Source organism: Giraffa tippelskirchi, chromosome X (genome assembly GCF_054371585.1).
Source record: "Giraffa tippelskirchi isolate mGirTip1 chromosome X, T2T-mGirTip1v1.2.pri, whole genome shotgun sequence".
In the NCBI taxonomy this organism is placed as follows: Eukaryota; Metazoa; Chordata; class Mammalia; order Artiodactyla; family Giraffidae; genus Giraffa; species Giraffa tippelskirchi.
Window position 1 is genome coordinate 41,185,948 of NC_137289.1, and position 72,089 is coordinate 41,258,036.

A 72,089-nucleotide genomic window follows, 5' to 3' on the forward strand; every position below is an offset into this window, starting at 1 on the left:
GTGGGTTAAAAGTCTGGGGACAATGCCAGGCCATAATGAGTCTTGCGCCTCCCAGAAGCCTTCACTTCGAGATCCATCTTGCCTGAGGGGTGTGTGCATACCAAGGGGAGGGTCCCAGCATAGATCAGGTTGAAAAAGAAACCAGATAACTGGCTGAAGGAAGACAAAGACCCGGAAAAACTGACCCGTATTAATGACTTAACCGCCTCTTTACTGTGCTCCTCCTCACCAGGGGGGCTGCCCACACACTTTCTCTCCAGATGTGCATCTCTGCTTTGCTTCTGTCTCAACTAAACAAATTGTTTCTCTATGTGCTCTCCCACTTGTCTATGTCTGTAATAATGAATTTCATACTTGCATTTACAGTTTCTGCCTCCGGGATAAATGCATTTTTCCCTGGGACAAAGAGTCAAGGGAAAATATCTTCTAGCCTGTAGCCCTTGCTGCTCTGGTGTCTAGGATTCCTGGTTTTCATCCAGGCTGGCCAGGTTCAGTTCCTGGGCAGGGAGTTAAGATCCTGCTTCATGCCCTGCTCACCGTGTTACCAAGTCCAAGCTCACTCGGCTCGTCGCACAACAGGCCAGTGAATCCAAGAGACGAGGTGTTGAGGCAAGGAAGAGACTTTAATTGGGGAGCCAGCTGACGGAGAAGACGGCAGGCTAGTGCCTCAAAATATCCATCTTGTCAGGGCCGGATGCCCAGGCTCTTTTATGGATCAGAAATGAGGGAGGTGAGAAAACAAAGCAAAAAGACTTTTCAATCCTTGCAGATGTCTCCTAGAATGGCAAGCCTCAGGCAGGGGGATGTGTTAGTCTCACTTCCTTACAGTCCTTCATAGGGGGCTCAGATTATCTCCCAGAAGCAGGCCATTATGTATATTTAGTATAATAAAAAAGGGTTAAAGTCGTAGATCCAGTGTAAATTTAAAATTAACCCTCCCTGGTTACAACTGCTGCCTCGTTGAGTTCAATAGTGTGTGCAGCTTCTTTAGGCTGGATTCTGTCACTAACAATGTATGAGTTGATGGTTCATTCCTTTCTATTGCTGAGCAGTGTTCCATTGCATATGCTTGTAAAGAAAAACAATTTTCCTTCTACCGTTCCAGATTCTTGGTAGAGACTTCCCCTTTAAAAAAGAAGAAACCGATTCCCAGGGGAAAACCAGAAGTTTAATAACCTGTATACCTCCTGTATGGGTTTTCCTGGCGGCTCCGATGGTAAAGAATCCACCTGCAATGCGGAAGACCTGGGTTCGATCCCTGGGTTGGGAAGATTCCCATGGAGGAGGGCACAGCAACGCACTCCAGTGTTCTTGCCTGGAGAACCCCCTGGACAGAGGAGCCTGGCAGGTTATACAGTCCATGGAGTCGCAAAGAGTCAGACATGACTGAGCGACTAAGCACACACCTCCTATATATACAGGAGCTACCCAGAAAAAGTGAGGTACTCCCTGCAACGTCCAAGGCCATTATTTAAAATACTATCTTCAGATAAAAATAATAGGAGAAAGTCCTTGGGGGAGGGGGAGCCAGTTTTGGCAGGTTATCAGGCAAAACACAGTAAAGAAGGGTATGACTGTTTGCAGATTTAAGTCAGGGCTCCTCCCTTCGAAAAGAGCTACTTGAGGTTTAATCGTCCTTCTATTTCTGGTGCAAAGAGGGACAGCCCCTAAATATGGAAATTTCTCTATTGTAAATGTCCTTCACAGCCAAGGAATCTCCATACAGTTTTCTGAGATTCCTGGGTTTTGTTTGTTTGTTTGTTTTTAATGAGACTGAAATATTCCTTATGCCAGAAAGGCATATTTTGGGGTGGCATATTCTATTTGCCTTGACATGGATGTATCCCACTTTGCTTGTGCATTCATCTATTGAAGGATATCCCTATTTGTGCAAGTTTTTAGCTATTATGAATAGTGCTGCTGTGCATAATTTCATCCTTGTTTGAATTTGGAGAGAGGTTTTCAGAGCGGTTGACGAAATACTGAGCATCCCAAGGTGAGACTTGTTTAGCTTTGGAAAAAACTGCCCGGCTGTCTTACAAAGTGGCTGTTCATGCATCCCACTGTTAGGGGAGGCACCCTGACTGAAACCGTCCACCCTGCCCAGGCACCATGGTAACCATATGCATGAGTTGTTTTACGACTGGAGGTCCTGGTAAGGAACACGGAACTCATAAGCCACCACCAACCGAAAGAGTTCGGGAAAGGTCAAAAGGAGACACCACATGTCCGACCACCTCCCAGAATCCACGCTGGCATCCATCTTGGCAGAACAGGGTGTGCACTGTTGTAGCCACGCTCTCCGGGAAGCAAACTCACTCAGAAGGACAACGCAAATAGTGGAGTGCAATTTATTACCCTGGTGGGTTCAAGGCACAGTCTCCTCTTAGCCAAGGACCCCGACCAGTTTTGGTGACAACCGTATATACCATAAGTGTACGTGCCCAAACCCACATCCCCAGATCCCTTGAAACTAGTCTGGATAGTGTAAAGGAGAGATACAATCAAGGCTACTGCTGCTACTGCTAGCTATGATTTATATGCAGTAAGTCTTAGTTGGATAAACAGGGTAACAGATATCAATACGTATTGTACAGAGAATTTGTTTTGCTTTGGGGTAAATTAGTACACTCCCTTGGTGACGGGATGTCTCGGTACGAATCCTGAAGGCCTTTTATCCGGGGGTCGGTTTTCCAATTGTTATGTCGTTGCATGGGTAGTGGGCACATAATTTAGTGTCCATCAGGTGAGCACCCAGGCATATAGTCCAAAGTTCACAGTGGCTTCAAGATGGAGACTGATTTTCAAGATGGAATCTGTTCGGCCTACTTTCCTCCTTCAGCACCACCAGGCAGGACTCTGAGTCAGAATGACTGGCTAAAGACAATCCAGAAACGAATCCCATCACCATAAAATCTGGGTTCCCCTCCCCTACTGCTCTCCAACTGGGCGCCCTTCCCAATAAAATCTCTTTCTTTGTCAGCACGTGTGTCTCCTCGGACAATTCATTTCCGAGTGTTAGACAAGAGCCCAGTTTCAGGGCCTGGAAGGGGTCCCCCTTCCTGCAACACCACCAGCACTGAAGGAGAGCTTCTGTTGTTCCTCACCCTCCAGCAATCGCTACTGTCATATATTCAGAGCACAGCAGTGCTAATAGGTGCGGTGTGTTATCTCATGATTTTCATTGTTATTCCCTAGTAGTATGATACTTTTTGTATAATTTTTGTATGATATGTAGCATCTGCATATCTCCTTTGGCCAGGTGTTTCTGTTTAGATCCTTACCCTTTCTTTCTTTTTTTTTTTTTTTTTAACTGGGGCTGTTTTAGAGGTCTTTGTCTATTTTAGGTCCAAATCCTTTATTAGATATGTGTTTGCAAATATTTTTCTCCCAGTTTGTGGCTTGTCTTTAGACTTTCTGAATAAGGTCTTTCAGGGGAGAAATCTTTAATTTTATAAAGTCCACAATATTTTTTTCTTTTGTATATTGGCGTTTTCTGTGTTAAAACTCAGAGCTCATGATCTGCAGACCAACGCCAAGGTCATGTACATTTTCTTATATATACATGTAATTTTGATTGTTTTGCATTTTAAATAAATCTGAGTGAATTTGGTGTAAGTTTTACAGTTTGTGTTTGCAGTCATTTCATTTTATGTGGTTTCCAGTTGATTGTTCTGTAACTATTTTGGAGAAATCATAAGATATTCACCTCTATTTCAGTTTGGATTTCTTATCTGCAGCAGAACTCCACATACCTGCTCCACAGCCCCCTGGAGCCTGCTCCCTCTGAGATCCAGGAAACGGGAGGACCCACCAAACCGAGCCCATCCCTCATAAATGAGGTCATGCTGCACGCTGTCTCTTCAGACTGCGTTCTTTCACTGAGTAATATGCAAGTGACATTAACCATGCCTTTTGAGGGTTGGTGGTTCATTCCTTTCTACTGCTGAGTAATACTCCATTGCATGTGTATGGGAGGAAAAACAATTTTCATTCTGCCCTTACATAATAAAGACAAATCACCAGGAGAAAAAACAGAAGCATACCTCCTCTATGCTTCCTTGGTGGCTTAGTGGTAAAGAATCCGCCTGCAAAACAGGAGAGACAGGTTTGATCCCTGGGTTGTGAAGATCCCCTGGAGAAGGAGTTGGCAGCCCACTCCAGTATTCTTGCCCTAGGGATCCCATAGACAGAGGAGCCTGGGGGGTTACAGCCCATGGGATCCCAGAGTTGAACATGACTTAGTGACTAAAACAACAAATGCCTACTGTATACAGGGGAGCTACCCAAGAAAACTGAGTCAGTCCCTGAAATGTCCTAAGCCATCACCTTAAATACCTTCTTCAGCTGAAGACAGAAGTAAGACCTTGGGGAATGGGAGAAGCCACTTATGGAAAGTTATCATGCAAGACACAGTAAAGAAGGATGATTGTTGGTAGATTTAAGATGGGACCTTCCCATTGATGAGTTACTTGAGTTAATTATCCTTCTATTTCTGGTGCAAACAGGGGCAAGCCTTAAATGCAGAGATTTCTCTGTTGTAAATGTCCTTCACAAAAGGCAATTGCTACTTAGTTTACTGAGAGTCCTCTTTTTTTTTTTTTTTTTTCCTCTAAGCCAACGTAAATAATCCTCACACCAGATAGGCTTATTTTGGGGTGGCCTACTCTACTTGCCCTCAAGTTTTTAACTACTATGAATAGTGCTGCTGTGCATAAGTTCATCTTTGTTTGCATTTGGGCATGGATTTTTCAAAGCAGTTTCTTAAATACTGGAAATAGCAATTGTTGGATCCCAAGGTGAGGTTTGTTTAGCTTCAGAGAAAACTGCCCAACTGTGTTACAAAGTGGCTGTGCATGTGTCCTACCAGCAGTGAGGGGGCATTCCTGCTGTTCCTCAGCCTCCAGTAATTGGTATGACGGGGTCCTAATAACATGTGTGATGTGATATCTCATGATTTTAATTTGTAATTCCCTAATGGTGTATGATGTTGAGCATGCTTTTGTTTTTGACTATCTGTATTTTTTTTTTTTTTTTTTTTTGGCTGGGTGTCTGTTCAGATCTTTACTCATTTTTTATGGGGTTGTTCAAGAGGTCTTTGTCTATTTTGAGTCCAAATCCTTCATCGGATGTGAGCTTTGCAAATACTTCTCTCTCAGATTGTGGCTTGTCTTTTGATTTTCTGAATAAGATCTTTAAGAATCAGTTCAGTTCAGTCGCTCAACCGTGTCCGACTCTTTGCGACCCCATGGACTGCAGCACACCAGGCCTCCCTGTCCATCACCAACTCCCGGAGTTTACTCAAACTCATGTCCATTGAGTCAGTGATGCCATCCAACCATGTCATCCTCTGTCGTCCCCTTCTCCTCCCTCCTCCAATCTTTCCCAGCATCAGGGTCTTTTCAAATGAGTCAGCTCTTCGCATCAGGTGGCCAAAGGACTGGAGTTTCAGCTTCAGCATCAGTCCTTCCAATAAATATTCAGGACTGATTTCCTTTTGGATGGACTGGTTCGATCACCTTGAAGACCACGGGACTCTCAAGAGTCTTCTCCAACACCACAGTTCAAAAGCATCAATTCTTCGGTGCTCAGCTTTCTTTATAGTCCAACGCTCACATCCATACATGACTAGTGGAAAAACCATGGCCTTGACTGATGGACCTTTGTTGGCAAAGTAACGTCTCTGCTTTTTAATATGCTAGGTTGGTCATAACTTTTCTTCTAAGGAGGAAGCGTCTTTTAATTTCATGGCTGCAGTAGTTGTGCATGGGCTTAGTTGCTCCGTGGCAGGTGGGATCTTCCCAGATCGGGGATTGAACCCATGTCTCCTGCATTGGTAGCTGGATTCTTAACCACTGCACCACCAAGGAAGTCATTCTCCTCTCTCCTTCCTGCCAACCTCCTACTTAAAAAAAAGACTAAAAGCAACCTGTCTAGTAAGTTTTCAGGAGTCTGAGCTCTGAGGTCAGCATCTGCGGTGTCATTCTCCCAAAGGCTTCAGATTCCGGTTGGGCTCATGAGTCTGGCAACCAGGGTGGGTCTGGCGGCTGAAGACAGGCTTGGCCTCTGGAGCTCTGCCCTCACCGACTCACGCAGGGTCCCCGAGCTCTGGCAGACAAGCAGAGCGGCGTGCAGGCGGGGCTGGTACAGCCGTGGGACCGCTGCAGTCAGAGTGGAGCCTGCGGTGGAGGCAGCTGGCTGTCCTGTCCCCGTGACTGCTACAGTCCTGTGTGCTCGTGCAGAGCAGTCACGGTATCAGATGAGGCCTGGCTGCTGTCGTGGGGACAGGATGGGACCTCAGGCAGCTCACATCCCACCCCCCCCCACCCCGCTTCAGATCGTGGCTTGTGGCTGCTGGCAGCTCCCTAGGGCTGGGAGGCTGTGTAAAGCACCAGCCCCCTTGCTCAAGATCAGCTGAGACCCCAAGCTCTGGGGTCACACACCATCCCTGCCACCATGCAGGTTGTCCCACTGTTGTGAGGGAGGGGCTGTGAGGGGCTGTGGGTGATGGGGGATTTGGGGGTGTTGTGGGCTGGCCCAGGAGTCAGCTTTTTGAGGGGAAGAGAGGGGAGCAGAGGGGAGGGAGAAGCTTTGAATTGCTCAGGCTTCCAGGGGATTCCAGGCCCAGCTCCGGCGGGAGGTGCAGGTGAGAAGCCCCTGCAAGTTTCTCGGTCCCCACCGTATTTCAGTTGAAGCCCCTCTGCCTGCACCACCCCTAACTCTCCCTCCCGTGGCCCCTGCCTAAAGCCACAGAAGATGGGGAGTCTATACGGCTTCGCTTCCTGTAGGGAAACCAAGCCACAGACAAACGTGATCCTTTAAGAAAGCGTGAAAGAAATGAGAAAATAATAGTGGCTGGTTATTACTGACACGGTTCGTGTAGAGACGCTTCGGAAGCCTGGCACAGGGAGGGAACTGAGGGCTGTTGCCCCCAGTCCTGGAGTTTGCACCCTCCACTCCCCGTCCCGCAGCCCACTGTCCCCTTGGTGTCTTCTGGTGACCGGGTGAACTTCAGCCTCCTGAACACATCCTGGAAGGATCAGGCCAGGGCAGAGGTCCTTCACAGAGGGGAGGGTGTGGTCGACTCTTTAGAACGCCATTGCCTCCACTCTGTGTCAGAGCTCAGTTCTGGGTCTAAGCAAGTGTGGCTTCCTGATGCCGTCACCACCTTCACTCACCGGGGGGCCTTTGTGTCCACCTTGTCCCCTCGTGCAGCCTGGTCACCCCTGGGACCCGTGCTGTGCGTATCTGCTCTGCTCACAGCACACCCCAGGGTCCATCAGACTTTACTCATAAAAGGGACGTGTAAGGATGAACTATTCCATAGTTAAGAATTTCAAGGTCGCGACAGCGTTGACCAGAGCACGTGGACACAGGTACGAGGCCCGTGCACAGAGAAGCCGCTGTGTGGGCTTCGAGGACCCTGCGTGTGGGGGTGGGATGGGGGCTGGACAGGGACTTCCTGCACACGCGGCTCCAGGCTCTGTTCTCGGCAGGGCGGACTACTGTCGGCACTGCCTGTCTGTGGAGGGGCTCTGGGGCTGCCCAGCTCAGCAGGAATGGCAGTGGTGGGAAGGGAGGTCGCCCTCCCTTAGCACCCCTGACCTCACACCCACTCATCAGGGCAGCCGAGTGCCTAAACGGCCCCTTCCTCGTCTAGCTCTGAAGAGCTGGAAGGTGTGGGGGCTGAAGGACATGCAGAAAACAAAATTCTGTAAAGCAATTATTCTTCAATTAAAAAATAATAAAAGGTTAAAGAAAACATCACAAGGAACAGCAAAGGTGGGGCTTGCATTCTCAGCCAGCCTCTGCCAGATTCTCCCTGTGCTTATGCATAAGACTAAAATGCTGCTGCCTCCACCGTGTATCACAGATGAGAATAGAGACACAGAGAGGTTGAGCATCTTGCCCCAGGTCGCACAGCTGCTGAGGGCAGGGCTGAAAACTGGACCCCTGTGGTCGAATCTGGAGTCCAGATGCTGTGATGACCCTGGGGGAGCAGCAAAGACCAGATGGCCCAGGCTGAGCAAGGCACACGCACATGCGCACACACACGTGCACGAGGCCTTCACCTCTGAGGCCACAGAAGCCAGAGGAAACCAGAGGGCAACCAGGAGAGGCCAAAGGAGAGTCGTGGTCTATAAGGAGGAGAGGCCACACTTCCCAGGAGGCCGGGAAATTCTCTTCCCTGGTGAGTCTGTCTCAAACCCTAGATTCCTCTCCCTGGACCCAGGAACTGACTGTTCCATGACCTAACTGAGTTGGCTCCAGAATTATGCCTTCCCAGGGGTTCAGCTACCACTGGACCCCACTGCTCTCAGTAATAAGCGGGGAATAAGTACGTAGTCTGGGCTTCAGATTTGTTTGGAGACAAAATTTATTAGGAGTACAAAAAACCCACAAAGGCAATTGGCATGAACATCTCCAGAACACTTAAGAAACCCTCTGCTGTTTATCTACCTCCTCTCCTGTCATGAAAGTGGAAGGTCTGTTTAATCAATTAATTCTGGGCTTATCACACTTTTTCTTTAAAATATTTATTTATGTATTAATTTATTCGGCTGCACTGTGTCTTAGTTGCAGCATGTGGGAGCTAGTTCCCTAATGAGGTATTGAACATGGGTCTCTGCATTGGAGTCTTGGCCACTAGACCACCTGGGAAGTCTCTTCTCATACTCTTGGGGACAGTAAAGGGTCATAGACCTCCTCTGAGGCCCCCTTAGAGCTGAGGCATGGGGCGGCTGCAGTAATCCTCCTGTGGCTAAGATGTGGTTTGTTGGTCATGACTCACTCACACTCCCTGCACACATAGGGCTTCTCCCCTGTGTGTGTCCTCTGGTTTGTGATGAGACTTGACCTATCCTTGGAGACTTGCCCACACTCTCCGCACTTGGCTTTTATAATCCCCGAGACCCCTGCCCCCATGAATAATTTGCCTGTGTCCTCTGGATTCAGTTTCTGGCTTGTGGTGGGCTCTTCCGTCATTCTCTCATGCATCCCAGAGCCCCCCATTTGTCCCTAGGACGAGTAGGAAGAGGCCCTTGAAATCCTCTTCAGCCTTTTGCTTTTCAGCAAAGGTTGGGGCCTTTCCTTGGCCTCGCGACCCTCAGGTTTGTCACTCGGGCTGTGCGGATCAGAATATCGCTGCTGCTGATTTTGATTGCCTGGGCAGTGATCCTCTGCTTGGAGGTGGTCTCTTGCAGATGGTTTCAGGAGGGTCTGAGAGGGGTGATTGCGTTGGACATGTTCGCTGAGGAATTTCTGACTAGAGAAGGCCAGAGAGCAGGAGGCACATGGGTGGATCTTGGGCTTCGGTTCTGCTGAAAGAGAAAGCTTTTGGTCAGGTAGCTGGTTTGCCGTCGTAAGGCCTGCCCACTAATCATCTTGGTGTTGACAGCGCACGATTTGTCTCCCATCAAGTGTGTCTCTACAGTCCACTTTTCCATTCCATCCTTATTCTCTACATCTACAGAAATCCGGGAAGCTTGTGTCAAGGGCCTTTTCTACGTATCACCCGGACTAGGGACCTTCCAGCAGCATCAGAGCAGCGCCTCTCCTGATAGAGGTGGATCTGCAGGGACCTTTCCCTGTGTGTCAGTATCTGAAAAGTCATGTCACAGTGGCCACAGGTATTTTACCCTACTGAGAGATAAGACTCTTGATGACTTAGGTAGAATCTTCCTGAGTGGCTCCCTGTGAGGGGAAAGGGTCTATTAAGTTAGGGGCGCCTGGCCTGGAGCTCTCTGCCTATGGGAGGTAGCACAGGGGGTAGTTAGAGCAGGTGTGAGTAAAGCTGACTTTGCGGCTCCTGGTTCAAAGAGCAGCCTTTGTGCCGATCTCTGCAGGAAGTGGGTTTCAGACTGGACGAGACCGAGTGGCCCAGGTCCCACTGACTACAGGTCTCTGGCTCCTGCTGCCCCAACTGCTTCACAAATTGCTCCTCTCTCAGTTTTCCATAAATCCGAAAATAAAGGCATGTCCTTTCTCAAGCCTCACCAGTATTCATACCTCATTTATTTCATTCAGTCTTAGTCCATTTAACGTGCACTAGGAAGTCCTGTTTAAAAATACATCTCCAGCCAGACTCCTCACACCCTCACTCCCGTGCATCTTCAGCCAGCCCACTCTCCCCTCGTGTCCGGCAATGAACTGACCTCTGAGGGGACTCTCCGCTGCTGTCTCTTCCCAAAAATGAACCAAAGCATTGTCACAGAACAGAGAACATGCCGCTTGCAGCTGAAAACCTCACGGTTGTTCTGTGTCACCCAGAAAGACCCCTGGGGCCTGTACGTGGACACAGGCCCTGAGGCTTCCGTGTCCCGTCCAGCCTCCTTCCTGTCCCTCTGTGCTTCCTCCTGCGACCACCGGCATGGCCTCTCGTCCAGGCCCTGGGGCTGCGGCACTGGCTGCTCCCCTGCCTGGAATCCTTTCCCACGGGTGTTATCTCTGCAGAGACCCTGCCCCACCATCCTGCACCACACCCCGCCTTCTGCTCACACTGATCCAAGGCACTTTTCCTGCACTGTTTTCCTCAGAGCACCAGCCCCTGTCTGGTATGAAGCCCGTGCTGCCCCAGGGCAGTGGTTCTGTCTGTTTTGGTGGGTGGAGCCCTGTCTGGCACAGAGTATGAACTCACAGGACAACAAACTGAAACAGTGACTGAATGCAAATCACTGGACTCCTGTCGCTTAGAAATGGGAGGAAATGAGGAAGAAACAGGGAAAGGTGAGAGAGCTGGTAGGTGCTAGAAAACTTGCTTTTTGCTTCTGAGCCTTTCAGCAGAAGGTGATGTTACATATTTTTTGCATAAAATGTTGAAAATTAGAACTAACATTTTTCACATAAAAATCTTTCCTAACAGTCATATGAAATGAATCTAATTCTGAGGCATTTTAATTGCGACTTGACTGACTTTAGACTGGATTGTACTCTGCTTTGGAATCGGACCAGGGAGGCTCCCCGGGGTGGGCTGGGGCGCTGGAAGAGGGGTGGCGCTCACCTCTCCTGGCCGCGAGCTCGCTCTTCCCCCTGCTGTCCCGTTGATGCCGAGGTCCTGGCCATACTCGTCCCCGTACCAGACCAGCAGCTCACAGCCCAGCCCGACCACTTGGCAGGTTCGGTAGAAGATCTGCCGGTGATACTGGAAGGCCACCAGGTTCTGCTCCTCATCGTCCCGGGCACAGTTCACATACCTGGGGTCGAGGCAGGGAAAGGAAAAGAAACCTCAGGTGACGAGCGCCCCCCACTGTCGGACCATGCCCAGCTCCTTGCCTTCAGACTCTGAGGCCGCTGTGGCTCCCACCGCCCCTCATGGGGACCTTCTGTTCACACCTTCGACCAGGCCGTGCGAATTCCTATTTCCAGATCCTGTCTCTGGTCCTCTTCCTGGCTGGAATGCTTTTCTCTCCTTACCTAATTAGCCATTTTCCGGAGCCCAGTCCCAGCCGCGTCTCCACCTGGACTGTCCATGAGGCTGGTGACCTCCAGCTCCCTTAAGTTCTAAATTAAGTTCTCTTTCATTCCACAGGACTTGGTGCTCCTAGGCTAGCACACACCCCTCAGCACTCACCCCAGCCTGCCTTCTCTCCCGAGGCTTTTCTTCAATCTCCCCATGTGTATCCAGGGTCCTGTTCACTTGCCCACCCCCTCCCATGGAAACTTGGAGAGTGCTCTGACATAGCTTGAGACCCAGAACAGTAATAGTTTATTCACTTTCTGCCTGCCCTGATGAAAGGAGAGGCCCTTAGAGAATGGCCATGCTCACGGCCATCCTGCCCCGCATTCCTTCCCAGGCCTCAGGGCTCACTTCTCACTGGAACCGAGCCTGGGGAGGTTGTTGCCCACATGGACTCAAGGTCTCTCGTGTTAGGTTATCCTGGCACTGTGCAGTTACTCAAAAATGGAAAAATTAAAGTTACTATTTCTAAAACCAATTGGCTAATGTCTGTCTGCAGTATGTTCTCCAAAAGGACATGGGTTGTGTGACCTGCTTCAGTAATGAAGTTCACTGTCTAAACTGAAACATGAAGTGCTTGGTAAGTGTCAATTAAGTGAGTTACAGTGTCCCTGGTGAATCTAGACTCCTCAAGTTGTTTTCAAGTCCCCCAGTTTTGTTTAGCACATAGACTTGTATTTTGAGGGCACATGCTATATTTGTATTTCTTTCTTTCCAATGTCTTTTGAAATGAAAGAGCATGATATGGAAGGAAAAGAGGAAAGAAGATGTGAAAGCTATTGAGGGAGACAGGTTGAGAAGGAAAGGGGTGTGGGCTTGAGGGAAGAGCGACGTCTACAAACTGCAGACTCACTGCACTCACCTCATCCAGTTGGCCAAAGACGTGTCCTTTCTATCCACATATTCATAGCAGTTTCTCCCTTTGGTGATCTGAGTGTCAGAAAAAGAGTTACAAGCTTTCTTCTCTCTTTTATTTATTTTTTTGTGTAGGAAGCAATAGAAGAACGATTTCTCTCTGCTGTCATTGGTGCTCTTCAGCCTGCATGGATTCAACTGCGTTCATCAAGAGGCTCTTTAGTTCTTCTTCACTTTCTGCCATAAGCGTGGTGTCATCTGCATATCTGAGGTTATTGATATTTCTCCCGGCAATCTTGATTCCAGCTTGTGCTTCTTCCAGCCCAGCGTTTCTCATGATGTACGCTGCATATAAGTTAAATAAGCAGGGTGACAATATACAGCCTTGACGTACTCCTTTTCTTATTTGGAACCAGTCTGTTGTTCCATGTCCAGTTCTAAGTGTTGCTTCCTGACCCGCATACAGGTTTCTCAAGAGACAGGTCAGATGGTCTGGTATTCCCATCTCTTTCAGAATTTTCCACAGTTTATTGTGACCCACACAGTCAAAGGCTTTGGCATAGTAAATAAAGCAGAAATAGCTGTTTTTCTGGAACTGTCTTGCTTTTTCGATGATCCTAGAGACTAGACCAAATTCCAGTCTGGTACCAGCTTACCAGATAACAGAAAAAAAAATTGTTTATGGGTAAGCTTAGAAAAGTCTTTTCCATATATCTTGAAGTAGCAGTATTTTTGCAAAGGCATCAGTGTGAAACCATAGAAGGCATGTTTAAAACCTGATTAAATTGAAATTGACAAAGTAATCTGGCCATTGCTGTGACTTGAAACACTTGAATATGATAACTAGAATTATAACTGACAGCATTTTACCAAAACATATCAGATTTTCATGAATGTCACATAATTTCTAGGATATCTATATTAGTATCATCAACCATACAATATAACTTGAGAAGATCCATCACTTCTTCTGACAACACTTCCCATGTAGTTTAACATGCCAAATGAACTCGGGCTGTTTAATATCTCTCTTTGGGAGGTCTCAGGGGCCCTCTGAAGCATCCCAAAGGTAGCTAGACGTCAATTATTTAGGAAGGTTTGTTTATAAATATCAAAAGGGTTTATAACAGTCAAGTAGGATGACATAAGTCACTGTGAAACAATACTTATCCACTTAGCCAAAGTTAACAAAGGATTTCAAAGGTCAACCTAGAACAGATCACTCAAGAGGTAAAGAAACTTAAAATCCATTAGCAAAGGCAGTTCAACCTCTCAAGAAAACTTGTACTAGGCACAAAACACTTTTCTGGAGGTCCACTTCCCATAAAACCTCCTTATCCCTTTCCGTACCCATTCCTTTGCTTCTCCCATCCTGAAACTGCCACCCGAAGTCAGAACTATTTCTTTTTCCTTCATAAAATGTGATTTCATTACTCATACCTTCTTTAATAACAAGACATACATTTTCCTTAAGCAACAAAGAACTGACTTTTACATTGGCATTCTATAGATTGGTGAACATACGTATCAGTGATACTATCTAAAAAACATTTTTGCTTTCTTATAGTGAACACCTTAGGATGGCACCAGACACTATTCATGGATGGTCAAAAACCTCTTTAGTGTCTGTGTAAGAGGAAGGTCCTGTCAAGTAGTGAATGTCTCAGAACCTTATTTATTTGGAAATGACCTAGCTATTCAATACACTGTCATCACTTAGTTTAGCACAACGATAGAAATTCAGGTAACCAAAATCTGGAGAAACTATTGTAAATTCAGTTCAGTTCAGTTGCTCAGTCGTGTCTGACTCTTTGCGACCCCATGGACTGCAGGATGCCAGGCTTCCCTGTCCATCACCAACTCCCGGGGCTTGCTCAAACTCATGTCCATCGAGTCAGTGATGCCATCCAACCATCTTATCCTCTGTCGTCCCCTTCTCCTCTGCCTTCAATTGAGACTATTGTAGATAGATATTTTAAAGTATAATTATTTTTAACAGTTTATCTAAAAGCTCATATCGCATTTACATTCTTTAGGAGTTTTTCTGTTTGTTTGTTTTTAGAGGTACTTTCTTTGTTGACAAGCTTGTGACAGATGTAACAATATAGCAATATTTAACTTATAATAAACCTAGGCACTATAAAAATTTTATGCTTACTGTTAATGACTCAGACATGTCTAGAGTAGTGAAAAAAAATAAATACCAGGTATTTAATATTGACTATTTCCCAGTTCACATGAATCTAAAATTCATTTAGGTCAATTTTTTCTTGTATTTAGAACTGTTTGATTTGTAAGGGCTTCCTTTTCTTTAGATTATTTAAATAAGAACTCACTTACAACTTCAGCAATATTATCAAAAAACAGAAGACTCACACTGAGACATACATAAATCCACACAGACAGACAGAGGTCTTCAAAAGGTAAGTCTAGGGGTGAGGGGTTGAGTAGGGTGTAAGTTAGGGTGTGGGTTAGGTTTAGGGTGTGGGATAGGGATTTGGGTTAGGGTGTGGGATAGGGTGTCGGGTTAGGGTGTCGGGTTAGGCAGTCGGGTTAGGGTGTTGGGCTAAGGTTAGGGTGTCGGGTGTCAGGTTAGAGTGTCGGGTTAGGGTGTCAGGTAAGGGTTAGGATGCTGTTATTTCTGCACTAAATATATATAATTCTCTATAGCTCACATTTGAAAATCTAGGCACAGATTGTCCTGCATGATATATGGAATACGCTCTAAGAAAATCTGGAAAAAGTTTTCCCAATGGAAATATTGACTTCTTTATGTTACATTTATGAATATCTGTGAGCACATTTTCCTACACAATATATGGAATTCTCCATGGTAAACCTTTGAATATATGGACATTCATTTTCCTACATTAAATATTCAATTCTCTCCACAACACATATGAAAATATTAGCCTGGCTTTGGTGGGCATAGATTTTCAAATGTGGAATACCAAATTCTGTATGTTTCACGCGTGGCAATCAGTGTGCAGATTTGCTTAAATAAAATATGGAATCACATACATTTTGCAGATGATAATTGGAACAAAGACTTTTGCTATATTGACATATGGGATTCTGTATATTTCATATATGAAAATCTTAATTAAGATTTTCTGACATAAGTATGTAATTTTCTATATTTCATGTTATAGAAATCAGGGAACCAATTTTCCTACATTAATTAGGACACCTCTACATTTCACAAATAGAAATTTGTGAACAGATTTTCATACTTGTCATATGAGATTTTTCACATTTAGTATAAGAAAATCTCGGCCCAGATATTTGCACAAAAAATACAGAAATCTTTATGCTTCATATATGAAAATATGAGTGACAATATTCCCGTATGAAATACGGAATTCTCTATATATCAGATTTGAACTAGGGCCATCCATTTTCTACATAAATATGAAATATCTATGTATCACATATGAACACCTCTGCTCAAACTTTCCTAGAGGAAGTATTGAACATTATGTGTATCACATAGGAAAACCTGGGTGCCAATTTCCCCTCATGCAATCAGGAATTCTGTATATTTAAGATATCTTTCAAATTCTGCATACCAATTTTACTACATAAAATATGGAACCCTGCATAATTCAGATATGGAAATCACTGTGACATTTTTACTCTCTTAAAAATAGATTTTCTGTATGTTACATATGATAATCTCAACGATGGTTTTACTACATGAAATGTTGAATTTTTTTGTATTTCACTTGATTAAAATCTGTATCCAGAGTTTTTTACATGAACTATGGAATTCTCTATACTTCCTATATGAAAATCTGGGTGGTGATTTTCTTACATTAAATATGGGATACTCTACATTTCACACATGAAAATCTAGGCATTGGTTTTCTTAAGACACGGAGATCCAATATAGTATTGGTATTCCCCTATTTCACAAGGGAAAATGTCAGCACCACTGTTTCTTCATGAAATATGAAATTCTTTGCATTTCTCATACATATATCAAGACAACCATTATCCACCATGAAATATGGAATTCCTTATATTTCCTATACCAAAATCTAGGTGCTAATGCTCCTTCATGGAAGTTGGACTTTGGTATGGTTCACATTTGAAGATCAGAATGGAGATTTTCTTATAAGAAATATGGAAATCTCTATATTTTGAATGAACCAGTGGTTCTCCACGTACTGCCACGTGTTCCCTGTTTGCATTTGGGTCCCTGTCCCTGACACGTGTCTGCTTGTGTTGCATGTGTGTGTGCATGGGTACTGGCCTCTGCAGACACAGAGATGAAGGTGACAGAACATGAGATGTGGAGCAACCAGAAGAGGAGGCACGAGGCGCTCACAGACTAGGGGAGACGGGTCCATGCATCTCTGTCATGCCCCTGTCCGGGACAGGAATGAGGGAAGGATGACAGATGACAACTGTGGACAGTGACTCTGCAAATCTGCAGTTACATCAAGAGGCATAAACAAGCTCACAATTCCTGCTGTGATGTGTGTTTGTATCCGTAAGCAGTGGTGGGGGGTTTGAGGAGTCACCCAGAGGAAATAAATCAAGTGATGTGGGGATTTAAAACCACCGTCTGTGGACCCCTCAGTCTGTGGTGCATTGGCTACCCTGTGGAAATGCTGGACGAGGCTAGGGCAGGACCCCCGATTTTGAAGAGGCCAGGGTGCTTCGGATAAAGGAAGAGACTGGAAGGAGGAGGATTGGAATGAGAGCCGGCTTCACTGAAGATTGTTCCACACTTGTGAGAAGGCGATCTGGGCAAGTCCTAGGCTAGTGCTGCCTAGGATCAGCCTGTCAGCCAGCACACTCCCTCTCCAAGTGTGTTCCATATTGGCACCATGCGAGACAAATGACATGCTAATGTAGGCTCTCAGAGTGAATCCCCAGGCATCCTAGGAGAGCCTGGGTGTGAGCGTGCAATCCGTCCGGGCACTTCCAGCTACCTGGCAGTGCAGAAGGGTGAGGAAAGCGCAGGTGGGCGGTGTGTGTGAGTGCCCCTCTGCCAGTGTCTGCCTGTGAGGGAGGGAACAGGGATGAAGCAAGGACGGCAGGCTGTTTGCATGCAGGGACCCTGGGACAGTGAGAGACAGGTTCCAGTGCAGAGCCTGCTGTATTTAGGCTCCAGGCATTACTGAATAGCAGTCATGAGGAAGACACCACATTGCTCGTTTAAAAATGTCCTGACGTGAATTCCTTCCTTTTTCCGAGTGTGCTGCTGCACCCTGGATCCCTTGCCGAAAGGATAGGCAGGCAGAAAGCACCAGTGGGAAGTCGGTGAGGATGGAAAGGAGCCAAGAAACAGAATGGGGTGGATTCCCAGGCACAGAAGAGGGGGCGGGGCTACAGTCCCTTGGATCTTTCTGTCCTTCTCAAGTGTAGCAGCATTCATGCCCCAAAATGACCAGGGGCATGAGCACACCTTGCTTTGTATGTAAGCTTTGGTTGACTGACGGGACTCCAGCATAAGCAGCTGCTACCTGCAGAGTTTTCCAGTTGGAAACATCACTCTTTATTCTCTTCGCAGAAAGCTTGGCTATCAGGACTATGCAAAGGATGGCGTCAGTTGATTCTTCGCTGCTCCCGACCCCACAGGGCTGGGGAGACAGGGTAGGCTGCGGTGTGTTCTCAACCTGGAGGCTGAACGAGAACAGCCCCATTTTGAAAGGGCCTGTATACACTAAATGGGCAGACTTCAATGCCTCTGGCACCGGTGAGTCATGGTCCTCAATGGAGAGCTGTCCTTAGCTTCTCACTGACTGGCATTTAAGCACATTTCATGGAGCTCCCTCATGCCAGCTAGAGCATGCCCCGTTTCTCCCCCTGTCCAAAGTGTGGCCAAGCCACCGTAGTCCTGTGCAGTGTTCATGTCCACCATGTGAGGGAGGGAGGGACGCCTGTCTCCTTCTGTGGTTCAGCAGAGATCGCCTGTGTTTGCCTCTAAGTTTGAGAAAGCATTCCCCAGCTTTGTGAACTGACAAAGTCAGATCTCCCGTGGGTGCAACTCACACAGGAGGAGAGCTTTGGCTTTATGCCTAGGTTAAGTGTCTTTTATGAGTGCCGGTGTCCGGAGAGTGGCAGAGGGCAACAGCACCAGTCAGGGAGACAGAGACACACAGACACAAGCCCCTACTACACACGGAGAAAGATGGACAGAGAAACAGTGCGTGCCAGAAGCAGAGACAGAGACACAGAGAGCTCTGTACCCTGTGGCTCCTGAGCAAAAGAGCTCAATTGTATCAAACTGGGTTTGTACCCACTCTCCTATCATCCAGACCACATCGGGCTCTCTGCTTTATGGAGGAAACTCTCCAGCCACATTGCCCCCCTGCCTTTCATGGGACACCTTGGGAGAGCACCCAGATGTCTAAGGTCCTGTGGGACGCAGGAGTGTCTTTTTCGGATATGGAAGTGGGAATTCATGGTTTGAATTTCTACAGGCCAAGGAAATGGCAGCTCGCACCTGGGTTTTGCCAGATGGAAGACAGGCAATATGCCTGGAGGTGGGCACTCAGCGAATCAGAGGCATCATGTGGCTCGCTGGAGCCCCGGAAGCCGGGGCAAGGGGGTGAGGTGGGCCCGAGGCGACTCCCTTTGGGCTAGGGGCCTGTCCGTGGAGCGTGACGCCCACTACCCTCTCTGCCAATGGCTGAGATTGGGCCAAGCAGCCTGGGAGTGGTTCACAGCTCCAGCAGCCCAGGGGCCCTGTTAGCCTGGGAAATCCGGCCGGCCTGCGGAGGAAATGGATGAAAACGGAAGGGGGAACCAAGGCCAAGATGGGATGGTGGCTCACACAAGACCACGAGTCTATGTTCCGGAACACCTTGCCTACAAGCTGGTGCACCAGCGAAATGAACTGACCCATATGGGCAAGACTGCCTTAGAGACGTTGCTAGGCCCATACTATCTCGTTGCTCACCTCCCCGCACTCTGTTCTTCGGTCTCCCAGTGATGTGTAACCTGTTTACAAAATAATGCTCGCCAGGGGCCTAGTAGGTCAGCAGGGACACAACATTTTGGACTATCCCCCTTTGAGGATATGGAAGCAGGTTTCACTGAAATCACTCCAAATCAAGGATTTAGATACCTTGTAGATTTGATCTGCACCTTTTCAGGCTGGGTGGAAGCCTTTCCTACCCAAACTGAAAAAGCAAGACAAGTAACCAAGGCACTCCTGAAAGACATTGTCCCCAGATATTGAATGTGTCTGACCATAGGGTTGGACAATGGACCGGCATTTGTAGCCGATGCAGAACAACAGGTGGCAAAGGCTTTGAAAACCCAGTGGAAATTGCATACTGCCTGCCATCCCCAGAGCTCAGGGAAAGTGGAACACGTGAGTGGAACCCTCAAACAAACCCTAGCAAAACTATGCCAGGAGACCAGCTTATCTTGGGTAGGCATGTTGCCTGCGGCCCTCTTAAAGGTGAGGTGTTCACCCGGGGCACGGACAGGGTTTTTGCCATTTGAAATCCTGTATGCACGACCACCCTCGCTAGTCAACTTAAGGGGAGACACCAGAGAACTGGGGAACTTGGACTTATATAGGCAGCTAAAAGGGTTAGGACACACAATCTCTCAAATACATACGTGGATAATTGATAGAATACCCATTTCCTTAGGTATAACAGCACATCCTCACCAACCAGGGGACCGAGTATGGGTAAGGATTGCAAACAACAGCCTGTAAAACCCATGTGGAAAGGGCCCTATTTTGTAATCTTAACTACCCCCACTGATCTCAAGGTGGCATGAACAGATGCTTGGACCCATTACTCCAGAGTCAAACCTGCAAGTCCCACTGATAGCCAGGAAAAGTGGGAAATGACCCTTAGTCTGGAGAAACTCCTGTGCCTGACCTTGCAAAGAAGGAAACAAGCACCCCAAAGCCCTGCTGGGGGCCACACCGGGAGCTGGTTAAGAAACACACGGCTGAAGCTGGAGGAACCAATAGGACCTACACAAGGCAGATGTATTGGTTATTAATTGGTCTGGGACTCCCCCTATTCATCTTATTTGGAATAGGGCTTTCCTCTCTCCCACAGAGTGGACTTGTATCCAAAAACTCTCTCTCTGCTTTCCCTACTTCTTCATACTTCTTCCTTTTTAGGAGTCTCCTCCGACTGTGATCAACTTAAATATGAAAACAGTGTATTTTTGCCTTATAGTTCTGTTAAGTTGTAAAGTCGCCTCCTCATCTGAGAGCCAGGATAATTGTTCTGAATGTACGGAGTCTTTCTACCATGAGGGTAAATGGGCCCAAGGATTCACTGACTGCACATACAAACCAGCCGCATGTTATAGTTCAGCTTTCCCATGAACTAGAGAAAGGAAGCATCATTGCGAGGGACAATTAGAGCCCACAGTGTGAATGGCCTAACATGCTATGGTACCCCAAGACAGATGGCTTGCTGGACTCGACAGACTCATTTTGGGATGATAGATTGTGGGGGGGAAGACCAGGCTAGGAAAGAACGAGCCCAGGAGGTGGTCAAATGGTTAAAGGCCCAAGTAACCAAGCCAGACCCATTGGCATCAGGTCCAAAGATGGGGTCCTCTGGACTTTATAACCAGCTTTGAGTTTCCCTCAAAGATAAGTTAGAAATGACCACTATTGGAAATAATCCTTTTATCCATCTAGCCGAGGAGGTAGCCCTGGAACTAAATGTCACTAGCTGCTGTGTTTGTGGAGGAGCTCTGATGCATAAAACATGGCCCTGGAAGTGTACTGCACTGGATGCCTCTCTGCTATTCCAATGGAATCGAACAACTAGCAGGCGGGCAGGGGGTTCTATTCAGAGTTGGACCCTGTCCAAGGAAACAGAAGGCAAAGAATGCCTAAGCCAGGAAGGGACACATTATACCTGGGTCAGAGAAACAAAATGTAGAAGAGCCCTGGTCTATAATGGTACCTGTAACAAACGTCTGTGGTGGTCAGGGGCCCCAACCTGGTATCGGGATCCCCAAAAGGGAGGGAATGGAAATCACACTTGCACTCCCTTCAACTCCACTTCTGGGATTCCAGAGCGAAACTGTACGGGAAGTCAACCTGATACTAATCCTTTTCTTGCAATCCCAGGCATTAGCCCATATTGGAAGCATTTTAACTCCACAAACCCAGACTTATGGCAGCCCCGAGAGGGACTTTTTGGATTTGCGGGAGAAGGGCCTACTCATGATTCCCATCCAGATGCGGAGGAACCTGCACCATAGGAATAATTCAGTCAGGTTTCTTCCTCTTCCCGACTCACCAGGGGACACGCTGGTGTTCCCAATTTGCGACAACCTGAGACATAGAGAAAAATGATTCCTCGAGCTAGGGGGAAAACAAAGTTGGGGCAAAGCTGAGCGCCCCCAACAGATAATCCCGTATTATGGTCCGGCCACGTAGCCACAAGACGGCAGTTGGGGGTACAGGACCCACATTTACATGCTCAACGGAATAATCCGACTGCGGGCGGTACTTGAGAGTATAACTAATGAAATTGCAACTGCGTTGGAACTGTTGGCACAGCAACAATCCCAGATGAGGACTGCCATCTATCCAAATCGAATAGTGGAGGAAGGAGGAGCTTGTGGGAAATTCTACCAAACTGACTGTTGCATCCAAATAGGAGACAATCGAAGAGTTGTGACAGACATAGCTAAAAATATCAGGAAGACTGCCCATCTTCTAGTTCAGACAATGTTTCTGGTTAAAACAATGATTGGGATTGTCGTAGTCATACTCACCGATGACTGCTTATTCCCTGCTTCATACCGGTCCTAATCAAACACGTAACAGGGTTCATTCATAGAAAGAGTTGTCAAACGGAGAACAGCCACCTAGTTGTTGCTTTTAAGGGGTTACCAACCAGGTCTGGATGATGATGTTCTCTGACAGCCGCAGATGCACCCTAAATATCAAGAGCGGGGAATGAAATAGAAACCAGATCAAAGCCCCCAATTAAAGTAACAACCTTTTGCTTTCCCTTCCTTTATCTTGTGTTAACAGCTGCTGCTCATCAATCACCGCTTCCACATCTGATCTCTTGCTTGGTGGTCACCTCCTCTTCTCGGGAACTAGGGCTACCTGGGGAAGGGAGGGATCTGAGCTGTTCAAGCAGGAAATCTACGGTGTATTAAAAGATACCCAGAACAAAGCCGAGGCACTCAGTCTTTGGCGGCAACTCCACTGAGCCCACACCGGTGCTGAATAAACTCGGCTGTTCTGCATCTTTGAGTGCCGCTTGTCTCTTTCTGATGCCACGGATTCTATAACCACACTACTATGTCAATCAGCCAACTCATGGCCTACTTTCCCATGGCCTTTTTTTCAAACAGTCCTCAGAAGCTTGGCTTGTCTGTGCTTTTGCATTCTATCTGCCTTTTCGTTTTTTTGAGAGACTCTTGTATGGCAGGAGGAATTACTATGAACTGGGCCATCTTTAGTGGTAGGAAGTCATCTAGCACAACTGGTACAGTTGGAGAAGTGAGAGAAAAGTCCTAATACAAAAATGTAACTTCCAAGGTAGTGCTAACTTCCGGTTGTATAAGTAGAGAAGTATTCAAACAGAAAGAAAATGAAATCCCACATAAACGTGGTTATCTCGTGATGATCACGAAATTGAAATATGCTTAAGAGAACAGTCTATATATAGGTGAATCCTGGCTCCAGCTCTATTAAGTATTCACACTGTTTGAAAAAGTGTGACCGAGCAAGTCTCCTTTAAGTCACTGTCCCCCTTTCCCCAAATAATATCTCCTGAATTTCTAACCTGTTGCACTGCAGTTGGTCTAGTCTAGTATGCTGAGGCATTAAGATTGTCAAAGCTCATTGAGGCCAGAGACTACATTGTTTATTACATTTTGAAATATGTCCCCAAGGCTTGCAGGCAGGTCTGGAGCAGCTCCCACCACCCCAAAAAGCCAGATCTTTGCTCTGAACTCTCCCCTTCATTCTCTGGTCCATTTTTCCTCCATCTTCTCACCAACCTGCAGCATTCTGTGTTCACCGCCCCGGAAGGATGCTGTGTTCTTGCAGTCTTCATCATCTCCACGAGTGCCTGCCCATGGTCTGTATTTGAACTCTCTGTTGATGGAATGAAAACATTTGAGTAATGAAAATTAGAGGGTGCAGACAGGCTTGCATGGGAACTTCTTTATTAAGTTCCACAAAGGGACCCTGCCCTGCCTTGTGGCTGAGTTGACTATTATTAGTGATTTGAATCCTGTCGACTGGATCGTCTGGAAGACGAATAGTTTCCCTCTGAAAGTGGCACAAAAGACTTTTACGTGACTTCACTCGCAGTGCACATCTTCTGCACAATATCCCGTACCTGGTACTCTTACATACAAATATTCTCAGTTTATCCGGTATTTGGCCTGATGTGCTGCACTACAGAGTCTGTCTTTTAGGCTTGGCTAAGAAGGAAGTTGAGAGATCTTGTCGGGAGACCTTGTTGGCAGATTTTGTGGCTCAGATCATGAACTCTTTATTGACAAATTCAGACTTAAATTGAAGAAAGTAGGGGAAACCACTAGACTATTCAGGTGTGACCTAAATCAAATCCCTTACGATTATATAGTGGAAGTGACAAATAGATTCAAGGGATTAGATCTGATAGACAGAGTGCCTGAAGAACTATGGACGGAGGTTCATGACGTTGTACAGGTGACAGGGATTAAGACCATCCCCAAGAAAAAGAAATGGGAGAAAAGCAAAATGGCTGTCTGAGGAGGCCTTACAAATGGCTGTGTAAAGAAGAGAAGTGAAAAGCAAAGGAGACAAAGAAAGACATACCCATTTGAATGCAGAGTTCCAAAGAATAGCAAGGAGAGTTAAGAAAGCCTTCCTTAGTGATCAGTGCAAAGAAAGAGAGGAAAACAATAGAATGGGAAAGACTAGAGATCTCTTCAAGAAAATTAGAGATACCAAGGGTACATTTCATGCAAAGATGGGCACAGTAAAGGACAAAAATGGTATAGACCTAACAGAAGCAGAAGATATAAAGAAGAGGTGGCAAGAATACACAGAAACACTACACAAAAAGGATCTTCATGGCTTAGATAATCACGATGGCATGATCACTCACCTAGAGCCAGACATCCTGGAATGTGAAGTCAAGTGGGCCTTAGGAAGCATCACTATGAACAACGCTAGGGGAGGTGATGGAATTCCAATTGAGCTATTTCAAATCCTTAAAGATGATGCTGTGAAAGTGCTGCTCTCAATATGCTAGCAAATTGGGAAAGCTCACCAGTGGCCACAGGACTGGAAAAGGTCAGTTTTCATTCCAATCCCAAGGCAAGGCAATGCCAAAGAATGCTCAAACTACCGCACAATTCCACTCATCTCACACGCTAGCAAAGTGATGCTCAAAATTCTCCAATCCGGGCTTCAACAGTTCGTGGGCCGTGAATTTCCAGATGTTCAAGTTGGATTTAGAAAAGGCAGAGGAACCAAAGATCAAATTGCCAACATCTGTTGGATCACTGAAAAAGCAAGTGAGTTCCAGAAAAACATTTATTTCTGCTTTATCGACTATGCCAAAGCCTTTGACTGTGTGGATCACAACAACCTGTGGAAAATTCTGAAAGAGATGGGAATACCAGAACACCTGACCTGCCTCCTGAGAAATCTGTATGCAGGCCAACAAGCAACAGTTAGAATTGGACACGAAACAACAGACTGGTTCCAAATCAGGAAAGGAGTATGTCAAGACTGTATATTCTCACTCCACTTATTTAACTTTTATGCAGAGTACATAATGAGAAACACGTGATGATGAAGCACAAGCTGGAATCAAGATTGTTGGGAGAAAGATCAATAACCTCAGATATGCAGATTACACCACCCTTATGGCAGAAAGCAAAGAGGAACTAAAGAGCCTCTTGATCAAAGTGACAGAGGAGAGTGAAAACGTTGGTTTAAAACTCAACATTCAGAAAAGTAAGATCATGGCATGCGGTCCCATGAATTCACGGCAAATAGATGGGGAAATAGTGGGAACAATGAGAGAGTTTTCTGGTGGGGGGGGGCTCCAAAATCACTGTAGATGGTGACTGCAGCCATGAAATTAAAAGATGCTTGTTCCTTGGAAGAAAAGCTATGACCAACCTGGACAGCATACTAAAAAGCAGAGACATTACTTTGCCAACAAAGGTCTGTCTAGTCAAAGCTATGGTTTTCCCAGTAGTCATGTATGGATCTGAGAGTTGAACTATCAAGAATGCTGCGCACTGAAGAATTTATGCTTTTGAACTGTAGTGTTGAAGAAGAGTCCTCAGAGTCCCTTCGATACTGAGGAGATCCAACCAGTCCATCCTAAAGGAAATCAGTCCTGAATATTCATTGAAAGGACTGATGTTGAAGCTGAAACTCCAATACTTTGGCCACCTGATGCAAAGAACTGACTCATTTGAAAAGACCCTGATGCTGGGAAAGATTGAAGGTGGGAGGAGAAGGGGATGACAGAGGATGAGATGGTTGGATGGCATCACCGACTCAATGGACATGAGTTTGTGTAAACTCTGGGAGTGGGTGATGGACAGGGAGGCCTGGCGTGCTGCAGTCCATGGGATCGCAGAGTCGGACATGACTCAGCGACTGAACTGAACTGAACTGATACCCTTCTAGAGCACTTTGTTTCCTGTTACCATAGCCGCCAACTCCCCTGAGTACCTGGTGCTGCCAGAACCCCTGCAACCCAAGCAAGTGCACCACCTCCACACCTGGCCCTCACAGGGGAAACCCAACTCCTCCAGGGCAGCCTCAGGTGCAAACCCCAGTGGACGACCCACATGCAGAGGTGGAAATGAAACCACAATAGAAACCCAGGGGCAGTGCGGCTAAGGAAGAAGACCCCAGACCTTCCCACCAGCTGTACAAGCTGAAGATTCAATCCGCAGATTCTGTGCCTATGGAATATATAAAAGGTCATCGAGAGCTCCCACAAAAGAAAACGCACTAGTTCTGATAGCTGTGGACGTTGGAGACAAGAACACAGAAGATAGGACCAGATTAGAATCTGAGCTGCCCCCACAGCAGGTCCAGACAGCAGCACAGTGTTAGAGGGGTTTCTAGGGAGGTGAGGTGAACTGTGACTCCCAGCGAGGGAAAGGATTCTGACAGCAGTGACTCAAGAAAAACATTGATTATTTTTGTTTTGACTTGTTCTGTAGATTCTTTTGGATTTTTTTTTCTTTTGTCTCCCCTTCCCCCCCTCCCATTGTAGTTGTTGTAAATGTTCTCTCATAAGATTTCTCTAACTTTCCACAAAACACCAAATAATGTTCTTGATAATTGGACTCACATTTCCTAAATATTTACTGCAGTGACCAAGGAGAGCCCTGGAGGTATAATAGCCCATCAGAATTCTTCTATTTTGGACCAAAAGATACAGACCTTCATTGCCCATTCTTGAAAAGGCACTGTCCACTTCATACCTGTACTACTCAGGGAGGCTCTCTCTAGTATCTTGCCCAAGGACCTCAATTCTTTTCCTTTATCTCATGAGGTTCTGCCAGTTTCAAGAAAGTGTTTTGTTTTTTTTGTCCTGTAGAGCCCTGTCCCTCTCCTGAAGGGCTCAGGAAAAGTTTGATTTCGTGGATTATCAGGATTTCATCTCAATGTTTGGCTGACAGTGGTGTACTTACAGATTCTTATATCCTACACAACAGGAAATAATTACAACTGTAGGTGTAAAGAATACTTTGCAGCAATTGAAAATGATACACTATCTTCTCGCTCACACAGAGAAAAAGAAATAAAATACGAAAACAAAATTACTGAACAATCACAGAACTGTGAAAATGACTGTGGTGGGGCCACCTTGTTTCTCATAAGTGGTCACCAGTGTTCTCTAAATAAGATGGAAGAGGCAGGAGATATGCCCACAATTAATTCAAAATACATATCTCCTAAGGGTTGATTTTCTGCCTCTAAAATTAATGTATCTGTGCCATAAACACTCATACTCAAATGTGATCATAATTGGAGATAGAGTATTTACCAAGTGATCAAGTTAAAATGCATTCATTAGAGTAGGTTTTAATCCAAATGACTTATATCTATATAATAAGGGAAAATCAGACATAGATACATACATATAGGGAAGAAAACGTGGGGAGGCATAGGGAGACTTCAGCTATCTACAAGCCAAGAAAAGTGGCCAGGAACGGAGGCCCGTTATGCATTCACACCTTGCATAAAATCCAACTCAGATGAAACCTTGATTTGGGCTTAGAGCCTCCACAAGTATGAGACAATACATGAATGTTGTTTAAGTGACCCAATCACTAGCATTTTGTACAGGAGCTCTAGAATACTTGAAAGTGTTGAAAGTATTAGTCGCTCAGTTGTGTCCAACTCTTTGTGACTCCATGGACTGTAGCCTGCCTCGCCCTTCTGTCCATGGAATTTTCTAGTCAAGAACGCTGGAGTGGGATTCCATTTCCTACTCCACGGGATCTTCTGGACCCAGGGATTGAACCTGAGTCTCCTGCATTGCAAGTGGATTCTTTACTATTTGGCCATTTTCTAATACTCATATGATATTTAAATGATCTTAACTAGTTTTATAAAATGAACAATACAGTAGATAAATAATCATACTTGTTACACTACTGTCACTAGACCCGAACACACCAGGAAGACCATTATTGGTTTAGTCAGGATAACCTCACTGTAGAGTGGCTCAGTGACCGTGGCTACCAGTTTGACTCCCTCCTTGGCTGACATGGAGTCAACATGAACTTTTTAGCTTCTCTGACTGAATGCCCTCAGCATCCCTATGATGTTAAGCTGAAAATCATCAAGATTTTCCACTTCAAAAACAACAGAATAAGGGCTAGAAAAGAATGACATTAGATCATCTGAACGAGTTAGGGTAGAAACTTCTGATTCTAGGCAGTGTGAAATGAGGTTTTTCTCCTGAAATTTTTTGTTGCACTTAACTTCTATGCTGTGTTGGGGTCCTCTTTTTAAGGGAATCCATAAACAATGGTAATGTTGAAAAGGTTTCTGAATGGGGTATGCCTATCCCATCAACACCACCATCCACGAGTTGAGACTTGCAATTGTTAATTCAGCTATGAAGCCATTTCCCTTATTTTGCCTTTACAGTGAACCACAACATTGCAAGGTGATTCCTCACTAGGTTCTCTTATTTCCTCAATCATCAACTGAAGTGAATAATTACTAGTGTTACTCCCCCTTCCAATCTTCAACATCAAACTGCTTTTCCCTTCTCCATCCTAGATTTTCTGTGTATCAGAGTCCTTTGAGGTCCCAATTATCTCTTCAAAACCCAATTGTTTTGTATTTTTAATGTTTTTTTTATAACTGATGTATTCATTTAATTTCTGAATTTACAAATGTGAAAGAAACACAGGTCATTAAGATATCTAATGGATTCTATTTCTTAAAATGACTTCATACACAATATATGTATTAGATTTAGGTCTTTAGTCCATTTTGAGTTTATTTTTGTATATGCTGTTAGGGAATGTTCTAATTTTACTTTATTGCATGTAGCTATCCAATTATCCCTGCAGCACCTATTGAAGAGACTGTCTTCTCTCCACTGTATATTCTTCTGTTTTTTTATTATAGATTAGTTGACCATAGCACATAGGTTTATTTCTGGGCTCTCTCTTCTGTTCCACGTGTCTGTTTTTGTGCCGATACTACACTGACTGGATTAATGTAGTTTTCTGATATAGTTCGAAGTCAGGGAACCTGATTCCTCCAGTTCTGCTCTTCTTCCTTAAGACTGTTTTGGCGATTCAGGGTCTTTCGTCTTTCCATACAAAATTTAAAATGGTCTGTTCTAGTTTTGTGGAAAATGCCCCGGTATTTTCACAGCAATTGCACTGAGTATGTGGATTGCCTTGGATAGCATGTTTATTTTAACAATATCAATTCTTCCCATCCATAAACAAGGTAAACCTTTCCCTCTGTTTGTATTATCTTCACTTTCTTTGATCAGGGTTTTACTTTTTCTACGTACAGGTCTTTCACCACCTTAGATACGTTTACTCCTAGCTGCTTTATTTATCATTTTATTCATTTTATCTCACCCTGGTGGCTTTTCAGCAATAAGAGTGATCATTTTTTGAGAAATAACCGCTATAAATCATTAATCAATTCCAGTATGTGTGGTACTTGGGGGACCTATATAATGTTTAAGAAAACAATTTAAAATTTGAAAAATGTTAAATATTTTCACTGTGTATGTGTAAGTATTCCTATTTCTGTTTGTGTTCTGTATTTGGAGAATGGGATTTTGTCAGTCTCTTCAAATTGATCATTGGTTTTGATAAGTTTCGGAGATAATAGCTGGTCAATTAATTCTTAGGATTTTCAGGAGCACTCTGCTGAGGAAGCCAGGACATTCTGCTCATGCCACTGCAGGTCAATCAGGAGAAGATTCTGTGTTGGAGTAAAATATCCACCAAGTGACCTGAGTCTCTCTGATGCCTGAAAGAGCTTGAGTTATGGAGGTCAGTCAGACTCTCTCAGGAAGCTCTAACTGATTATTTCATTTTTCAACTTCAGTGACTTTGGTGACATCTTTCAAACTTCTCATGCATCAATAGTAGACATAAGTCAGCTGAGGTGAATGGATGCCTGTTTCCTACATGGGGCAGAGTTCAAAGATTTTTCTGGTGGAGGTCACGGAAAGTTTGAAGATACCACTGATTTTGGCTGACTGGGGGTTAAGCGTGGGGGAGGGGCGTGGCAGGAGTTGGGAGGTGGGACATCCAGTGAGAAGTGACATGGGCTGCCATAGTAACAGGCCTCCCTGCTTTGCATTTTATCCAATCAGATATGGACAGTGTCTGTGACGTCAGGGAACGCAGGGCCTATAAACTCGGCCAACGGCCTTCAACGCCCGCACTGGTCTTCCCTCTGAGCCATGGGGGGTGGTGTCTCCCACAAGGCTGAACCAGCCTCTGACAACTCTCAGGAAGATCTGAGCACCAGAGAAACTGGCACCTCCGAAATTGAGCCCTCGGAAACAGAGCCCTCCAGACCAGAGTCGTCTGATGCCGAGCCAAAGAAGGCAAAGCGGAAGACGGCTAAGAGCCGCCGTCGCCGTCGCCGTCGCCGCCGCTCCCGTCCGGACGACTTCTTGAGCTTCGCCATCTATTTCCGCAGGCTGCTGAGGCAAGTCCATCCGGGCCTGAGTCTCTCCCGTGAGGCCGTGAACATCATGGATTCGTTCGTGAAGGATATGTTTGAGCGGATCGCCGAAGAGGCCTGGCGCCTGGCCCGCTCCAACAAGCACCGCACCATCACAAATCATGACATCCAGACAGCTGTTCGTCTTCTCTTGCCTGGAGAGATCGGCAAGCATGCCATGTCCGAGGCCACTAAAGCGATCATCAGATACAACAGCTGCAGATAAACTGCCTCAGGACCGCCTGAACATCGCAAACCAGACTTTTCTTCTCTCACTTGGAGAGAAAAGACCTGTAGCGATGAAGAGGCACATTTCCACCCCAACGAAAACATTAAAAACTTCATTAACTTTGCTTCAATGTGTGTCGGATGTGTCATTCGTTCGATGGAAAATCGTGTACTTTTTTCTTAGCGTATTGCAACTCGTCACTTTCCTAAATGGTTATATCTATTTGTGGTTTCTCAGCGATTTTAGGGATCTTTATGGTCAAAATGGTTTCCCGAAAAGTTTCATCGGCCTTTTTCATTTTCATTCTCCCACCTATACTTAGGTACCATCCAGAGATTTTTATGTGGTGTATAGCAACCGATAAAGAACAGTGTGGTCTTCCCGGGTGGCTCAGCAGTAAAGAATGCGCCTGCAATGCAGGAGTCGCAGGAGAGGCAGGTTCGATCCCTGGGTCATAAAGATCCCCGGGAGGAGGGCATGGCAACCCTCTCCAGTATGCTTTCCTAGAGAATCCCATGGACAGAGGAGCCTGGTGGGCTATAGTCCACAGGGTCTGCAAAGAGTCGGGCACCACTGTCGCGAGGTAGCACGCATGGACACAAAGAGCAGTGTGTGTGTGTGTGTGTGTGTGTGTGTGTGTGTGTGTGTGTTCAGTCACTCAGTCATATCTGACTCTTTCTGACCTCATGGCCAGGAGCCCGCCAGGCTCCTCTCTCCGTGCAATTTTCCAAGCAAGAATACTGAACTGGTTGCCATTTCCTACTCCAGGGGATCTTTCTGACCATGGGATAGAAACCATGTCTCTTTCGTCTCGTGCATTGGCAGGTGGATTCTTTACCACTGCACCAGCAGTAGCAGATATAAAAATCACACTTACCCATTCTATCTCTTCAATCCCAATTCACTTCCATGTGTAAAATAGGACTCAAACACAGTGTAAAATGAGAAAATTCTAAATTTCTGGAATCAAGCACCATATCTTATGAAATTACCTTATCTAGATTTCTCTTATCCTATTTTTTTGTTTGCAAACTAGAACATTTGGCTTTAAAAAAAAAAAAAATCCGGACTGAATTGCAAACTTGCAGGGATGATGGGATAGTCCAGTGACAGTGAATGCAGCGACAGTCTCCACAGTAGCAGCCAATGAGGGACTGGTAGCCCATGAGCCAAAGCAATTGGCCAAACATATGGTGGAGTGAGGAGGGCTGAACAAATAACAACCTTCCTGTGGCACTCAGCCTAGAGATGGAGCGGGAAGGTGGGGTGATAGTTTCCCTGATGTTTTTCCATTCAAGCACCTGCTTTTAACCATGGCGATGTAAGTACAGGTATCCATTTCTTGGGGCTTCCCAGGTGGCGCTAGTGGTAAAGAAACTGCCTTCTTATGTGGGAAACGTTAAGAGCCACGGATTCAATCCCTGGATTGGGAAGATGCCCTGGAAAAAGGCATGGCAACCCACTCCAGTATTCTTGCTGGAAAATCCCATGGACAGAGGAGCCTAGCGGGCTTCAATCCGTAGGGTCTCAAAGAGTCGGACACGACTGAAGCGGCTTAGCATACACGCCATCCATTTCTTGGGTCTTCCCAAGTGGCGCCGGTAGTAAAGAACCTGCCTGCAATGCAGGAGACACAGGAGACCCAGGTTCTATCCCTAAGTGGAGAAGGTTCCCTGGAGGAGGGCATGGAAACCCACTCCAGTACTCTTTCCTGGATAATTCCCAGGGACAGAGGAGCCTGGTGGGCCACAGTTCATAGGGTCACAAAGAGTCGGACACAACTGAAGAGATTTAGCACACATGCATGCATCCATTTCTTGTTGTGGGACATGTCTCTAGCACCTTGCATCAAAGTAAGAAGGAGGACGATGTTCAGCAATTAAGAGAAATAAGATGACTCCTTCTTCTACCTCAAGTATTTGACTGCTAATGCTTATGATAATATTTACTGAAATTAATGTCCATTGTGATTCCTTCTTGGTGCATTGACATTTTTATTTCTATAAGTATATTGCTGCATTTCAAAGTAGTTGGTGATTTCCCTATTCCTTTTATTTTTGTTTGAGATACTTTTTGTGATTTTAGTTAATTAATTTTTTATTGAAGGATTATTGCTTTACAGAATTTTGCTGTTTTCTGTCAAACATCAACATAAATCAGCCTAGGGGATACATATATCCCCTCCCTTTTGGAACTCTCTCCCATCTCCCTCCCCATCCCACCCCTCTGGGTTGATACAGAGCCCCTGGTTGAGTTTCCTGAGCCATACAGCAAATTCCCCTTGGCTATCTCTTTTACACATGGTAATGTAAGTTTCCATGTTACTCTTTCCATACATCTCACCCTCTCCTCCCCTTTCCCCATGTCCATAATTCTATTCTCCTATTTCTTTTTTAAAAGATTGATTTCAAGCTTACTACATCCTTGGAGAGAGAGAAAGCACACTGTGATTTCAGTCCTTTGTAATTTACAATGGTTTTCATTAGAACTTAATATTTCATTTTAAACTATTCACTTTGAACTTTAAGCAACAAGGATATGCTATACAGTACAGAGGAATATACCAACTATCTAATAATAAATGTAAACAGAGTATAATATATAAAACAACTGAATTGCTATGTTGTAAATCTGAACAAATATAATATTGCAACTCATGAATACATCCACAAAAAAAGAAATTAAAGTTAAAAACAATTTATCAGTACCACTGTTATTGGATGTAGAAATCTGTGAAGGATGTGATTCTCAGCAAAACAATGAGAGAAAAACTAGGAGGATCTACAAAATTCCAACCTCTTGATCCCAGCTGTAGTGTTTTCTCGAGGTCAGTCATGATAGAGTTCGGTAAGTTCTAAATTATTTTCCTAGCAATTTCATTTCCCAGTTTATTCTCATTCTCCCAAAGTGTACTATGGAGTTCTTCAGAAGCAGTTTATGTGTGATATGCAGTAGATAAAGTGAAGAAACTGATATACGCATCCACTACCTCTATCACACTTATCCCACATATCCCAGTTTATTTACATATTTTCCACATATCCTAGTTAATGAAACATTTAAATATATAAATGGGGACTGATATATAGTATAGAAATGGCAAAACAAACATTTCACACACATTTCAATTTTCTAATTCCCTGGTTTTTTGAAATTATTTTTAAAATTCATACAGAAGAACAAGATGGCAGAGGAATAGGTGGACGCGGAGTACATCTCTCTCCACAGATACATCAGGAATATACCTTCAGACACAGAGGTGCATGCAGAACACCAGCTGAGAGTGGACAGGAGTCCCTGACTAGTGGAAAATAATATATAGACCCACCCAAACCTTGGTAGGATGAAGGGACTAGGGAAAAACAGAAGTGTTAGTAGGACTGGACCTGCCTTCAGCAGGTGGGGGAACTGAAGCAAGGGTCCGATCCCCACGTCGGGGCAATTGTCGGAGTCAGAGGAGAAACATTTAAGGATGAGAGTGAAACAGCTGATCTGTGGCAGCCTAAGTGGGATGAGAATCAGACAGTCCTTGCAGCCATACATACCCAAGACGGGGATGCAGATCCCCTGGAAGGTGCAGCGGCTGGTAGCTGGAGTTTAGGGATTGTGGAGCAATCCTAAAGCGAGGGCTGCTCTTGACTGTGGAGAGACTGATCAAGGGGATATGAGGGAGGAGACTGTGGTGGCAAATGCCTGTGGAGGAAAGTCGGGCAGCCACGGAAGCTAGGCGATACTGCTGAGTCACGTTTGGCGGTGGAGCCATCACCATAGCCTCTCTCTTCCCACACTGCCAGCATTGGCAGCTGAACAATAGAGAGGCTGGCCCAGCAAGCACCTGACGCACTGAATTACAGAGGAGGACCCCATCCAGGGTGCCCCTTTAAGTGCCTGATGCGCCAGTCTACGGAGTAGGACCCAGCCAGGGGGGCCCCTCTGTGTGCCCGATGTGCCAAACAACAGAGAAGGTCCCCAGGCAACGAAGCCCTCTAAGTGCCTGAACGGGTGGAGTTACGGAGAAAGACTGGCCAAAGAGGCCTTCTGATCGCCAGCTACAAGAGGCTTGAGAAAAGACTGATAGGGCCATAAGTCTTGCGGTGGAGGCAGTCCGTGTCCCTGCACACTTGGCGCTGCCATGGTCCCTGCAAGCCAAGCAGCTGTGCCACCTTCACGGTCAACTCTTACTGGGGCAGAGCTGCCACAGGCAAAAACAGTCTTGTGCCTCTGCATGCGGGGTCGCTTCAGTAGTGTCCTACTCTTTGCAACCCTGGAGACTGTGGCCTGCCAGGCTTCTCTGTCAAGGAGCGGCGTTCTCCAGACAAGAATACTGGAGTGTGTTGGCTAATACTGGTTTCGCGGTTGCGTGGCATGGAGCGGCCCTGAGGAGATACCCCATGTCCAAGGTCAGAGAAGCCCCAGCAAGATGGTAGGCGCTGGAGCGACTTTGAAGAGATACCCCACGTCCAAGGGCAGAGAAGCCCTAGCAAGACGGTAGGAGGGGCAAATTCACATTTAGAATCAAACCTCATCCCCGCCAGAGATGCTCAGAGGGCTCAAACAAACCTTGTGCACGCCAGGACCCAGAGCCCCCACAGAGACTGAGACAGAACTGCGTTTGAGTGTCTCCTGTGTAGGTACGGGTCAGCAGTGGACTGCCGCAGGGGCAGGGGCCCTGGGTGCAGCAGACTTGGCTATGGCATAAGCCCTCTTGGAGGGGGTCGCCATTAGCCTGACCACAGAGCCGCCAGATCTTACACAGGACTGGGAAATAGACTCTTGAAGGGCACAAACAGAACCTTGTGCACACCAGGACCCAGGAGAAAGGAGCACTGACCCCACAAGAGACTGACCCAGACTTGCCTGGGAGTGTGCAGGAGTCTCCAGTGGAGATGTGGGTTGGTGGTGGCCTGCTGCAGGGTTGGGGGCACTGAGTGTAGCAGTACATGCATGGGGCCTTTTGAAGGAGGTCGCCATTATCTTCATTACCTCCACCATAGTTTGGCCCCAGGTAAATAAGAAAGAGCGAGCACAGCTCCACCCATCAACAGAAAGGTGGATTAAAGATTTACTGAGCATGCCTCTGCCCATCAGAACAAGACCCAGTTTCCCCCTCAGTCAGTCTCTCCCATCAGGAAGCTTCCATAAGCCTCTTATGCTTCTCCATCAGAGGGCAGACAGACTGAAACCACAATCACAGAAAACTAACCAACCTGATCACATGGACCACAGCCTTGTCCAACTCAGTGAAACTATGAGACATGCCGTGTAGGGCCACCCAAGAAGGACAGGTCATCGTGGAGAGTTCAGCCAAAATGTGGTCCACTGGAGAAGGGAATGGCAAACTACCTCAGTATTCTTGCCTTGAGAACCCCAGGAACAGTAGGAAAAGGCAAAAGCATAGGACACTGAAAGATGAACTCCCCAGCGGGTAGGTGCCCCCTGGAGATCAGTGGAGAAATAACTCCAGAAAGAATGAAGAGATGGAGCCAACGCAAAAACAACACCCAGTTGTGGATGTGACTGGTGATGGAAAGAAAGTCCGATGCTGTAAAGAGCTATATTGCACAGGAACCTGGAATGTTAGGTCCATGAATCAAGGTAAATTGGAAGTGGTCAAACAGGAGATGGCAAGTGTGAATGTCGACATTTTAGGAATCAGAGAACTAAAGCAGACTGGAATGGTTGAATTTAACTCAGATGACCATTATATCTACTACTGTGGGCAAGAATCCCTTAGAAGAAAGGGAGTAGCCATCATAGTCAACAAAAGAGTCTGAAATGCAGTACTTGGATGAAATCCCAAAAACGACAGAATGATCTCTGTTTGTTTCCAAGGCAACCATTCAATATCAGAGTAACCCAAGTCTATGCCCTGACCAGTAATGCTGAAGAAACTGAAGTTGAACGGTTCTATGAGACCTACAAGACCGTCTAGAACTAACACACCCAAAATATGTCCTTTTCATTACAGGGGACTGGAATGCAATAGTAGGAAGTCAAGAGATACCTGAAGTAACAGGAACATTTGGCCTTGAAGTACAGAATGAAGCAGCGCAAAGACTCATAGAGTTTTGCCAAGAGAACGCACTGGTCATAGCAAACACCCTGTTCGAACAACACAAGAGCAGACTCTACACATGGACTTCACCAGATGGTCAACACCGAAATCAGATTGGTTATATTCTTTGCAGCCAAAATGGAGAAGCTTTATACAGTCAGCAAAAACAAGACTGGGAGCTGACTGTGGCTCAGATCGTGAAGTCTTTATTGAAAAATTCCCACTTGAATTGAAGAAAGTAGGGAAAACCACTAGACTATTCAGGTATGACCTAAATCAAATCCCTTACGAGTATACAGTGGAAGTGACAAATAGCTTCGAGGGATTAGACCTGACAGACAGAGTGCCTGAAGAACTATGGACGGAGGTTCCCGAACTTGTACAGGAGACAGGGATCAAGACCATCTCCAAGAAAAAGAAATGCAAAAAAAGTAAAATGGCTGTCTGAAGAGGCTTTACAAAGGGCTGTGTAAAGAAGAGAAGTGAAAAGCAAAGGAGACAAAGAAAGATATACCCATTTGAATGCAGAGTTCCAAAGAATAGCAAGGAGAGTTAAGAAAGCCTTCTTTAGTGATCAGTGCAAAGAAAGAGAGGAAAACGATAGAATGGGAAAGACGAGAGATCTCTTCAAGAAAATTAGAGATACCAAGGGAACATTTCATGCGAAGATGGGCACAGTAAAGGACAAAAATGGTATAGACCTAACAGAAGCAGACGATAGTAAGAAGAGGTGGCAAAAATACACAGAAGCACTATACAAAAAGGATCTTCATGACCTAGATAATCACGATGCCATGATCACTCACCTAGAGCCAGACATCCTGGAATGTGAAGTCAAGTGGGCCTTAGGAAGCATCACTATGAACAAAGCTAGTGGAGGTGATGGAATTCCAGTTGAGCTATTTCAAATCCGAAAAGATGATGCTGTGAAACCAGTGGACTCAATACGCCTTCAAAATTGGAAAACTCGGCAGCGGCCACACAACTGGAAAAGGTCAGTTTTCATTCCAGTTGCTAAGAAAGGCAATGCCAAAGAATGGTCAAACTACTGAACAATGCACTCATCTCACACGCTAGTAAAGTAATGCTCAAAATTCTCCAAACCAGGCTTCAACAATATGTGAACCATGAACTTCCAGATGTTCAAGCTGGTTTTCGAAAAGGCAGAGGAACCAGGGATCAAATTGCCAACATCCGCCGGATCATCGAAAAAGCAAGAGAGTTCGAGAAGAGCATCTATTTCTGCTTTATTGAGTATGCCAAAGCCTTTGACTGTGTGCATCTCAAGAAACTGTGTAAAATTCTGAAAGAGAAGGGAACCCCAGCCCACCTGATCTGCCTCTTGAGAAATCGGTATGCAGATCAGGGAGCAACAGTTAGAACCGGACATGGAACAACAGACTGGCTCCAAATAGGAAAAGGAGTATATCAAGGCTGTATATTGTCACCCTGCTTATTTAACTTATATGCAGAGTACATCATGAGAAACGCTGGGCTGGATGAAGCACATGCTGGAATCAAGATTACCGGGAGAAATATCAATAACCTCAGATATAAAGATGACACCACCCTTATGGCACAAAGTGAAGAAGAACTAAAGAGCCTCTTAATGAAAGTGAAAGAGGAGAGTGAAAAAGTTTGCTTAAACATTCAGAGAACTCATGCCGTCTGGTACCATCACTTCATGGCAAATAGATGGGGAAAGAGTGGAAACAGTGGCAGACTTTATATTTTTGGGCTCCAAAATCACTGCAGATTGTGACTTCAGCCAGGAAATTAAAAGATGCTTACTCCTTGGAAGAAAAGCTATGACCAACCTAGACAGCATATTAAAAAGCAGAGACATTACTTTGCCAACAAAGGTCCATCTAGTCAAGGCTTTGGTTTCTCCAGGAGTCATGTATGGATGTGAGAGTTGGACTATAACGAAAGCTGAGCGTGGAAGAATTGATGCTTTTGAACTGTGGTGTTGGGGAAGACTCTTGAGAGACCCTTGGACAGCAAGAAGATCCAACCAGTCCATCCTAAAGGAGATCAGCCCTGGGTGTTCATTGGAAGGAGTGATGTTGAAGCTGGAACTCCAGTACTTTGGCCACCTGATGCGAAGATCTGACTCATTTGAAAAGACCCTGATGCTGGGAAAGATTGAAGGTGGGAGGAGAAGGGGACGGCAGAGGATGAGATGGTTGGATGGTATCACCAACTCAATGGACATGAGTTTGGGGAAACTCCGGGAGTTGGTGATGGACAGGGAGGCCTGGCGTGCTGCCGTCCAAGGGGTCGCAAAGAGTCGGACACGACTGACATTGACTGACTGAATAAACTGAACTGAACTGATGTACCCATGGGTTAGTTAGACAAACAACATCAGAACATTGCAGTTTAAGGAAGAGAGCATTTTCTTGCAGGGCCATGCAAGGAGATGGGTGGCTTATGCCTTTAACAATCCTGAACTTTCCAAACACTTTCAAGAATGCCCACTTATACAAAACTTGAGGGAGGAATGTGATTAGCTCTGACAACCTTCTTGCTGTCAGATATTCTATTCTTGAAGAAAAGTCATAGTGAGGTAACTGTGTTCCTGTAAACCTCTAGCAAAACAAATATTAGTCTCAATGCTGAAAGGTAAGATTCCAAGCTTGACTTTCACACTCCAAGGTCCTGTTTAGGAGGAGGGGCTTCCTGGGCAAGCTGATTATCCTGCCTGAGAGCATTCATCCAGCACCCAGTCTTGGTCCTCCCACCAGTGGCCAGTCACAGCTGAAGATGCAGCTCTCAGTCTCTGGGCCCTCCTCTTACCAAGGTCCCCATACCCTGCCCAGCCACCTTAAAGGAGGGAGCCAGGTGCCCAGCCCACAGTTGCCCTCAGTCTTCTCAGTCTACCCTAACTTTGGGGGGGAAGCTGGGTCTTGTAGACTCTGACCCAATCAGATTATTGCAAGCGTTGAGTCATGGAGGTGGGGATGGCAGAGGTAGGTTGCCTAGTGCTCTGAACCCTGGGCCAGGCCAGTGAGTGTCTCTAGCAAGGTCTCTGGACCTCTGCAAGACTCGGCCTTTGGCCTGTCCCCAGGCTCCACCCCTTGCTACCCAGACCAAGGCCAGAGGACCTGGAGGGCCATGGACGAAGGCTGAAATATACCTTTTACTACACTCTGCTGAGAGGCTGACTATTGGTGGACCTGGTCTTCTAACCTCTATGGTCTTTAGCTAAGGACGGCAGCTCCATGCCCATCTTGCCCCTATTACAGTATCTTCCTTGGTGAGATTATACAAACTTTGACTGAAAGTGGGTAACTTAGACCATCATGGTCTATTTCCACTAGCCCAAGATAATCACATTCTACTCTGTTTCTATAACTCAGGTAAATTAACTAACAATATCATGTGATGATATAGTTTTTATCTTCCTCTAACTGAAATATTATACTTAAAAAGCATAATGTCCCCTCAGACATATATATTGCAAATGGGGGAACCATTTATTCATTCACTGCTGGAGCTATAGTTGAATTGTTATATTTTGAAAACAATTTTTATTGGAATGGAGTTGCTTTACCATCTTATATTAGTTTCCATTGTACATCTAAGTCAATCTATTATAGGCATACATAGATCCCTTCATTTTTGGATTGTCTTCCCATTTAGGTCACCACAGAGCACTGAGTAGAGTTCCTTCCACTTTTTTCGTTTTTGAATTCAAATTAAGTTATTTGTATTAACTGGAGGATAATTACTGTACAATATTGTGATGCTTTTTGCCATATATCAACATTAATGAGCCATAGGTATACATGTGTCCCACACATCCTTAAGCCCCACTCACCTCCCTCCCCACCCTATTCCTATGGGTTGTTCCAGAGCACTGGTTTTGAATGCCCTGCTTTATGCATATATAAACCTGAATGATGATTTTCCTGAATGATGAAATATGCAATTTTCTCTATATCACATATGAGTTATGGGTGTAGTTTTTTCTACATTAAATTTGATATCTGTATTTATGTTTGGAAATCTAGCTGTATATTTTTGGTCATGATAGATGGACTATTGTATGTTTCACATCTGGATATCTCTGCACTCTTTTCCCTACATAAATATGGAATGCTGTATTCTTCACATAGGAAAATTTGAGCACATGTTTTCCTGAATAAAGTATGGAATATTTTGCAGTTTTCTAATGAAAATCTCACTTAAGATTTTCGGACATGAAGTATATAATTCTCCATAGTCCAAATATGAAACACCGAGGCAAATTTTCATTACTGAACTAGGAAATTTGTACATCTCATAAATGATCATCTAGGTAAAGATTTTCCTACATGAAAGTTGGTATATTTCATATTTCACATAAAGAAATATGGACACAGATCTCCTTGTTTGGGGATACTCTGTATTTCACATATGAAAACATGGGTGCTGATGTTTCTACACTAAATATGTAACTCTCTATATTTCCCATTTGAAAATCTAGACACAGGTTTTCCTGCATGAAACATGCAATATGCTATATGAAAATCTGGAAAAAGGTTTTCCTGCTTAAATACTGAATGTTTTATTTTACACTTATTAAAATCTGTGTGCACATTCTGCACATGACATATGGAATTCTCTTGTGTTTCTCTTTGGAAAATATAGACATTCAGGAACCTACATTAAATATTAAATTCTCCTTAGAACTCATATTAAAATATTGGCACAGGTGTTGTGGGCCTAGGTTTTCAACTGTGAAATTATATAATTCTGTATGATTCACGTGTGGAAATCTGAGTGCAGATTTTCCTAAATGAAGTATGAAATCATGTATATCTTACAGATGATAAGTTAAGTGTAGATTTTCTGCTATATTGCTATATGGGATTCTGCATATTTCATATAAGAAAACCTTAATTATGATTTTTTGACATAGAATATGTAATTCTAATTTCACATATAGATATCTGGGAACAGATTTTCCTACTTGAACTATGACATCTCTATATTTCACATATAGAAATCAGTGTACAGATATTCACGCATCACATATGAAATTTTCCACGTTTCGTATGTGGGACTCTCAGGCCAGATATTTTAGAAAATATATGGAACTCTCTATATTTCCCAAGTAAAAACAAGATGAGGAAGTTTTGAGATGAAATATGGACGTTTGTTCATTTCTCATATGAAAACCAGGGTACAGATTTTCTTACATGACATATGAAACGTGTATATTTTAGATACGAAAATTTGAGTTCAAATTTTTTACATGAATTATGGAATTTTCTATGTTTCAAATATGGAAAACTTACCTTAGATATGCTTCTATGAAATATAGAATCCCTATATTTCCTATATGACATGTGGACCCTGATTTTGCTCCATAATATGTGCAATTCACTACATGTCATATATGAATATCTTGGTTTAGATTCTCCCACATGAAATATGGAATTCTCTGTATGTCCCTTTCAAAACATGAGGGCAGGTTAACTTGACGAACAATGGAATTCTTTATATTTCACATTTGAAAATCTAGGTGCAGATTTTCTACATGAAATATGAAATTCTGTACATTTCTTGTATTAAGGTATTAGTGCAGATTTTCCCACTTCAAATATGGAATTCTCTATATTTCATATAGGAAAGCCTGAAAGATGACTTTCCTACAGGAAATATGTAACTTTCTATATTTCATACACGAAAATATGGGTACAGAATTTTCTCCAGGAAGTATGAAATCTGTATTTCATGTCTGAAAATCTAGCTGTATATGTTTGGTCATGATATATGAAATATTGCATGCTTCACATATGGATATATGTGCACGTATTTTCCTGAAAGCATAGGGAATTCTGTATTATTCACATAGGAAAATTTGAGTATCCATTTTCCTGCTGAATCATGGAATTCTACTTTCATAAATGAATTTCTCAATTAAATTTTCTGACAAGAGATGTACAATTCTCTATCATTCAAATATGAAATTCCAGTAGCAAATATTCATTCCAGAAATACGAAATGTGTACATTTCACAAATGAAAATCTAGATAGAGCTTGTCTTACATGAGGTGTGGTACTCTTTACATTCCATATAAAAGATCTGAGCACAGATTTCCTTGATTTAAATATAGACTAATCTGTGTTTCACATATGAAAATATTGGCGTTGTGTGTTCTACAATATATGTATTTCTCTACATTTCACAAATGAAATGTTCAATTCTTCGTATCGCATTTATAAATATTGGCTGCACATTTTCCTACATGGTATATGGGATTCTCTGTGTTTAGCATTTGAAAATATAGACTTTCATTTTCCTACACTAAATATTAAATTCCCTAAACTTCACATATTAAAATATTAGCATGGGTTTTGTAGGCATAGTTTCTCAAATGTGAATGTGGAATTTTGTGTTTTGCATGTGGACATCACATTAGAAGTTTTCCTAAATGAAATATGGACTTCTGTATATTTTACAGGTGATAATTGGAGGAAGGGTTTTTCTGCTATATTGATACATGGGATTCTGTATTTTTCATATATGAAAATCTTATGATTTTATTACATAAATATGTAACTGTCTATATTTCACATTATACAACACTGGGAAAAACTTTACCTACATGAAATATGAAATCTCTACTTTTCACATATATTAATCAGTGAACAGATTTTCACACATGACATAAGAAATTTTTCATCTTTCATATAAGGAAATCCCATCCCAGACATTCATACAAAAAAACCCTGAAGTCTATATTTCATATATGAAAATACAGTTGCCAATTTTCCCACATGAAATGTGGAGTTCTCTCTATAGAATCACATGTGAAACCTGGACACCCATTTACCACAAAATATGAAATCTTCTATATATCATATAGGAAAATCTCTGCTCAAATTTTCCTCTAGGCAGTACTTAACATTATGTATGTCACACATGAAAAACTGGGTGCTAATTTACCCATGTACAATCCGGAATTGTGTATATTCTGGATATCAAAATCTGTGCACCAATATTACTACCTAAACTATGGAATTCGGTATATTTCACATATGAAAATCAGGGTGAAATTTTACTCAGTTAAAAATGGAATTCTCTATATTTTACATATGAAAATGTCAGTGCTGAATTTACATCATGAAATATTGAACTTTTTGTATTTCACTTTAGGAAAATCTGGATGCTGAGTTTCTTACATGAAATATGGTATTTTCTATACCTCATATATGACAATCTGGGTGGTGACTTCCTTACATTAAATATGGAAATCTCTATATTTCACAGACGAAAATCATGGCATTGGTTTTCTTAAGATATGGAGAACCTATATGGTATTGGAGTTCTCTCTGTTTCACAAATGAAAATATGTGCACCACTGCTTCTTCGCAAAATATGGAATTCTTTGTATTTCTTCTATCAAAATCTAGGCTTGAACACTCTTTCATGGAAGTTGGACTTCTGTATATTTCACATTTGAAGATCAGAATGGATTTTCCTATGAGAAATATGAAATCACTGCATTTCGTGTGAACCACTGGTTCTTCAGGTACTGACACATTTGTTCCCTGTTTGTGTCCCTGTGCCTTGCACATGCGTGTGTACAGGTGTGTGCTTGTGTCACCTGTGTTTGCGTGTATGTGCATGGGCCCAGCCCCCTGCTGACATGGGAGATGAAGGCGAAAGAACATGAGATGTCTAACAACGAGAAGAGGAGGCAGGAGATGTCCACAGTCTAGGGGAGACTGGTCCACGCATCTCTGCGGTGACCCTGTTCAGGACAAGAATGAGCAAAGGATGGCCAGTGACAACTCTGGGTAGTGAGTCCACAAATCTGCAATTACCTCAGGAGACAAAGACAGGCTCACAATTTCTGCTGTGCTGTTGTGTGTGTTTGTATCCGCAAGAGGGGTTGGAGGGTTTGCAGAGTCACCCAGTGTAAATCAAGTGGTGGGGGCTCTAAAATCATGACCTGTGGACCCCTCAGTCTGTGGGGGCATTGGCTCTGATTAAAACTCTTCAAGAAATGGGCATAGAAGGAACCTACCTCAACATAGTAAAGGCCACATATGATAAGCCCACAGCAAATATTATTCTCAATGGTGAAAAACTGAAAGCATTCCCCCTAAGATCAGGAACAAGACAAGGGTGTCCACTTTCACCACTATTATTCAGCATAGTTTTGGAAGTCCTAGCTACAACAATCAGAGATGAAAAAGAAATAAAAGGAATCCAGATCGGAAGAGAAGAAAGTATAACACTCACTGTTTGCAGATGACGTGATGCTGTACATAGAATACCATGATACTATCAGAAAATTACTAGAGCTAACCAGTGAATTTAGCAAAGTCGGAGGATACAAAATCAATACACAGAAATCATTTGCATTCCTACATACTAACAATGAAAAATCAGAAAGAGAAATTAAGGAATCAATTCCATTCACCACTGCAACAAAAAGAATAAAACATCTAGGAATAAACTTACCTAAGGAGACAAAAGAACTATATACAGAAAATTATAATTTGATGAAAGAAATCAAAGATGATATAAACAGATGGAGAGATAATCCAGGTTCCTGGGTAGAAAGAATCAATATTGTGAAAATGACTATACTACCAAATGCAATCTACAGATTCAATGTGATCCCTATCAAAGTACTAATGGCATTTTTCACAGAACTAGAAAAAAAAAAGCCACAGTTCGTACGGAAACACAAAAGACCCTGAATAGCCAAAGTCATCTTGAGAAAGAAGAATGGAGCGGGAGGAATCAACTTACCTGCTTTCAAATTATACTACAAAGTCACAGTCATCAAGACAGTACACAAAAACAGAAATAAAGGCCAAGGGAACAAGATAGAAAGCCCAGAGAAAAACCCACACACATGTGGGCACCTTATCTTTGACTTAGGAGGCAAGAATATACAATGGGAACAAGACAGCAGTTTCAGTAAGTGGTGCTGGAAGAACTGGACAACTCAGTGCAAAGAATGAAATTAGAACACTTCCTAACACCATCAGTTCAGTTCAGTTCAGTTCAGTCGCTCAGTTGTGTGCGACTCTTTGCGACCCCATGAACCGCAGCACGCCAGGCCTCCCTGTCCATCACTAACTCCCGGAGTCCACCCAAACCCACGTCCATTGAGTCGGTGATGCCATCCAACCATCTCATCCTCTGTCATCCCCTTCTCCTGACCTCAAACTTTCCCAGCATCAGGGTCTTTTCCAATGAGTCAGCTCTTCCCATCAGGTGGCCGAAGTATTGGAGTTTCAGCTTCAACATCAGTCCTTCTAATGAAAACCCCGGACTGATCTCCTTTAGGATGGACTGGTTGGATCTCCTTGCAAACCGAGGGACTCTCAAGAGTCTTCTCCAACACCACAGTTCAAAAGCATCAATTCTTCTGCGCTCAGCTTTCTTTATAGTCCAATTCTCACATCCATACATGACCACTGGAAAAACCATAGCCTTGACGAGACGGCCCTTTGTTGGCAAAGTAATGTCTCTGCTTTTTAACATGCTGTCTAGGTTGGTCATAACTTTCCTAACACCGCACACAAAGATAAACTGAAAATGGACTAAAGACCTAAATGTAAGACCAGAACCTATATAACTCTAGGAAGAAAACATAGGCAGAATACTGTATGACACAAATCATAGTAAAATCCTCTATGACAAACCTCCTAGAATAAAGGAAATAAAAACAAAAATAAATAACTAGGTGCTAATTTAATTTAAAAGTTTTTGCATAGCAAAGGAAACTATACACACAGTGAAAAGACCACCCTCAGAATGGGAGAAAATAATAGCAACTGAAACAACTGACAAACTATTAATTTCCAAAACATACACACAGCTCATACAAGTCAATACCAGAGAAACAAACAACCCAGTCAAAAAGTGGGCAAAAGTCCTAAACAGATATTTCTCCAAAGAAGACATAGAGATGGCTAAGAAACACATGAAGAGATGCTCTCCATCACTCATGATTAGAGTGTTAGTCGCTCAGTCGTGTCCAACTCTTTGCAAGCTCACGGACTGTAGCCCACCAGGCTCCTCTGTCCATGGAATTTTCCAGGCAAGCATACTGGAGTGGGTTGCCATTTCTTCCTCCAGGGGATCTTCCTGACCCAGGGATTGAACCTGGGGCTCCTGCACTGCAGGAAGACTCTCTACCATCTGAGGCACCAGAGAAGCTCATTATTAGAGAAATGCAAATCAAAACTACAACGTGATATCACCTCACACCAGACAGAATGGGCATCATCAAAAAGTCCACAAGCAACAAGTGCTAGAGATGGTGGGAATGTAAATTGATACAGTCACTATGGAAGACAGTGTGGAAATGCCTTAAAAAACTAGGAATAAAACCACCATGTGACCCAGCAATCCCACTATTAGGCATATGACCTTCCAAAAACCAAAGCTGAAAAAGACACACGTACCCCAGTGTTCACTCCAGCACTATTTACGGTAGCCAAGACATGGAAGCAAGCTAGATGTCCATCGACAGAGGAATGGATAAAGAAGCTGAGGTGCGTATATACAATGGAATGCTACTCAGCCATAGAAAAAAAGGAATGCATCTGGGTCAGTTCTAAGGAGGTGGATGAACCCAGAGCCTATTATACAGAGGGAAGTAAGTTAGAACGAGAAAAACAAATACCGTATATTAACGCATACATGTGGAATCTAGAAGGATGGTACTGATAAACCTGATCCCAGAGCAGCAATAGAGACGCAGACATAGAGAACAGACTTGTGCACAAGGGTAGGGGAGGAGAGGGAGTGGGTGAGATAAATGGAGAGAGTAGCATGGATGAATATACATTAACATATGTAAATAGATAGCCAATGGGAATTTGCTGTATGACTCAGGGAACACAAACGGGGGCTCTGTAATAACCTAGAGGGGTGGGAATGAGCGGGAAGTGGGAGGGATTCAAGAGGGAGGGGACATATGTACACCGAAAACTATGGTTAATTCAGGTTGAGGTGTGACAGAAATCAAACCAATACTGTAAATAATAATCAATCAATGAAAAATAAATATTTGTTAAAAGCTAGAAATAGGTAATTTGGAAATTACCTAGAATGTCACAATTGAGAGGGAAAAAACCCCTTAATATGTGATCTATTGCCTTCCAGGTTCCGTTCTCTTCATTTTTAAAAAGTATGAGATAGGGGAGTTAATGTCTTCATGATACTGTATCTATTATTTGGACCAGGAACTGTTCTCTGTGATATGTGCATGCTGACCTGACATCCCATGGTCTTTCATGCACTTAGGAGACACTGTGTTCAATCCGTACACGGTAAAGTTTCCTGCGGATGGACATGTGGATCTGCCTTTTGATCCAGAGTACACTAGACACCGCAATGTGTTCCAGATTGGGGGTCAGATACAACACGTCTCTGTTCCTCTCCACCTGGCACCAATCTGACTCAGCTCTTGCCAGGGAGGTGACTTTGGGTAAATTCATTCACCCGTTAACCGCTACGTGTTTCTGCTTCCTCAGCTGCCGAAAGGGATGACAGCATTAAAAATGCTACCTCATAGTGTTGTGATGAGTACTCAAAGACTTCATTATACGTGCACACATGGAGAGCTAACCACGGTTCAGAAGGGTGAGCTTATCTTCCTGCCTCTCTTCACTTCCGTTTCTGCTTGTACTCACACCCCCGTCCCTGCCCCCACCCTTTTCCCCTCCCACCCCAACTCCGCTCTCTAGCACCCGTGTCCCATCCTCAGACTCTCCATCCAAAATCATGGCTGACGATCTCCTCAGATTTACCTAAATGTAAGACCAGAACCTATATAACTCTAGGAAGAAAACATAGGCAGAATACTGTATGACACAAATCATAGTAAAATCCTCTATGACAAACCTCCTAGAATAAAGGAAAATTAATTTCCTTTATTATGAAAATTATGAAAATATCCACACCATTACCCTTGGATTAAAAATCATGAATATTAGCAGAAGAAATAAGAAACACACTAAAACTGGCAATGTGAAAACTAAACAAGAAATAAAGCATTAATGATGAAAGTTTGACTATTAACATTTTCATATCTTCATTAGATTGAGATTTTCAGAATTTGATACAGGGGAATTAGACTTGATAAAAAGAAAGCCAAAATAAAAAAAAAAACCTATGTGAAGAAGTTTCTTGGCCTTTAAATGACCCTCTATAAGGTTTTTAAAACTTTATATACTCTAGTTCTATAACTGGCCAGTGACCACTTACTTCCTGTCATTATACATATCATAGGAAGGGGTCATTAGACTTGTAACTGCATAGAGAATATGCACTAAATTTTTCCATACGAGCACATGATGAAGCCTCAGTGTTGTATTTAGGCTTCACAATGTCCCCACAGGAAGAGCCGAATACTCATTATGCTAAAAAAAAAAAAATCCTTCCCCCATGCCTCATACAATCCATTCTTGAGGCCCTGAAGGGCTGAAGTGATGCTGCAAGGTCCATGCGGTGAGTCAAAGGTGGTCTTGACACTGTGTCCCTGGAGCACTATCCAGGGAAATGTGGAACAGCAATAATATTAACTACAGTAATGACAACAGCTAGAATTGACCGGGAACGTACCATATGGCACATACTGTTCTGACACTTTCCCCTGTCTTAACATGGTCAGTGTTCTACACTGCCCCATGAAGTAGTTAAATTTACTCCAAGCTAGTGCTTCTATGTGGCTAATGGAAGAATGAGGCACAGAGACACTATGTTACTTGCTCAGAGTCGCCCAGCAGTCAGGGAACCACTGGTCTCGAGGCATTGTGGAAACCTCAGTGTGTTCTGTATTTATTCAGTCAAGGCTAAGATCCAACGGCTATGGCAAAATATGTAGAATAACAGCTACCACATAACACAAATTGATCTTACCTCAGAAATGCACACGAAATAGAAATCGGATTTCTTCAGAAATCTTTCAGATAGAGGCTTGGCAAGACTGCATCAGGATGTTTTGTAGAAAGGATAGTCTGAGAGCCTCCTCAGAACAGCAGACAGCAGGTCAGTGAGTCTCCTAGACTGGAGGTCTTGGGTTTGTGCATCAGAGAAGGCAGCAAACCCCTGTCACCTACACATGCTCCCAGTGGAGACAGAGCCTGGCAGGAGGCAAAATAAGACCATTCCTCTGCTCTAGTAGTGCCTAGACAAGTTGTCCATGTCAATCAGAACTGAGGAATTCTAAAAAAAGAAAAATGGAGATTTCATGATCCGCACTCGGTGCATCTCACTTAGTGCAGCTACAATAGTGCCCTAGAATCTGTCCGTTTTCACTATGCTTGGGAAACTCTCAGGGACTTTAGTAAACCTCATTAGTAGCGAGACTGTCAGCAAAATAAGGGAAATAGCGATCAGAACACATATCAGAAAAAAAAAAAGTAGAGATGATCAACAAAACCCAAAGCTGGCTCTTTCAAAAGATCAATACAAATTCATAAACGTCTACTCATGTAGACCAAAAAAAGCAAGATATCTAAAGACAACACTTACGAATATCGGAAGTAAAATAGATTTCAGATCTCACAGAAATTAAAAGGATTCTGTGAATGATTATAATAACTACATCTGGCAATTTCGGTGAAAGGAACTAACTAACAAAGTTGAGCCAAAAAGAAATAGATAATCTATTTAAAAATCGAGCTTGTAGTTGAAAAATTTACAGAAATCTCCAGGCCCAGGTGGTATCCCTGGCACAACAGACAAAGGGAGGGAAAAAATGGGTAGGGACAGAGAAAAGGTGACTATATTCTAACACAACCAGTTACTCAAGGTAAAATGGGCCAAATCCAAGCAATGTGATGAAGCCATTGGTTTTATTTTCTCATTGTCCTCCAGCTTCTCCTTCCTGCCTCCCTCCTTTGCCCCAGTTGCTTTCTCCTTCTTAAGTCCTGCCCTGCATCAAGAGTAGCAGTGTTATGAGGCGCGATTCCCATATTGTAACTGATATCCGCTGGCTGACTGACATTCAGCTGGATGCTATCATCCCTGCAGCTGGTATACTCAAGCTTTCTGTCTCATCATGGACCAGAAGGTTTCACTCCTAATTTCAGGTATAGCTAGGAGAGAAGGTGCAGGGCACACGTTGGAGCCTTGAGTCCTTCATCTGTGAAATGCGGATGACCACAAATTGTGGGAGAAACAGAGATTTCGGCACCAGACCCTTTGCAATGAGTGCTAAACCCAATGAAACATGACAAACTCAGAGCATCACGGGACTCCTTGACATTCAGAAGCACCTCAAGTAGATTTCCCTGCCAGGACTGTTGCGTTTATTGCTCCTTCAGCCTGGAATGCTCTTCCCTTAGGTAAGCCCATGGCCTGCTCCCTCACTTCCTCCACATCTCTGCTTAATTGCCATCTTTCAGGGAGATTTTCCCTCATTATCTTGAATAAAATAATAACATCATACCCCACACACCCCCTTTCCCCTGATCTAGTATTATCTTTCTTCATAGTGCCTGCCACCCACCCTTGATTTACTTACTGACTACCAGGTCTCTGAAACGAGAGACTTGGTCCGTTTTGTCCTGTTACAAACTCCTCGAATAGCGCTCTGGTATATGGCAGGTGCTCAGAAAACATTTGCTGAAGGACAGTCGGGAGCCAGGCCCTTTACACACATCGCTAACATGCACAGGTACCCTCCAAGACCGACACTGGCCCCACTGAATTAATTATCATACACGCTCAATGACACACAGTCAGCATGTCAGGTTCCAGGCTTCGGAATCATATCTGCCAGCTTCCAAATCCTCAGCTCCTGGACAGAGACCTCACAGCCAAGAACTCAAGAGGTTTTATTTCTAACACAACGACTCCAAACAGCTCAGGTAGATACCCAGACACACAAAAAAAGGTCACTGAGTATCTGCACAGAGAGCTCACAACTCGAGCCTCAGACCCTCAAATACGACAGAGACCAAACACACTGCGACAAAGAGCCTCCAAACAGACCAAGGTCGTCAAGACAGAAACAAATGAGAATCGCACAGATACTTCACATCACGGAGACTGACTTCCGAACCACTCCGGACACTTACTAAGTTAATACAGAAACCGCTAAGCAGAAAGACATAACTTTGAGTAACTCAAGAACATCATACAACCTGCAGATAAAGTTCCCAGACAAATGGAAAACCTGCACCCTGTGCGCAGACCCCAAGCAGCTGAGAGTTTCCACCTTAAGACAAACCCCTCCTCAAAGCAGCTCAGAGACAGCACAACTTGGGACCCAGAATCAAAAGCTCAGAGATCTCACATTCTGGGGCGCAGACGCCTACACAGACATCTCACACCCAGGGACTCAAGTGCCCCAAAGCTCCAAAAATGCACATCCCGGCACACAGGCACACACATCCTAGAGGCTTTGGACTATGGCTCTCAAAATCCACTCCGATCAAATACCCCATCACCCACAATCCTGGCCAATGGCTCAGAGAGATCAAACGTACCCAAAACAGCATCTGTGATGTCACACGTAGCCATACACAACCCCAAGCTCCCTGACCCAGGTTACTCTCCAGGGAGAGACACGAAACAAGCCCTGAGACCTCTCCCTGGTCATGAATTGCATGCATCTGTGCGACTTACCGCGCGTTGCCATCTGATCCAGACTGAGGGAGAGCTCAGTAAGACTGAAACACGGTCGCCCTGCACAGCCACTGACTGTGCCGAACCTCGCCAGTAACCAAGGCAGCCATTCAACCCCTTCGGGAAAAGCGGTAAAACTCGGAGAAAACATGGCACACTCTGAAAAGCCGGGCAAACGAACGCAGGCGCCCTGGTATACACACGCCTCGCGCCCAGAGGTCCAGCTCCGCGACCTCAGTGCCTGTCTAAGACAGGCAGCCAATGGGAACTGAGCAGGAGAAAAAGGAGGGCGGGAGTAGCCGGACTTCCGCGTATACTCGCGCTCCGGAAGAACTAATTCCGGCCATCTCCCGGTCGCCTTACCCCCAAAGCGGCAGCCAATCTCTCGCTCTGGAGCCATCCCCACCTTGGATGTGACCATGTCAAAACGAAGGGGTGGAGTTGGAAAAGAGACAAAGAAAGTTGCGGCTTAATATCAGTGTCCACTCAAATTCAAATGCGGCGGGAAGGCGGAGTGGAGCGAATGCGGTTGGACCCAGTGGCGCCATGAGTGCCTCCGCTGGGAACTGTGGTCGATGCCCGACGCCGTGTCAGGGGACCCTCTGTGTTGTCACACGCACTCTCCCAATGGTACCTTCCAGAGTGGGTGGTCCTACCGCTACCCCTCAGCGGTACATCCCAGGACAAAACTGTTTCATCTCGAGCGCCTCTTGGTGGTGAGATTGGGGAACAACAGACGTAGATTCCCCAACCTTCCCAGGATGATAATGCAAAGGGTGGAAAGACAAAGTCAGGAGGAAAACCCCACAGATTGCCACACTCTTGGACTCGGAAAAAAGTCTTCATAAACTGAAGATTACTCCTCTGTGGTGGCCACTATTGTAACAGGAAGCATTCAAAGAATTTTCTCTGTGCTGAGCATTGGCATTGGTGCTTGTTTGTGCTTTCCTGCTTAACACAGAATAGGTCTCATGGGGAAAGGCGGCCACAGTCCCCCAACTGGCAGAAGAGATAAAGCTACTGAGAATGGAATCCGAAGGCCTGGCGTGGGGACGGCCTCTGTCGCTGACTGCGAGTGATATGTGAAAGGACAACAGGACTTTCCATTCTGTTAGAAAAGGGGTCATCTCCAAGGGGACCCAAGGACACCATGTAGGTGAGATAAAGACCACAGCTGTGTCATCATCTTGTCATCCCTGAATATGTTCCCTAGCAGAATCCTCAGCCTGTCTAGCTGTGCCTCTCTCAACGAGTTTAAATTTATTCATTCTGTCATTCAGTCATGTGTGAAGCACATGTATGTGTGAAGCACAACTATGAGTGTTAGGAAGGAGAAAATCAACCTTGCCCTCATGGAATGTACATTCTGTTGGGATCATACACCCCCAAACTCTAAGTAATTTTTCAGGCGTTTGTAACTGCCGTGATTAAAATTAAATCGGGATAGTGAAATAGAGAGAGGGGATCATGTCTAGAAAGAGTGGTCACGGAAGTTCTTTCTAAGATTGTGACTTTTGAGCAAAAGCCTAGAAGAGATGCCTCTCTGGGAGAAGAGTACCCCAGACAGAGATAATGGCCAGTGGAAAAAGTGGGGAGTGGAACTCAGTGTCGTGTGTGTGAAAACAGTGAGGAGGCTGATGTGACTGTCACAGCGTGATGGAGGCAGAGCCAGGAGATTGGATGAGAGAGGTAACGAGGGGCAGGTCCCATAGGGCGTACTGGCCATGGGGAGGACTTTGACTTGAGCCCCAGGAGGGTTCCTACAAGAGAAGCCCCCATGCTTCCTTCAGAGGCCCAGGTCAGACAATGATTGTTGAGGAACGCCTGGTTTACCCCCAAGAAAACCACAGGCCCTCTGAAGCTGAACGTGCCTTTCCTCGAATCCCCACTCTCAAGGGGAATGCCCCCTACTGCTCCCAGTGAACATCCATGTCAATGGATGATACCCTCAGGAGAGCCAGAACAAGGACCCTCGTGGTGTGAGTGAGGTCACATTCAGTCTTGCAGAGGCAAAGAGGGACGATGTAACAGGCACGGAGTTGTCAGGGAGAAAGACAAAGCTAGAGCATTAGATAGGAGCAGAGAGACTCTTTCTGGAAGCAAAGTGTCCCCACTTAGTTAGCAGCCACCTATGGGTGCCCAGCCCTGCTACTGGATGATGTACCTGTCTCTACAGGAGAAAAGAGGCCCCTCCTCGGGGACTGCCTCTAGGGAGTGATTGAGTTACCCATGGCCAGGGCATCGGTCATGCTCCCTTGACACACATCAGGGGCCTCTGCCCATCAAGACAAGGACATGTTCCAGTCATGGGGAGGCTCATGCTGTACACAGGGTCCCTCACAACCTCTTCTGTCCAGACTACACTCCTGCTGACCTCAGTGCCAATGAATGCTTTAATGGGGGAAAGAGAGGCAGGGGTCTCTGCATTTGTGGTGGAGCCTCATGAAAATTGCTGAGTGTGAAGTTTCTCCCCACCTGCTTGGAGCCTCACCTCTGTAATTTTCAGCACCACCTCCCAGGGGATGAGAAGGTTGCATTCCATATATCCGGTAACCAGCTGAGTGTGTGATGGGGAGACACAGAGAAATATCCTGACAGTGCGTCAGTCACAGGGTCCTTGCGGCCCTGTGCAAATGCCCCCCTCCCTCACTACCTGGCCAGGGTTGTGCTGAGTCTTCCCTGCCTCCTCCAAGGAACCCAGGCTTACATCCAGTTTCTCCCCTCCTCCGGTGCTGAGACTTTCCATCTGCACTGGGCTTTGGATTGGGCTCCCATCTACAAACAGTGCCCTCCTTGTTGTGGGTTGGGCAGATTGAATGAGTGAGTGTGTGAACACAGATTTGGTCACAGGGCCCCTATCAAGGGTGGTCATCATGTCAGAAAGTTTTGTTCTTATCAGAGTTATTTCCATGGGCTCCTGTGAACTGCACATCACTTACTCTCCCTGAGGATGGGGCCCCAAGCTTTCATCTCTGTAGGCAGGCATGGTAGAAATCATAGCAAATGTGAAATCACAGGTCTACTTCTAGACCCGTGAGAGTGGGGTCTATCCAGCCTTCATCTCAAGAACACTCTCATTTGCAGATACATGAACAGCTCAGAGGCCCATCCCTCTGGACAAAGACCACCCCTCCTCCCCATAGTTCAGAGACTCCATACCTGGGACAGAGATCCACAAATAGTTCCGAGCCTGCTCATCCTGGACACCAATACCAAGCAGCTCAAATATGTCACACCTGAGGACACAGACCCTAACCAGCTCAGAAATTCCCACTGTGGCCTCAGATGAGTTAGGATCCCTAAGACAAACAGCGTTGCTCACAGCCAGTTCTATCGGGTGAGGTTGTAACCTCTGTGGTTGCTGAATGACACTGCATCCTGAAGGAATTCAGAGTGAAAAACAGGATGAGGCACACTATGCTTTGGACCAGCTGGCCTTTATTTCGTTGCACGGATACCTCAGGAAAAGGTTCAGTGACGCCAGATTCTTGCATCTTCCCAAACACAGAAAAGCATGAAAAGCGGTAACTTGTGATATCTGATCTCTGTGTTTCACAGTAATCTTTCACCAATATCCATACTTGACTGAATGTATTTCCTAGCCAAAATCATACTGACTTCTCTGCTACCTCCTCAGAGCAGGTTCCTCAGAGCTAACAGAGTAGCTGTGTCCTGGGTTCTAGTCCCCAGAAGACCCTGAATCCAACTTAGACTCCCAACACTTCCACCGTATGTTTTTCTCTAAGTAGACACTACTCAAGCTAACAGCTCCCCTTTAGCTCGGAGGCGTCACACCCCTCCGCACAGGGCCGACAGGCTGCACCCTGGGACACAGAGCCCCAATTCTTTCCCTCTGGACTTCCGTGTGGGCAGTGGCACTGAGACTCTGTTAAGTCAACACCAAGGGAGAGAGGCCGCAAGTCTTGCAACCCCTGCAGTCTGCATTCACCAGCATGTCATTCTGAGGAAGGCAGTTTCACTCCAGGGGTGTGGTGTGCCTTAGAGCTGAGGGGTTCTGAAACTGATTTCCCATGTCTGGGTCCCTGACTTAGGCCCTAACCCTCCCCCCATCACCGGTCACCTCTGGTCATGGTAACTTTGTATCCTGCCCCATGGGAGGTTCAGAGTGAATCCCAGATCCAGAGAAGAAGCCCCGGGGACTTGGTCGTCTCTCTCAGCACCCACTGTGGGCTACTGAATTCTGGAGATCGGAGAGGGTTTCCCCTCACTGTGCCTATGACAACTCCCTTACATCCCTCTAATCATCTGTCATCTTCCAGAGTCCCTCTCCTGGTGACAGCTGCCACAACTCCTCTCTCTCCGCAAATTCCCACCCCTCCCCTCATCTTCCAAGAGGCCTCCCCTCCCACCTCAGGGGCCTCTTTAGCCCCTCCCCCAGCCCGACTCCCAGGGCCTCATTGACACCCTCACTCCATTTGTGGCCTCTCAGCTGGCACCCCCCTTCCTCAGAGGATCCCGTGAGGACCCTGTCTACTCCCTGCATTCTTCAGGACACCTCTCTCCTGCCCACACACAGGGGTCTGTCACAAATTCCTGCTGAGGGAGGAACGGAAAATCTCTCCAAGATCCAGCGAATATCCAGACCCAGACCAGGAGTCCAGGGCACTTCCCTCAGGGCTGGTGGGAAAGGGTGAGGGTCTGTGAGAGAAAGAGCCAGACTCAAGGTCCCACAGGTGTGACAGGGTTTTCTTCAAGGGACCTAGTGAAGAAGAAGTGAGATGGCACCTTAGAAGTGCTTAGGACACTGCAACTCAGAAGGATGATTACCTGAAACTCAGAGCCCCGCCCAAGGATGCCTGCTGACTCCTAGAGTGACCTCGCTAAAGCAGCCACTGACTGGGGAAGCCTCTCCAGCCTGTTGACTGGGCAGCAAACACTCCTGGAAACTGGGTTCCACTGGCCCTTCGGTGCTCAGGCCCCAGGCCCCCACTGCAAGCTCTTGCTCATCAGCCTCAGTGCCTGTGTGAGCCCTGGTCTGATCTGGGGTCTCTGTCGCTGTACCCCACGAGAGCCTGAACCTGCGTTTTCCACGTGGGCTGTGCAGAGTGGTCTAGTATTCCTTGCCTTCCAAGCCCCACAACCAAAAACTGCTGCCTGTGTATGCTAATGTGCAGGGGACGGGCGTGGGCAAAATGGGGGTTGGAGTGGCCTCCTGGACATCTGAGAAAGGGGATTCCCCTCTGTCCGCCCTGAGAATGATGTGAGGAGGTAGGAAGCAAGCTTGACTTCTCCTGCACTGTAGATTGGACAGCGCTGTGGCAGCATCTATCAAAGTGAACACTCCTTTCAAAATCCTTGTCCTGTCCCTGAAGGAAGGATATTTTCTGTCCAGTTTTGTCAGTCACCCCAGTGCCCAGCACATAGTAGGTGCTCATTGGGTGATTGGTGACCGACTGAGTCTTGATCCAGCAGCCCCACTTTAAAAATGTATAATCAACACACCCACATTCGTAGACCTGTGTGTAGAAGGAAGGTGGTAGCAAATAATTGTGCAAAACCTCTTTATGTCCATTAATTGTCAATGATCTTTGGATGGTAAACTAACGGTGAGGGGTTCATGGTAGAGCGTGCAGCACGCACTGGCCGTGGAACACAATGAGGGGACCAGTGTGTACTGATCCTATGGAACTGCTTCAGGAGATGCTGTTAATAGTTGTGGGGAGGGGAAGCAAATGGGAGATGCTCATAGTGGGGCCTGCTCTGTGTGTGTATTTGTCTGTGTGTGTGCTCTGCTGTGCTTAGTCGCTCAGTCATGTCTGCCTCTTTGCGACCCCATGGACTGTAACCCTCCAGGCTCCTCTGTCCATGGGGATTCTTCAGGCAAGAATACTGGAGTGGGTTGCCATGCCCCCCTCCAGGGGATCTTCCCAACACTGGGACCAAGCTCAGGTCTCCTGCATTGCAGGTGAATTCTTTAGCATCTGAGCCACCAGGGAAACCCAAGAATACCAGAGTCGGTAGCCTATTGCTTCTCAGGGTTCTTCCTGACCCAGGTCCGAACCGGGGTCTCCTACATTGCAGGCTGGTTCTTTACCAGCCGAGCTACCAGGGAAGCCCTGTGTGTGTGTGTGTGTGTGTGTGTGTGTGTGTGTGTGTGTGTGTGTGTGTGTTTGTGAAAGCCGTGTGTGTGTGTGTGTGTGTGTGTGTGTGTGTGTGGTTTAAATACAGAGAAACCTGTTTGAAAGGAACAAGGAGGCAGTGATAACTAACCCCAGTGGTAGGTCCTGGGAGCAGAGAACGTGGAGTGAGATGACCTGTGTAGTCCATGTACTGATATACTAATGGAATCTCACCAGCCCCGTACTCAGATAATATTTGAGTAACTATTAATATATAAAGCAAGGTCATATGATGAAAACAATACCTGTAGCACAGAGCATTTGTATGTGAGGGCCTCTGGAAGATGTCCAGGAACAGGGTTCTCAAACTTACATGGCCCAGGGCCAGGCAGTTAGTGTGCATAAGGGAACCCAGCTCATGTGAGGGTAGGGAAGAGCAGCACATGGCCACGGTAAATGTTCCCTGCTGATCCGCTTCTGGTGTAGGTACAATAGAGAAGATGGGGTTGGTGCAGACTCCAGACCCTCGTGACAGCCTCCGCCGCATCATAAATAGAGGTAATTTTCAGGACTGCATCAAAGTTGTTACGTCTTTGCACTCATGTCAACTCCTTGGGAGTTTCCCTCAACCATTTCATCGCAGAACACACAAACACAGACACGTCATAAGGAAAGATAACTGACCCTCTGAACCCAGAATTCAATAACTAACTAAGATGGACTTGAGGGGACTTCCCTGGTAATCCTATGGTTAAGAATTCACGTTGCAGTGCAGGGCATGCGAATTCGCTCCAACCACTGAGCCTGTGGCACAGCTAGCGAGTCCGTGCACCCCAAATTGAGTTGCGGATCTTTCCTTGCGGTGCACAGACACTCTATTTATGGTACAGGTTTACTATTGTGCTAATAAATTATGTCTTTTACAAAATAGATACAGAAATGTAAATTGTAAAGACATCAATTAAAGATAAACTTTTTTAAAAAACAATTATCCAATTAAAATAAATAAATACATTTTAGAAAACAACAAGACTGACTTAGGAATTGGTTCAGCCCATGAGGAATTAACAGGCTTGTATTTATCCTCCCACTTTAAGTAACTGAAATTTTGTGATGGTTCTCATACATAGTAGAACCTGCAAGATGCTGATGCCTGAGAGAAGGGGGAAAACGAGGTGAGAACTACAATTTTCCCTGGCTTACTTCCTGAAGAAGTTTCCAAGCATTAGTGCAGGAAGAGGGAACCCACCCAGAGGCCAGCACTCTGCCAGATCTGACGAAACAGAGTACAGCATTCAGGGAGGCCAACACAGCTAGAAATCCTGGAACACAGGACAAGAGAAAGGGGAGCTGCACCTAGCAGGGAGGACTGCAGAGAGAGAGAGAGAACAGGAGCGAGCGCTACCGATATTTGTACAGGGTTCCCTGGGAGCCCCCTGCTCCATTCCGATCAGCTCATATGTGTGAAGAATGCACCTAAGGCCACGAAAAGAACCACCGAAAAGGAGTGGGTGGAGCGATCTCAGAGTTCACAGAGGGATGGAGATAGTTCTTCTTCTTACCTGCCAGAGGGAAGAAAACACTCATAATATGCAGGTATCTTGCACATTACTCAGCAAGATATTACCTCAGTAGCGGGGCAAATTAGCCCTAGATTAGTGACTGCTCTGGTCCAATCTAACAATGATTGAAAGCAAGCCTGAAAAGGATAAATCTCCTTCTAAGCATCTGAAATGCATCACAGGCTCGGTCTCAAAACTACTGAAAGGAATTATTATTATTGCTATTACTATTATCATAAAATCCAGAACTCAACAAGGTACAATTCTCCATGTCTAGAGTATAGTAAAAAACTGTATTGCATCGAAAATGTCTATAGACAGAAAACAACTGAAGGCCAGCTCAACTACTGAAAAGATTGACTCAAACATCAGCAGCGACTCTGATGTGACATCAGCAGTGGCAGAAAGAGAAACAAAAAGACACGTTTCATACACAGGAACAAATTTGAGAAAGCAGAATTCTCATCAGAATTTATACCACCCAGAATTGTCTAATCAGTGCAAATGCTGTTTGAAACGTGAAGATGAAGTGGAAATATTTAAACCAATGACTATCAAACTAAAAATCTAAGAATATTCATTGCTAACAGATCTGCCATACAAAGTCTTTTAATGAAGTTCTTAAGGAAGAAGGAAAAGGATAGAAAAACATGTGGGTCTGTACAAAGAATTGACTCATACTGGAAATAGTAATACGTTTTATAAATATACATTTTAAAAGTAGTTAATCTCATATGATAATCATTGAAAGCAAAAATATTAAGCGTACCGTGGTGTTTGTTACATACGCAAAAATAAAATGTAAGAAAAGAATAGCAGGAAGGAAAGGGAAACACACAGTTTTAAGGTTCTTCGATAGGAACTGGGTATAGTATTAATTGAGGGCTTATTGGAAGAAGTATAAAATGCATATTGTAAACTCTAGAGCCACCGCTAGAAAGATTATTTTGGCTGTGCACTCAGCTCGTGGGATCTTAGTTCCCTAACCAAGGACTGGACCTGGAGCCATGGCAGTGAAAGCACCAAGAGCTAATCCTTGGAGTGCCAGGGAATTCCCTAGAAAGATTTTTCATAAGATGTATAGCTAGAAAGCCAATAGAGGCAATAGAATGGACTAATTAAAGAAAACAACCATCTAAACGAAGAGAAGAAATGGACAACTGGTCACTGAAAGAACATATGTGATATAAAGAAAAGCATATCCAGATGGGAGATTTAAAACTGAACTGTGTACACACTAATTGTAACTTGCCTACACATGTCAACTAAAAGACCTACTTTGGGGGACTCCTCTGGTGGTCCAGTGGTTAAGGATCTGCTTTCCAATGCAGGTGACACAGGTGTGATCCCTGGTCTAGGAGCAAAGATCCCACATGTCTCGAGGCAACGAAGCCCTTGTGCTGCAACAAGAGAAGCCCATACACTGCAACTAGAGAGAAGCCTGCACGCAGCAGCGAAGGCCCATGAAGCCAGATAAATACTTAAAGACCTAGTTGGTCAGATCACATTATGTATGGTCAAAAATGATCTCACCCTAAAAAAGTTAATAATTTAAAATTAAATGGGTGGAAATACTTACACCTTCAAATTCCAAATCAAATCAAAGCTGGAGAGGCTGAATTAATCCCATTAAGCTATACTTCAGAATGAGGACTTTTACTGAAGATAAAGAAGGACAGTGCATAATGATAGAGAATTCAGTTCATTGAGAAGACGTAACAATCATGAATGTGTAGGCTATTTTAAAAATATAGGAGCCAAAAGCTGATAGAATGGAAAGGAGAAACAGACAAATCCACAGTTGCAGCTGGAAACTTTAACTTTTCACTCCCAGTCGTTAATACAATAAGAGAGCAAAAAAATGAGAAAATATATAGAAGACTTGAATAATACTATGAACCAGCTTGACCTAATTGATATTTATAGAATGTGCTCAGTCACTCGTTTGTGTCCAACTCATTAAGACCCCACGGACTGTAGCCTGTTGCATGGTTAGTCGTATTGGACTCTTTGTGACCCTATGGATCGTGGCTTGTCAGGCTTCTCTGTCCGTGGAATTTTCCAGGGAAAAATACTGGTGTGGGTTGCCGTTTCTTACTCCAGGGGATCTTCCGGACCCAGAGACTGAACCTGCGTCTCTTGCCTCTCCTGCGTTGGCATGCAGATTCTTTACCACTGCACCACCTGGAAAGACCAACAGAACAACAGCAACCAAATACATATTCTTCTAAAGTGAATATGGAAGTTCATGAGATATGCGATTTTAAAAACGTCATGAGTTCAAAAGGACTGAAATCATACAAAGTATATTCCCTGACCACAGGAGAATTAAAGTAGAAATTAGCTGTGGAAAGATAGCTAGAAAATCACAAACTATTTGTAAATTAAAACCACTTCAAATTAATGCCAAGATCAAAGGAGAAATAGGAAATACAACAGATCAAAATTTATGAGGTGACACCAAATCTTCAAAGAGGGAAATTTATAGCATTAAATCGTTGTATTAGAAAAGGAAAAAGGCCAATGATCGTTCAAAGACCAATAACCTTCTTACTGAAGAAGCTAGAAAAGTACAATAAAATTTAATCCACAACCAGCAAAAAAAAAAAAAAAAAAAAAGATTAACAAACATCTGAACAGAAATCAATTAAATAGAAACCCGAAAATCAGTAGTACCAGAAAACTCCATGAAACCAACTGTTGATACCTTGAATAGATTAACAAAATAATAAACTTTCAACCAGGTTGATTAAAAAAAGAGAGAGAAAAAGCAAGTAGTGACACTAATTACCAATTTCAGTAATGCCATAGGGGACATCAATACAGAGCTTTCAGATATTAAATGCACAATGAAGGAAGATTTTTAAAGTATTATTCAAAATCTGTTGCTTGTTTAGTCGTATTGGACTCTTTGTGACCCTATGGATTGTGGCTTGCCAGGCTCCTCTGTCCATGAGATTTTTCCAGGCAAGAATGCTAGCTGGAAAATTTCCAGGCTCTAGAGTTTACATGGGTGGCCATTTCCTCCTCCAGGAGATCTTCCTGGTGCAGGGATCAAACCCGCATATACTGCAACGGCAGGTGGATTCTTTACCACTGAGCCACCTGAGAAGCCCCGAAATTTGTTAAGAGTATATCTAATTGTGTTCTCGCTATACATACACACATTTGTGCGTACTATGTCGTTTCAGTCACAACCAGCTCTTTGAGACTCTGTGGACCATAGCCTGTCAGACTCCTTTGTCCAGGGATTCACCAGGCAGGAATACTGGAGTGGGTTGTCATGCCCTCCTCTAGGGGATCTTTGCAACCCAGGGATCGAACCCACATCTCTTGTCTCCTGCACTGGCAGGTGGGTTTTTTTTTACCACTAGCCCCACCTGTGAAGCCCCCTACACACACACGTAAAACCTAACAAAAAAATAAAATAAAATAAAAGGAAACAAGACTGCATCCAGGAAATTAAAAGATGCTTCGTGCAGGAAGAAAAGCGCTGACCAATCTAGACAGCATATGAAAAAAGCAGAGACATTACTTTGCTGACAAACTTTCCTCTAGTCAAAGCTGTGGTTTTTCCAGTGCTCATGTATGGATGTGAGAGTTGGACAGTAAAGAGAGCTGAGCACTGAAGAAATGATGCTTTTGAACTGGAATATTGGAGAAGACTCTTGACAGTCTCTTGAGTTCAAGGAGATGAAATCAGTCCATCATAAAAGAAATCAGTCCTGAATATTCATTTGAAGGACTGATGCTGGAGCTGAAGCTCCAATACGTTGGCCACCTGATGTGAAGAACTGACTCATTGGAAAAGACGTGAATGCTGGGAACGTTTGTTTGCAGGAGGCCAAGGTGATGACAGAGGATGAGTAGGTTGATGGCACCAACGAGTCGATGTACAGGAGTTTGAGCCAGCTCCGGGAGTTGTTGATAGACAGGGAAGCCAACAGAGAGTTTAGGCAACTTCCCTAAGATCAAAGACCTCAGACGTGGAAGCACAGAGAGGTCAGACAACTTGTTCAAGATCACACAGCTCTTAATGTTAAGACCAGAGAAGTCAGGCCGGGTGCTGAGATCACATGGGTCAGAAGTGGAAGCACAGGGAGGTCAGCCAACTTGCCTAAGATCACACAGCTCATATGAAGAAGCACAGAGAGGTCAGGCAACGTGCCTAAAATCACAGAGCTTCAATGCGGAACAACAGTGAAGTCGGGCAACTTACCTAGGGTCACATAGCTCATAAGGACATAAGCACATAAGCACAGAGAGGTCTGACAACTTGACAAAGAACACAGCTCAGAAGTGGAAACACAGAGAGATCAGACAACTTACCTAAGTTCACACAGTTCAGAAGTGGAAGGAGAGAGGTTAGCAATCTTGCCTAACATCACACAGCTCACATGCAGAAGCACAGAGAGTTTTGGCAACTTATCTAAGCTCACACGGCTGAAATATGAAAGAACAGCACATACAGGCATCTTGCCTAGGATCATAGAGCTCAGAAGTGAAAGCAGAGAACGGTCAGGCAACCTGCCTAAGATCACACGGCTGAGATACGGAAGCACGGATAGGTTAGGCTACTTGCCTCCGATGGGATGGGTGCAATCTCAAAAATGAGAAAAAGATCTCTGTTCGTTTCCAAAGGAAACCATTCAATATCACAGTACTCCAAGTCTATGCCCCAACGATAATGCCGAAGAAGCTGACGTTGAATGGTTCTTTGGTGGGCTACAAGACCTTCTAGATCTAAAACCAAAAAAGATGTCCTGTTCATCATAGGGGACTGGAATGCAAAAGCACGAAGTCAAGAGATACCTGTCATAACAGGCAAGTTTGGCCTTGGAGTAAAAAATGAAAAGCAGGGCAAAGGCTAACAGAGTTTTGCCAAGAGAACGCACTGGTCATAGCAAACAACCTCTTCCAACAACACCAGAAACAACACTACACATGGACCTCACCAGATGGCCAATACCAAAATCAGATCGATTATGTTCCTTGCACATGAAGATGGAGAAGCTGGATACAGTCAGCAAAAAGAAGACTGAGAGCTGACTCTGGCTCAGATCATCAACTCCTGATTGCCAAATTCAGACGTAAGCTGAAGAAAGTAGGGAAAACCATGAGATGGTTCAGGTATGCCCTACATCAAATCCCTTAGGATTTTATAGTGGAAGTGACAGATAAATTCAAGGCATTAAATCTGATAGAGAGAGTGTCTGAAGGACTATGGACGGAGGTTCGTCATAGTGCACAGGAAGCCGTGATCAAAACCATCCCCAAGAGAAAGAAATGCAAAAAGGCAAAATGGTTGTCTGAGGAGGCCTTACCAATAACTGGGCAAATAATAGAAATGAAAGGCAAAGGAGAAAAGGAAAGATATAGCCATCTGAATGCAGACTTCCAAAGAAGAGCAAAGAGTTTAAGCCTCCTCAGTGATGAAGGAAAAGAAATAGAGGAAAAGAGTAGAATGGGAAAGACTAGAGATCTCTTGAAGAAAATTAGAGATACCAAGGGAATATTCCATGCAAAGATAGGCACAATAAAGTACATAAATGGAATGGACCTAAGAGAAGCAGAAGATATTAAGAAGAGGTGGCGAGAATACACAGATCTATACAGAAAAGATCTTAATGACACAGATAAGTCCAATGGTGTGATCACATCTCATACTACACACCTCTTTTCCCTGTTCTTGTGGATCTTAGCGTTTCACCCTATTTGGGTTCTGACTCCCCATACTAGGCTACTTTGTCTTCATGGATATCCTCTTCATCCCTACCATCTCATCTGGCCCACTATAGTACCACGTCCCCTATCATGGATGCCTGTCTTGATAGACCTCACCAAATTGCTTTATGAATAGTTGCTTTATACTTTGGGGTATAATCCCAAAGGATGACTTACTTAATTTATTCCGTTGCTCATCCTGTTCTAGTTTTGGCCATTGGAAGCTCATTCCTGTCTACTTTGACATAACCCCATTACTGTGGGGCTTTTTTTTTTTTCACTTCCGTTTTGATACCATAAGATGCCCCAGACTCCTCTTCTATATTTCTTCTCTGAGCCCTATAATCAGCAATTTCTCCTAGAAGCCTGGTTCCTTTCCTTGGGGAAAGTATTGGGAACCAAAATGTGTGCTTATTTCTACATCGTTGTTTCTTTCAGGTATGGGGAGTATCATTTCTCTTAGACTCTTTCAGCTCACAGAACAAAGAAATGTATGTATGTATACTCATGTGCCATCTATTTAACAGTTTAATTCATGTACGCATGTGCAACCATATCAAGATTGTTAACCTGTATCACTACTAGAAAGAACACGATCAACTAGATTACAGTGCTTTTATCTTTTGCTTTCAGTCTTTCAAACTCTGTTCATTTCCAAAGTTACTTAAGTCAGGGAATCTGATTGAGGTTGTTTTAAATATTTGCAATATAATTCGATAGTTTAGACAGATTCTGTATTCCATTCTTGAGGTCAAAATTTGTTTAATATGCATACATTGATTCACTCTATGTGCTGTAAGATTCTGAGGGTTTTGGGAAATATGCAGTGTCATCTATTCACCATAACATCATACAGAATAGTTTCACTGCCCTAAAACATCCTCTCTGCCAGGAGAAGAAAATGGCATCCCACTCCAGTATTCTTGCCTGGGAAATCCCAGGGACAGAGGAGCCCGCTGGGCTACAGTCCATGGGGTCCCAAGGAGTCACTCACGACTTAGAACAGTGAAGGCCACACAAAACACCTCAGCGGCTCCTAGTTTGCGGTCTCTCCTTTACTATCTTTTCTTTCCCACTTGGCCCTCTGTTCCACAGGGCCACGTGCCCATGGGTCTGCTCTGCTCACCCAGTGTCTGGATTTAACAAATGGAAAAATAAAAATGAAAGATAGACCCACCCTCCCAGTAGAGCACCAGGTTCAGAAAGAATACACTGGCAAGGAGATGGCATTCTGTCACCCCCCAACCCTTTTGCAACTACCCGCTGGAAATTTCACCATCTTCCTTTAAGCCCTACTACCAGTTGACCTCTGCAAGCCTCCTTATCCTCTGCCCTGAAGTCATCACAATGGCCTCATGGGTTCTGGATGGGGCAGGGCCTCTAAAACGTCACCAAGGGCCCAGCCCTGGCTGGACCTCAGTCTCCAGGTGCCAGGGCAGACCAGCGCACCAGGAGCCATTTCCTCTCGGCTCACCATGTGGTCTCTCAAATCGTTCCTGTGCTTTTCCATGGGTGTTACCTGTGTCTACGCCTTAAAGTTTACTTCTCTGAGAGAGAAAGCTGAAGAACCCCAGGGGAAGCTGCTCTGTGGAGGGCACTTTTTAATTCGGCAGAATCTACAAGAGCATGTCCGAGACTTGCTTGAGATCACGTTGCTTTGGCTTTTCTTCATTGTGCTGATGTACGTGACAGTGAAGTTGGCAGGAGAGAGTGGCGAGAGTAAAGTGCAGCCTCCTCCTGCAGCCCATTAGGACCGTTCATTTGGCTCTCTCAGAAGGAAAAAGGAAAAGTCTTCCTCTGAAGAAGACTACCTTTTCCATACCTTAACCCTGCTCGAGATGGACCTCGTGAAATTTGTGTCCAGTGTGTGGAATCTGAAATTCGCCACGTCAACTGGTGGTAACCACCGCCCCCACAATGTCGAGGTTCCTGCAGACCTATGAGCTCTGGGGCAACGAAGAATCCAACTGACTGGATTTGTGAGTCAAAGTAGGAGAGGCATTGTTAAACGTTGACATACATTATCCAAACTAATAAAACTATTCTGAAGCAAAACAAAAAAGTCTCTGATATTTTTCATTCACTCTATAGTTTTACCTTTTCCAGAATGTCATATAATAGGCAGCATGCAGTGTGTGATCTTTTCCAGGCTAGCTTATTTTACTTTATAACATTCATTCAGGTTTCATCCATTTCTTTTTGTGATTTGATAGCTCACTTTGTTTTATTCTTCAATAATATTTTCTTATGTTGATGTACTACAGTAGTTTATCAAGTCGTCTATTAAAGCACACTTTGGTTGCTTCCAATTTGTGTTTGTGTGTGTGTGTGTGAGAGAGAGAGACAGGGAGAGAGATAGCATGAATTAAGCTGTTATAAAATTCATGTGCATGTTTTTGTGTGGGCAGTGGCTATCAAATCGTTTGCTGAACTATCTAGGAGCACAATGGTTAGATCATGCGGTCTGACAATGTTTAGCTCTGTAAGAAATTGCTTCCAAATGGCATTCCCACTAACAACGAATGAGAGTTCCTGTTGTCCCTCATCTTTGCCGGCAAATGGTTTGTCAGATTTTTGTATTTGACCATTCCAATAAGTCTGTCGTTGTATCTCAGTGTTCTAGTTTCACCAGTCTACTCTAAAAAGTTATCTTATTTCCATATTTCCATTGTGTTTTATTACCATAAATTCTTCGGGTGTTTTTTCTTTAACCTGAGGTTTAATCTCACTCCTGACATCGCCTACATTTGGGGCCTCCCTGGTAGCTCAGACGGTAAAGCATCTGCCTGTAATGCGAGAGATCTGGGTTCGATCCCTGGGTTGGGAAGATCCCCTGGAGAAGGGAATGGCAGCCCACTCCAGTAGTCTTGCCTGGAAAATTCCATGGATGGAGGAGCCTGGTAGGTTACAGTCCATGGGATCACAAAGAGTCAGACACGACTGACCAACTTCACTGGTTTTCTGAGGTTTAAATAGATCTTCTGCTCAGCAAAACTTCTGCTTCTGTTTATGCCATCAGTGATTACTTTCCTTCATTAGTCCTCTAATAACTTTTTCATGAAGGACCCATAAGTTGAAATCATGCATATTAGAAAAAAATATTTTTAATCGAACAACACTGAGCACATTTTCTTTTCCTGAGTATTGCTTTGTCCACTATTCTTCAGCGTTTCCACACAAAACTTGAAGTTCAGGATGAACTTCTCCCCTTTTTCTTTGGTTTGTTTTGATTCTCTTCTATCCTTTCGAGATGTTAACCAAATCGGTATGCGTACCAGTTGCAGTTGCAGTTTTACATTTATCATGAAGTTTCACTACAAGCATATGTGTATTTTATATGAGTCTTCACTGTATTATGTGTGTTCTTCATAGTGTTTGAAAAACTATTGCTCATTATTCCAGTTTTTAACAGTCTGTGCCTCTTCTCCATCGAGATTCAAACGAACCCATTGATATAATCTTTGAAAGAGAGAACAGCCATAAAATATGTTGGTATAGTTATTGAAGAAAATAGACTTCAAAAAGAACAGTAACTAAACTGTTTGCTATTGAATAGCCGAATTAATTTTCTCTCAGTGTATTTTGTATTTATGAAAGTCCAAATGTTCTTGCATGTAGTCTATACAGAGAAGATAAATTAGAAAGCACCTCAATAGAACATAGATTTACAGAAAATCTAATGTTCAGTTTTAACTAGCTCAACTTAGAGCTTTGTTATAGTTCAGTTATCCACAGCCTTGGTTTCGTGTCAGCAAATAGAATGTGCTAGTTCTCTTTGGGGGGAAGATATTTTAATCAACCTTTTCATATGCTTTTGATTTTCAAGAGAAGAGAAATCTAAAGACACATGTTTTCATATGTCTGGTACTGTGCCTGATGAATATTTTTCTATTTAATATGTTATCATGAGTCAAATGTACGTTTTGCTTACTTTCAATACTGATTTAAAGTTGGATTGGCATTACTGACTCAATGGGCATATCTTTCAACAGGCTCCAGGAGATGGAGAAGGACAGGAAAGCCTGGCGTGCATGGGTCGCAAAAAATTAGACACGACTGAGTGACTGAAATGATCCTATTAAAGCACAGTCATTACAAAGGTTACAAAGTAACATGTATTCCTCAAAGAAGACCTGATGACAACATTTGTCACCGTTCTTTTGTCCTAAATTCACCTGGTAATTTGTTGTAGCCATCAGTGTTTGGAAGAATGATCAATTGCACATAATTTAATGACTGAATGTGGTTTGGGAGTGAGGTATTCTCTCAGATAGTTACCCTCTTCAGAAATAGGACTTTAGGTGCTACTGTTAATGAATACCAACGTACCCAGTATAGTTAGGCCAAGCAATATCAGAACATTGGAGCTTAAAGCAGAGAGAGTTTTATTGCAGGGCCATGAAAGGATGGCATATGGCTTTAAAAATCCTGAACTCCCCAAGGGTTTTCAGCCAAATACACTTCTGGGAGAGGTGAGGGAGGGGTGTGATTAACCGTTGCAAACGTATCCCTGTCAGATCCTCTGCTAGTGAAATAAGGTCACGGTGAGGTAACAGTGTTCATGTAAGCCTCTATCGAAACAAATATGATTCCCTATGCTGAAAGAAAAGCTTCCAAGCGTGACTTTCACACTCCAAGGTCCTGTTTAGGAGTGGGGGGGGGCCCTGGGCATGCTGGTTATCCTGACTGGGAGCATTCATCCAGCACCCAGTCTTGATCCTCCCACAGGAAGCCAGTCCCAGCTGAAGAGGCAGCTCTCAGTTCTCTGTGCCCTCCTCTTACCAAGGTCCCCATACTTTGCCCAGCCATCTTCAATGAGGGAGCCAGGTGTCCAGCATGCAGCTGACCCTCAGTCTCCTCAGCGGGCAGGGGCTGGGTTCGGTAGACTGACTCATGCAGAAGCCACAACCGTTCAGTCATGGAGGTGGGGATGGGAGCGCTTGGCTATTGCTCTGAACCTGGAGCCAGGCCAGTGAGTGGCTCTAGCAAGCGGCTCTGGGCCACTGCAAGACACAGCCTTTAGCCTGTCCCCAGGTGCCCTGGCTTGCTACCCAGCACGAGGCCAGAGGACCTGGAGGGCCCTGGGCAAAGCCTGCAATATATCTTTAACTAAACTCTTCTGAGAGGCTGACTCTGGTGGAGCTGGATTTCGAACTTCACTAATGGACATGAGCTAAGTGTGCAGCTCCATATTCCTCCTGCCCTCTTACAGCATCTTCTTTGGTGAGATTATTCAACGTATGACTAAAGTTGGTATCTTGGGCCATCATGGTCCATTTCCACTAGCCCTTGATAACCACATTCAACTCTCTGTTTCTATAACTCAGGTATTTTAACTAACAATATCATGTGATGATCAAGTTTTTGTCTTCCTCTAACTGAAATATTTTACTTAGCGGAATGCCCCTAAAGACATATACATTGCAAATGGGGGACCCATTTATTTATTCACTGCTGGAGGTCTAGTTGCATTGTAATATTTTTAAATCAATTTTTATTTGAGTATAGTTACTTTACATTGGTGTATTAGTTTCTCCTGCACATCAGTGTGAATCAATTATATGCTAACATAGATCCCTTCGTGTTGGATTGTCTTCCCATTTGTGTCTCCAGAGCACTGACTAGAGTTCCTTGTGCTTTTCTTTCTGATTTTGTTAGTAAGTTAAGTTGATTTCTTTATTTTAACTGGAGGATGATTACTATACAACATTGTGACGGTTTTTGCCATACATCAACCTTAGTGAGCCATAGGTACACATGTGTCCAACACATCCTTAAGCCCACCCCACATCCCTCCCCACATTATTCCTCTGGGTTCTTCCAGATCACTGGCTTTGGATGCCCCGCTTCATACATATGTACACCTGAAGGATGATTTTCCTGCATGAAATATGTACTTTTCTATGTTTCACAGATGAAAATATGGGTGCAGAGTTTTCTACATGAAATACGAAATCTGCATTTCCCTTTTGAAAATCTAGTTGTATATTTTTGGTCGTGATACATGGCTTATGGAATGTTACGCATCTGGATGTCTGTGCACACTTTTTCCTACATGAATATGGAATTGTGTATATCTTACATAGGAAAACTTGAGCATACATTTTCCTGCTTGAAATACGGAATTTTATATATTTTCTATATGAAAATCTCTATTAACATCTTCTGACATGAAGTATGTTGTCCATAGCTCAAATATGAAAGCACGATGCAAATTTTCACTCATGAAATAGAAACTTTGTACATTTCAAAAATGAAAATCGAGGTACAGATTATCTTACCTGAAATTTGGTATATTTTATACTTCACGCAAAGACATTTGGATGCAGGTTTCCTTGGTCTACATATGCAATACTCTATTATTTCAC

The 72,089-nt window shown here is 44.4% G+C and overlaps 1 protein-coding gene and 1 pseudogene across 44 annotated transcripts; one reads left to right on the top strand and one right to left on the bottom strand.

Moving 5' to 3' along the window:
- Window positions 1–2,337: 2,337 nt before the first annotated feature.
- On the bottom strand, window positions 2,338–52,984 carry LOC145537083 (histone-lysine N-methyltransferase PRDM7-like). Of its 43 annotated transcripts, none has more exons than XM_081567688.1 (8): window positions 52,356–52,607; window positions 49,641–49,946; window positions 23,279–23,375; window positions 22,037–22,200; window positions 12,318–12,961; window positions 11,000–11,192; window positions 4,047–4,088; window positions 2,338–2,877 (listed from the first exon to the last, which is right to left on the bottom strand). In XM_081567688.1, exons 5-8 carry the CDS (start codon window positions 12,320–12,322, stop codon window positions 2,839–2,841), a joined length of 279 nt encoding a protein of 92 aa, XP_081423814.1. In that variant the 5' UTR covers window positions 12,323–12,961; window positions 22,037–22,200; window positions 23,279–23,375; window positions 49,641–49,946; window positions 52,356–52,607; the 3' UTR covers window positions 2,338–2,838. The 43 variants fall into 43 exon arrangements, 31 of the variants coding, with proteins under 31 accessions (XP_081423814.1, XP_081423811.1, XP_081423818.1 ...); XM_081567685.1 differs by having other exon boundaries at window positions 12,318–13,086; XM_081567692.1 differs by having other exon boundaries at window positions 22,037–22,372; window positions 23,275–23,375.
- On the top strand, window positions 30,183–30,829 carry LOC145537085 (histone H2B pseudogene; annotated as a pseudogene). The gene has a single exon (XR_014076184.1). The product of XR_014076184.1 is annotated as a histone H2B pseudogene (transcript).
- Window positions 52,985–72,089: the final 19,105 nt, after the last annotated feature.

Coding starts and splice junctions, on each gene's coding strand:
- LOC145537083 (XM_081567663.1), bottom strand. Junction 9,321..10,999: donor CGAGCTCGCGGCCAGGAGAG/GTGAGCGCCACC, acceptor TTTCTCTTTCAG/CAGAACCGAAGCCCAAGATC.